The sequence below is a fragment of the Oncorhynchus keta genome, unplaced genomic scaffold, assembly GCF_023373465.1.
Source record: "Oncorhynchus keta strain PuntledgeMale-10-30-2019 unplaced genomic scaffold, Oket_V2 Un_contig_6536_pilon_pilon, whole genome shotgun sequence".
Lineage (NCBI taxonomy): Eukaryota > Metazoa > Chordata > Actinopteri > Salmoniformes > Salmonidae > Oncorhynchus > Oncorhynchus keta.
Window position 1 is genome coordinate 9,365 of NW_026288915.1, and position 71,332 is coordinate 80,696.

The following is a 71,332-nucleotide window of genomic DNA, read 5'->3' on the forward strand; positions in this document are numbered from 1 at the left end:
TCATAATATAATAATAATATAATAATATAAATAATAATAATATATAATAAATGCCATTTAGCAGACGCTTTTATCCAAAGCGACTTACAGTCATGTGTGCATACATTCTACGTATGGGTGGTCCCGGGAATCGAACCCACTACCCTGGCGTTACAAGCGCCATGCTCTACCAACGCCATGCTCTACCAACTGAGCTACAGAAGGACCACATCAGTTGGACAATTGAAAACAATATCAACAGTGTATGACATTATCATAAAATAGGCCTGTATCATAACAGTGTTGAATAGTAGCTCATTTCAATACCTCAGTGAAACGATCAGGTTCCAGAGACAAAATAGATTTAAGGGTGTCATAAAAATTCTGAACGACTCAAAGTTACATTATAAGTTAAAAAAAAAACATTCAAGACGCACTTTTTTTAATCAACAAATTAACTACAGATCGAACAAATGTAATGATCATCCCTCTAAAGCAGCATCGTAATAAAAGAGATTTAAAAAAGACTCAACTCACCCAGAAAACGAAATTAAAGAAAAAGAGCATGAATTTGACACACTTGTTGCAGCCAACGACAGTCATGACGATCGACTGTTCAGGTCCGCTATTTTAGATAAATAAATTAAGTCTGCAATATACCAATGTGCCCGAGATTCTAAGAAGACGGGCCGTTATAGCTTCTTCTTCTCGTTCTTAGAACTCAAACTCTGTGCCAGAAATCTCGAGGTGTGTCCACCCAGAATGGGTAGGAACTCCTCCTTTAAACTAATGACTGTGTAAACCGAGCCTGGAAACGGCCCACCAAGTGATGAGGGTGGAAAGAGGACAGATGAAAGACAGCATGGCTTGTGGTTATTTATATATTTTTTATTCTTGTTTGTGATAAAAATAAAAATAAAAGTTTGTACTCAGGGCATCATTTGGGAATGAGAGACCCTGGTCTCGTTAAATAAAAGTTTGTACTCAGGGCATCATTTGGGAATGAGAGACTCTGGTCTCGTTAAATAAAAGTTAATAAAAAAAATATAAATCTTCATAAACTACAGGAGGAGCAATATTCTGTTTTTATGCTCATGGTTTTTGTTGTTGTTATTCTTCCACTATAAACAAGTATTCAGAACACAAACAGACCACATTTATTTTCCACCGAAACATCAAGATTAAGCTGCGGCGTTCAACATGTCTCAATACTGAGATGAAAAAGAGAATAGGGACTTTTTCCACATATCTAGTCTATGGGCCCTGGTCCCTGGTCAAAAGTAGTCCTCTAAATAGGGAAGAGGAGTCCACTAAACAGGGAACAGGGTTCCGCTAAATAGGAGATAGGGTTCCATTAAATAGGGAATAGGGTTCCATTAAATAGGGAATAGGGTTCCATTAAATAGGGAACAGGGTTCCGCTAAATAGGGAATAGGGTTCCATTAAATAGGGAACAGGGTTCCGCTAAATAGGGAATAGGGTTCCATTAAATAGGGAACAGGGTTCCGCTAAATAAGGAATAGGGTTCCATTAAATAGGGAACAGGGTTCCGCTAAATAAGGAATAGGGTTCCATTAAATAGGGAACAGGGTTCCGCTAAATAAGGAATAGGGTTCCATTAAATAGGGAACAGGGTTCCGCTAAATAAGGAATAGGGTTCCATTAAATAGGGAACAGGGTTCTATTCAATAGCGAGTAGGGTTAAACTAAATAGGGAACAGGGTTCCGCTAAATAAGGAATAGGGTTCCATTAAATAGGGAACAGGGTTCCGCTAAATAAGGAATAGGGTTCCATTAAATAGGGAACAGGGTTCTATTCAATAGCGAATAGGGTTCCACTAAATAAGGAATAGGGTTCCACTAAATAGGGAATGGGGTTCTATTCAATAGCGAATAGGGTTTTATTAAATAGGAAATAGGGTTCCACTAAATAAAGAAAAGGGTTCCACTAAATAGGGAATAGAGTTCTATTCAATTGCGAAAGGGTTCTATTACATAGGGAACAAGGTTCCACTAAATAAGGAATAGGGTTCCACTAAATAGGGAATGGGGTTCTATTCAATAGCGAACAGAGTTTTATTAAATAGGGAATAGGGTTCCACTAAATAGAGAAAAGGGTTCCACTAAATAGGGAATAGAGTTCTATTCAATTGCGAAAGGGTTCTATTAAATAGGGAACAAGGTTTCACTAAATAGGGAATAGGGTTCAACTAAATAGGGAATAGGGTTCCACTAAAAAGGGAATAAGGTTATATTCAATAGCGAATAGGGTTCTATTAAATAGGGAATAGGGTTCCACTAAAAAGGGAATAAGGTTATATAGAATAGCGAATAAGGTTCTATTAAATAGGGAATAGGGTTCCACTAAAAAGGGAATAAGGTTATATTCAATAGCGAATAGGATTCTATTAAATAGGGAATAGGGTTCCACTAATTAGGGAAAATGGTTCTATTTGGGATGCAGACATAGTGTAATGTCATTGTAATGTATCATTACAGAGACACAAAGAGGACAGAGGGACATGCAGGGAACTACAGTACATGGGCAACACCGCTCTCTGTTGGCAATGCCAATAACAACACCATCATGACTTACTCCCACCATATGGTGACGAGAGAGAGGGAACTGCATGTATAGACTGTTGTGGCATCACTGGCCTCTTGGTGTGTCTTTGTTCATAGGAAATCACGTTGTATAAAGAGGGGCCACACATTGCACATTTCCATCCATCTGATGGTACTGTATCTCTCTAATAATCCTCAAATGGATGAATTAATTTCAGTGTTTAATATAGCATGGATTTTGCATTTAGCCAAGTGGTTTCAGGGTCATACCCTCATAAAACGATTGACTATGTCAGGCTAACTAACTGCATATGGTCCAAAATACTGAGGCTATACGTCCTGTACAAAGACATGGAGGAAGTGAAAGGAAAAGGGAGGGGGGAGCGGGTGGCGGTGCCTGGCTGCATGGAGGCACACAATCAGTGAATGCATGAACTCAGAAGACAGTTTCAACAAACAATGGTTCTGACTGGGAACGCTCCATATCATTCTCCAGGAGTATTCTCCTTCCACGGTGTTTCCAGAACAACCGAGTCTCTTCTTCGAGTCAATTCGGAGGATTCTCAAGAGAATCACTGCAGCGAGCATTGCTCAGTCAGAGAACACAGAGGACGTGCGCGTACCTTCCTGCCTCCTGTCCTTCCGTGTTCATACTTCATATGGTGTCACAGTGGACTGCTCGCTCTCCTGCAGTCTCGAACACGAGATAATCACAGGCATTGATCCGCTAAAAATGCATACACGAAAATAACAATTTACCCCGCTGAAGATAAACACAGTCACAGACATCTGCGCGAATGGGAAAATGCGCGGCGCCTGATCTAGTCCTAGTAGGCTAAAGCTACTGGTTGCTGTCCACTGTTTCTTTCAATGGAAACTTGATTTGAATGTGTCGTTTTTGGGGGAGAAGGTAAGCGACAGTAGATACATGAGAGGAAGGATACCATTCTAAATAGCAAGCAGAGTGTCTCTGAGAGAGAGAGAGACAGAGAGACAGAGAGAGAGAGAGAGAGAGAGCGAGAGAGAGAGAGCGAGAGAGGCGAGAGAGAGCGAGAGAGAGAGACAGAGAGACAGAGAGAGAGAGAGAGAGAGAGAGAGAGAGAGAGAGAGAGAGAGAGAGAGAGAGAGAGAGAGAGAGAGACAGAGAGAGAGAGACAGAGAGAGAGAGAGAGAGAGAGAGAGAGAGAGACAGACAGAGCGAGAGACAGAGAGAGAGAGACAGAGAGAGAGAGACAGAGAGAGAGAGAGAGAGAGAAGGGGAGAGAGAGAGAGAGAGAGAGAGAGAGAGGAGAGAGAGAGAGAGACAGAGAGAGAGAGAGACAGAGAGAGAGAGAGAGAGAGAGAGAGAGAGAGAGAGAGAGAGAGAGAGAGAGAGAGAGAGAGAGAGAGAGAGAGAGAGCGAGACTGTTGCTGTTCTTTCAGCACCACACCCGCAGTCACCTTGCTGTCTATGAATATCATTTAACAGGTTCTACCAAAACCACCACAACAGGAAGAGAGTCTTTGTGCTGGATTCGGATTAGAAGGAATAAACATCACCTTTTGGATTTAAACCACCATCCATTGTTGTGGATTTAAAACATCATCCATTGTTGTGGATTTAAAACATCATCCATTGTTAATGGCCATTGGCTACACTTGCTATCATTTTGGATTTACATGTTTTCCCTCCGGTAGGTCTTGTGGGTTGATTTTCATGACAGGTTGTGGAAACATTGGGGAATCCGGCATCATCAGTGGGAATATGTGCGGATTAGTCCTATAGGCACTTATTATTTAGGATATATATATATAGCCTGCAACCAGCAGCAGCCGAGCCGTATCTCTTCCCTCTTCCTCCCCTGGTAACCCCGGTTGTGCATGTGTTGCATGCGTTTTCCCCCCCTCCCACTGTGGCGCGCGGTGCTCATAGAGCGTCCGTTGTGATGCTGGGAACTTATTGGAGACATGCCTAAGGGACGCAATGGGCTTGAGCGACGAAAAGGATCGCATTGTGATAAACGTGGGAGGGACCAAGCACCAGACTTACCGCGGTACCCTACGTACCCTGCCCGGCACCCGCTTATCCTGTCTGGCCGAACCCGACGCGCCTAGTCACTTCGACTGGGACGACAAACATGAGGAATTCTTTTCGACCGCCATCCTGCCGTTTTCGCCCACATCCTTAACTATTACCGGACCGGTAAACTGCACTGCCCTGCCGATGTCTGCGGGCCTCTTTACGAGGAGGAATTGGCATTCTGGGGCATCGATGAGACGGACGTGGAGCCTTGCTGCTGGATGACCTACAGCCAGCATCGGGAGGCGGAGGAAGCGCTCGATAGTTTCGGCGGGGGTGCCCTGCTCGACTTAACCAGTAATGACGATCAGGACCCGGAGGTCGTGACCGACCCGGGGGATGTGGTTGGTGATGAGGCAGATGAGATGACGAGGAGACTGGCGCAGGGGGACTCTACCGACATAAAGGCGAGGGGGCTGTGGGGTCGTTGGCAGAAACGCATGTGGGCTCTGTTTGAAGACCCTTACTCTTCTAAATATGCAAGGGTGAGTAAGAGAGATATTTCTCTACTGTCCATAATGTCTATTTTCCTTTCCAATTGATTTTAAGCCTAATGATATGCGGGTAATTATGAATGAGAGATTTATAGAGATGGAGATTGATAGAGGACTTCCAGCCATGTGATGTGGAGGGGGGGTCTGTGTGAGAGTGACCTTGAGATGGTAGGCTAGTCTACTCCCCAGGGACTCATCAGGGAGCTCTACAGCAGGAGAATGCTACTGTAACATTCAGGCGGAAGGAATAAATGTTGACCAATGGATCCTAACTACTAGCCTATTTTCACCCTTAGATTGTGGTCCATGGGACTCTGAACAAAAGTAGGACACTGAATAGGGAACCATCAGGGACACAGACGATGTCAACAACAATAAAACACAGAGAAAGACCAGTGTAATCTCACCACGAGTATTATAACCTTTCCTTACTAAGCCGACCCAAACCGTGTCAAGCTGAGCTGTACTGCACTGGCCTGTTTAAGCATCCACCATGGTTCTTGGAACAGTGCTGGAAAGGACAATGAGAAAACAAAATATCAAAGACAGCACACTGTGCCTATGATTCAGGTTTTGTGACAATAGTGTGAAAAGGTGCTATATGTCTTTGTACCAAGAACCTCCTGAACATGAGGTTAGGTTACCTGGGATGTTGGTATTTATGTTGGCATTTAGTTTGGTTAAACAACGTCTATGAATCCTCTTGGACTAGCCTGGGGACAGAACTGTCTGTGCTGTCTTAGTGAGTGTGACAATGGCCATAGGAGTTGGCAAGACAGCACCAACCAGGCTACTCATGGACATGAGACTAGAATACCTGGGAGGTTGGCAGTTTGAGAATACCTGGGAGGTTGGCAGTTTGAGAATACCTGGGAGGTTGGCAGTTTGAGAATACCTGGGGGGTTGGCAGTTTGAGAATACCTGGGGGGTTGGCAGTTTGAGAATACCTGGGAGGTTGGCAGTTTGAGAATACCTGGGAAGTGGACCGTTAGTGTTGGTTAGAATACCTGGCTGGGTTTGATATTGGCAGGTAGTGTTGATTAGAATACGTGGCTGGGTTTGATATTGGCAGGTAGTGTTGATTAGAATACCTGGCTGGGTTTGATATTGGCAGTTAGTGTTGATTAGAATACCTGGCTGGGTTTGATATTGGCAGTTAGTGTTGATTAGAATACCTAGCTGGGTGGATCTGGTGGTTGATTAGAATACCTAGCTGGGTGGATCTGGTGGTTGATTAGAATACCTAGCTGGGTGTATCTGGTGGTTGATTAGAATACCTGGCTGGGTGGATCTGGTGGTTGATTAGAATACCTAGCTGGGTGGATCTGGTGGTTGATTAGAATACCTAGCTGGGTGGATCTGGTGGTTGATTAGAATACCTGGCTGGGTGGATCTGGTGGTTGATTAGAATACCTAGCTGGGTGGATCTGGTGGTTGATTAGAATACCTGGCTGGGTGGATCTGGTGGTTGATTAGAATACCTAGCTGGGTGGATCTGGTGGTTGATTAGAATACCTGGCTGGGTGGATCTGGTGGTTGATTAGAATACCTGGCTGGGTGGATCTGGTGGTTGATTAGAATACCTAGCTGGGTGGATCTGGTGGTTGATTAGAATACCTAGCTGGGTGGATCTGGTGGTTGATTAGAATACCTGGCTGGGTGGATCTGGTGGTTGATTAGAATACCTGGCTGGGTGGATCTGGTGGTTGATTAGAATACCTAGCTGGGTGGATCTGGTGGTTGATTAGAATACCTGGCTGGGTGGATCTGGTGGTTGATTAGAATACCTGGCTGGGTGGATCTGGTGGTTGATTAGAATACCTAGCTGGGTGGATCTGGTGGTTGATTAGAATACCTGGCTGGGTGGATCTGGTGGTTGATTAGAATACCTGGCTGGGTGGATATTGGCAGGTAGTGTTGGTTAAATAGGTCAGGTCAGCATGTTGAGTAAAAGCAGATCTTTAGCGCCAGCAGCAGTATCTGATGGCAGACCTCCAGACTGACATAGTACACAGTTTGCTGCTCCACGGTTGGAGAGATGAGGTTCTTGGACCTGTGACTACGGGCAGGCTTCCATCTGGCCTGGTCCTATGGTCCTCCATGGTGGTGATAGTGAAACGAGTTTGCACCCTAAGACATTTTGGTAACTTTTTATTTGAAGTATTATAACTGTTTTATTTATTTATTTATTTATTTATTTATTTATTTATTTATTTATTTATTTATTTATCCATTATTTTACCAGGTAAGTTGACTGAGAACACATTCTCATTTTCACCAACGACCTGGGGAATAGTTACAGGGGAGAGGAGGGATATTATTGAGCCAATTGTAAACTGGGGATTATTAGGTGACCGTGATGGTTTGAGGGCCAAATTGGGAATTTACTTGTAAGTAAAGCCTGCTGGTATAATGCATTATAACTTGTTGTAAGTAAAGCCTGCTGGTATAATGCATTATAACTTGCTGTAAGTAAAGCCTGCTGGTATAATGCATTATAACTTGTAAGTAAAGCCTGCTGGTATAATGCATTATAACTTGTTGTAAGTAAAGCCTGCTGGTATAATGCATTATAACTTGTTGTAAGTAAAGCCTGCTGGTATAATGCATTATACTTTGTAAGTAAAGCCTGCTGGTATAATGCATTATAACTTGTAAGTAAAGCCTGCTGTTATAATGCATAATAACTTGTTGAAAGTAAAGCCTGCTGGTATAATGCATTATAACTTGTAAGTAAAGCCTGCTGTTATAATGCATTATAACTTGTTGTAAGTAAAGCCTGCTGTTATAATGCATTATAACTTGTTGTAAGTAAAGTCTGCTGGTATAATGCATTATAACTTGCTGTAAGTAAAGCCTGCTGTTATAATGCATTATAACTTGTAAGTAAAGCCTGCTGGTATAATGCATTATACCTTGTAAGTAAAGCCTGCTGGTATAATGCATTATAACTTGCTGTAAGTAAAGCCTGCTGGTATAATGCATTATAACTTGTTGTAAGTAAAGCCTGCTGGTATAATGCATTATAACTTGTTGTAAGTAAAGCCTGCTGTTATAATGCATTATAACTTGCTGTAAGTAAAGCCTGCTGTTATAATGCATTATAACTTGTTGTAAGTAAAGCCTGCTGGTATAATGCATTATAACTTGTTGTAAGTAAAGCCTGCTGGTATAATGCATTATAACTTGTTGTAAGTAAAGCCTGCTGGTATAATGCATTATAACTTGTTGTAAGTAAAGCCTGCTGGTATAATGCATTATAACTTGTTGTAAGTAAAGCCTGCTGGTATAATGCATTATAACTGGTATAATGCATTATAACTTGTAAGTAAAGCCTGCTGGTATAATGCATTATAACTTAAAGCCTGCTGTTATAATGCATTATAAGCCTGCTGGTATAATGCATTATAACTTGTTGTAAGTAAAGCCTGCTGGTATAATGCATTATAACTTGTTGTAAGTAAAGCCTGCTGGTATAATGCATTATAACTTGTTGTGAGTAAAGCCTGCTGGTATAATGCATTATAACTTGTTGTAAGTAAAGCCTGCTGGTATAATGCATTATAACTTGCTGTAAGTAAAGCCTGCTGGTATAATGCATTATAACTTGTAAGTAAAGCCTGTTGGTATAATGCATTATAACTTGTTGTAAGTAAAGCCTGCTGGTATAATGCATTATAACTTGTTGTAAGTAAAGCCTGCTGGTATAATGCATTATAACTTGTTGTAAGTAAAGCCTGCTGGTATAATGCATTATAACTTGTTGTAAGTAAAGCCTGCTGGTATAATGCATTATAACTTGTTGTAAGTAAAGCCTGCTGGTATAATGCATTATAACTTGTTGTAAGTAAAGCCTGCTGGTATAATGCATTATAACTTGTTGTAAGTAAAGCCTGCTGGTATAATGCATTATAACTTGCTGTAAGTAAAGCCTGCTGGTATAATGCATTATAACTTGTTGTAAGTAAAGCCTGCTGGTATAATGCATTATAACTTGTTGTAAGTAAAGCCTGCTGGTATAATGCATTATAACTTGCTGTAAGTAAAGCCTGCTGGTATAATGCATTATAACTTGTTGTAAGTAAAGCCTGCTGGTATAATGCATTATAACTTGTTGTAAGTAAAGCCTGCTGGTATAATGCATTATAACTTGCTGTAAGTAAAGCCTGCTGGTATAATGCATTATAAATTGTTGTAAGTATGTATGAAATCATATAATACTCTTAATAAGGCTTGTAAAGTATCAACATTTTAAATTGAGTGAAAATGGCTGGTATAGTCAGGATGAGTATTAGATGATTATAAGACATAAAGGATTATTCATGGCAAGTCTAACCATGTATTGTAACTGCATCACAATGCTCCAAGTAGAAGGTTTCTATTATCTAATATTTCCCACTCTTTAGACCTAGCCAGGTGAAACCCTCTACCCAAATACTGCAGTCTGTGTGTCGTGCTGCTCCTGCAGCTGTGTGACATGGCGATTGATACAATTACAGGATAAGGTGGGCACACGGCCAATCAACATGAAGTTAACACTCTGATGTTTATCACCCACTAGAAAAGTACGCAAATTTACAGGTCCGGAACTACACAACACCGTTGAGATCAGAAATACAGTTGATTACTAATTGAGTAGCCGTTCAGATTGGAGTTGTTGATTTATTGTTTATCACTACTGGCTCTTGTTATAACTGGCTCTTGTTATAACTGGCTCTTGTTATAACTGGCTCTTGTTGTGTGGTAGACACGGACGACAAGTTGATTGGTGAGTGTTGATTATGATTTAAACAGAGTGAAAGTAGCCGACTTCTCAAATGTGTAGCATCTCGTCCTCAAGGTTTTGTTTTATTATTAAAAATTTGTTTCACATAACTCTTAAACTCGGACCGTTGTCTAAAATCCCTACCACCGGAAACCATACAGAGCTGCCATGCATTTCAGTGTGAGAGCCACATATTTCCGTGAAAGCTAAATATTTAATTGTGAAAGCCAATAAGCCATACATTTCAGTGTGAGCAAGACAGGACCTCAGCAGTGAAGTTTGACAGAGCTTTATTTATGGCGAACAGAATGTAATTGACTAGGACTAAATCACTGTTAATTATAGGCAGTATTCAGCTAGACTCAGATTCAGAATTCTGTGTGGTTCAGATTCAGATTTCTGTTTGATTCAGGTTTGATTCCGATTCAGATGTGATTCAGTTTCACGTTGTAATGAAGTAGAGCAAGGTTTGACAGAGTTTGAAACACGGCATGTGATTCATTATTCCAAGTGTTAATTACAGACTGTAGTATTCACAGTGGGCAAATCACGTGACAGTGGAACAACCCCCTATCACCGTCTCTGTTGTCACTCATTACTTTTTTTATTGAACCTTTATTTAACTAGGTTAAGTCGTAGTGAACATCAACTAGGATTAGCCAAACAGGGCAACAACTAAGAAATATAATCTCGTCATTATCTAGTCTTTCTACTTCTATGGGCAAAACAACCCTGATCGTCACCATAGAGGACAAAACAACCCTGATCATCACTATAGTGGACAAAACAACCCTGATCATCACTATAGTGGACAAAACAACCCTGATCAACCCTGATCATCACTATAGAGGACAAAACAACCCTGATCATCACTATAGAGGACAAAACAACCCTGATCATCACTATAGTGGACAAAACAACCCTGATCAACCCTGATCGTCACCATAGAGGACAAAACAACCCTGATCGTCACTATAGAGGACAAAACAACCCTGATCATCACCATAGTGGACAAAACAACCCTGATCAACCCTGATCGTCACCATAGAGGACAAAACAACCCTGATCATCACTATAGAGGACAAAACAACCCTGATCGTCACTATAGAGGACAAAACAACCCTGATCAACACTATAGTGGACAAAACAACCCTGATCAACCCTGATCGTCACCATAGAGGACAAAACAACCCTGATCGTCACTATAGAGGTCAAAACAACCCTGATCATCACTATAGAGGACAAAACAACCCTGATCATCACTATAGAGGACAAAACAACCCTGATCATCACTATAGAGGACAAAACAACCCTGATCAACCCTGATCATCACTATAGTGGACAAAACAACCCTGATCATCACTATAGTGGACAAAACAACCCTGCTCATCACTATAGAGGACAAAACAACCCTGATCATCACTATAGTGGACAAAACAACCCTGATCAACCCTGATCGTCACCATAGAGGACAAAACAACCCTGATCGTCACTATAGAGGACAAAACAACCCTGATCGTCACTATAGAGGACAAAACAACCCTGATCAACACTATAGAGGACAAAACAACCCTGATCAACACTATAGAGGACAAAACAACCCTGATCATCACTATAGAGGACAAAACAACCCTGATCGTCACTATAGTGGACAAAACAACCCTGATCGTCACTATAGTGGACAAAACAACCCTGATCATCACTATAGAGGACAAAACAACCCTGATCGTCACCATAGTGGACAAAACAACCCTGATCATCACTATAGAGGACAAAACAACCCTGATCAACCCTGATCATCACTATAGAGGACAAAACAACCCTGATCAACCCTGATCATCACTATAGAGGACAAAACAACCCTGATCAACCCTGATGGTCACTATAGAGGACAAAACAACCCTGATCGTCACTATAGTGGAGAAAACAACCCTGATCGTCACTATATTGGACAAAACAACCCTGATCGTCACTATATTGGACAAAACAACCCTGATCAACCCTGATCGTCACCATAGAGGACAAAACAACCCTGATCATCACTATAGTGGACAAAACAACCCTGATCAACCCTGATCATCACTATAGAGGACAAAACAACCCTGATCAACCCTGATCATCACTATAGTGGAGAAAACAACCCTGATCGTCACTATATTGGACAAAACAACCCTGATCGTCACTATAGAGGACAAAACAACCCTGATCGTCACTATATTGGACAAAACAACCCTGATCAACCCTGATCGTCACCATAGAGGACAAAACAACCCTGATCATCACTATAGTGGACAAAACAACCCTGATCAACCCTGATCATCACCATAGAGGACAAAACAACCCTGATCATCACTATAGTGGACAAAACAACCCTGATCAACCCTGATCATCACCATAGTGGACAAAACAACCCTGATCAACCCTGATCATCACCATAGTGGACAAAACAACCCTGATCAACCCTGATCATCACCATAGAGGACAAAACAACCCTGATCATCACTATAGTGGACAAAACAACCCTGATCCACCCTGATCGTCACTATAGTGGAGAAAACAACCCTGATCAACCCTGATCGTCACTATAGAGGACAAAACAACCCTGAGCGTCACTATAGAGGACAAAACAACCCTGAGCGTCACTATAGAGGACAAAACAACCCTGATCATCACTATAGAGGACAAAACAACCCTGATCATCACTATAGTGGACAAAACAACCCTGATCCACCCTGATCGTCACTATAGTGGAGAAAACAACCCTGATCAACCCTGATCATCACTATAGAGGACAAAACAACCCTGATCGTCACTATAGAGGACAAAACAACCCTGATCAACCCTGATCGGCACTATAGAGGACAAAACAACCCTGATCATCACTATAGAGGTCAAAACAACCCTGATCAACCCTGATCGTCACTATAGTGGAGAAAACAACCCTGATCAACCCTGATCATCACCATAGAGGACAAAACAACCCTGATCATCACTATAGAGGTCAAAACAACCCTGATCGTCACTATAGAGGACAAAACAACCCTGATCATCACTATAGAGGACAAAACAACCCTGATCGTCACTATAGTGGACAAAACAACCCTGATCAACCCTGATCGTCACTATAGTGGAGAAAACAACTGACAGGTGTCTAAAAATCGAGCCCACAGACATGCAATCTCCATTGACAAACATTGGCAGTAGAATGGCCCATACGGAAGAGTTCAGTGACTTTCAAAGTGGCACCATCATAGGATGCCACCTTTCCAACAAGTCAGTTCGTCAAATTTCTGTCGTGCTAGAGTTGCCCCGGTCAACTGTAAGTGCTGGTATTGTGAAGTGGAAACGTCTAGGAGCAACAACGGCTCAGCCACGAAGTGGTAGGCCACACAAGCTCACAGAACGGGACTGCCGAGTGCCGAAGCGAGTAACATGTAAAAATCGTCTGTCCTCGGTTGCAACACTTTCTACAGAGTTCCAAACTGCCTCTGGAAAGCAACGTCAGCACAAGAACTGTTTGTGAAATGTGTTTCCATGGCCAAGCAGCCTAAGATCAACATGCGCAATGCCAAGCGTCGGCTGGAGTGGTATAAAGCTCGCCGCCATTGGACTCTGGAGCAGTAGCAACACGTTCTCTGTTGTGATGAATCACGCTTCACCCTCTGTTAGTCCGACGGACGAATCTGGGTTCGGCGGATGCCAGGAGAACGAAACCGACCACAATGCTTAGTGACAACTGTAAAGTTTGGTGGAGGAGTAAAAATGGTGTGAGGCTGTTTTTCATGGTTTGGACCCCTTGCATACAATGAGATTCTAGACAATTCTGTGCTTCTGACTTTGTGGAAACAGTTTGAGGAAAACCGTTTCCTGTTTCAGCCCCCCCCGTGTACCTCTACCCCATGCGAACACCTTTGGGATTAAATGGAACGCCGACTGCGAGCCAGGCCTCATCGCCCAACATCAGTGTTCGACCTCCCCAATGTTCCAACATCTAGTGGAAAACCTTCCCAGAAGAGTGGAGGCTGTTATAGCAGCAATGTTCCAACATCTAGTGGAAAGCTTTCGCAGAAGAGTGGAGGCTGTTATAGCAGCAATGTTCCTACATCTAGTGGAAAGCCTTCCCAGAAGAGTGGAGGCTGTTATAGAAGCAATGTTCCTACATATAGTGGGAAGCCTTCCCAGAAGAGTGGAGGCGACGGGAGGACCAACTCCATAATAATGCCCATGATTTTGGAATGAGATGTTGGGGGGAGGACTATGTATAATTGTAAACGCTAAAACAGATTTGTATGAAAATATGTATGAAAATACCCTCGGATAAAAGATGACATTCTGTGCAGTCAGTCGGTTCATATAAAAATCCAAAATGCCAAATTAAATGTTTTAGCTTCACTGCCCAAATAAATCCGTAGGGGGTTGTATGTGTATACGAGCTGATAAACTATATGGGTTAGCACTGAGCCTCTGTGGCTGCGGCAGAATGAAGGCTAGCACTGAGCCTCTGTTAGCACTGAGCCTCTGTTAGTAATGAGCTTCTGTGGCTGTGGCAGAATGAGGGCTAGCACTGAGCCTCTGTTAGCACTGAGCCTCTGTTAGCACTGAGCCTCTGTTAGCATTGAGCCTCTGTTAGCACTGGACCTCTGTGGCTGTGGCAGAATGAGGGCTAGCACTGAACCTCTGTGGCTGTGGCAGAATGAGGGCTAGCACTGAACCTCTGTGGCTGTGGCAGAATGAGGGCCAGCACTGAACCTCTGTGGCTGTGGCAGAATGAGGGCCAGCACTGAACCTCTGTGGCTGTGGCAGAATGAGGGCTAGCACTGAACCTCTGTGGCTGTGGCAGAATGAGGGCCAGCACTGAACCTCTGTGGCTGTGGCAGAATGAGGGCCAGCACTGAACCTCTGTGGCTGTGGCAGAATGAGGGCTAGCACTGAACCTCTGTGGCTGTGGCAGAATGAGGGCCAGCACTGAACCTCTGTGGCTGTGGCAGAATGAGGGCCAGCACTGAACCTCTGTGGCTGTGGCAGAATGAGGGCTAGCACTGAACCTCTGTGGCTGTGGCAGAATGAGGGCCAGCACTGAATCTTTGTGGCTGTGGCAGAATGAGGGCTAGCACTGAACCTCTATGGCTGTGGCAGAATGAGGGCTAGCACTGAACCTCTGTGGCTGTGGCAGAATGAGGGCCAGCACTGAACCTCTGTGGCTGTGGCAGAATGAGGGCTAGCACTGAACCTCTGTGGCTGTGGCAGAATGAGGGCTAGCACTGCACCTCTGTGGCTGTGGCAGAATGAGGGCTAGCACTGAGCCTCTTTTAGCACTGAGCCTCTGTTAGCACTGAGCCTCTTTTAGTACTGAGCCTCTGTTAGCACTGAGCCTCTGTTAGCACTGAGCCTCTGTTAGCACTGAGCCTCTGTTAGCACTGAACCTCTGTGGCTGTGGCAGAATGAGGGCTAGCACTGAACCTCTGTGGCTGTGGCAGAATGAGGGCTAGCACTGAGCCTCTGTGGCTGTGGCAGAGAGGCAGGAGGACATCACAGGGAATGAGGGCTTGTCCCAAATACTGTAGCACCCTATTCCCCATATAGTGCACTACTTTTGAACAGAGCCCTGGTGAAAAGGAGTGCAATATATAGGGAATAGTTTGCCATTTTGGATGTAACTGAAGTCTGCTACAATGAAAGCGACTGATGAAAGAAGCCTTGATCTCATTGGACGGATAGTGTTGCAGGTTATGCTGTACCCAGTCCACTGTTCTGAAACAGGAGCACGGCCCACTTTAAATTGAAACAGCCTTTGAACAACAGTACAGATCCAAAGGGGTTCACTTTCACAGAGTGACATGTTTGTCAACAAAAAGGTTTTTAATGGTTTGTTTCTCATTTCTTTCAGACGACGAAGTGTGTGGTTGACTGTTTCAGGATTGAAATGGTACTTTGTCTCTTGGGGGGGGGGTGACTGATATCTTTGACAATTGTTGGGGAGACGCATTGATGTTTCAGTTCTGATGGTGGGCCTGGTTCTGATGGTGGGCCTGGTTCTGATGGTGGGCCTGGTTCTGATGGTGGGCCTGGTTCTGATGGTGGGCCTGGTTGATTTGTTTCAGTTTTGATGGTGGGCCTGGTTCTGATGGTGGGCCTGGTTGATTTGTTTCAGTTTTGATGGTGGGCCATTCCAGTCAAATCTGGTCTAAAGTAGTGCACTATATAGGGAATAGGGTTCTAGAGAGCTCTGGTCTAAAGTAGTGTACTATATAGGGAATAGGGTTCTATAGGGCTCTGGTCTAAAGTAGTGTACTATATAGGGAATAGGGTTCTATAGGGTTCTGGTCTAAAGTAGTACACTATATAGGGAATAGGGTTCTAGAGGGCTCTGGTCTAAAGTAGTGTACTATATAGGGAATAGGGTTCTATAGGGCTCTGGTCTAAAGTAGTGCACTATATAGGGAATAGGGTTCTATAGGGCTCTGGTCTAAAGTAGTGCACTATATAGGGAATAGGGTTCTATAGGGCTCTGGTCTAAAGTAGTACACTATATAGGGAATAGGGTTCTACAGGGCTCTGGTCTAAAGTAGTACACTATATAGGGAATAGGGTTCTATAGGGTTCTGGTCTAAAGTAGTGCACTATATAAGGAATAGGGTAGTGCACTATATAGGGAATAGGGTTCCTCAGGGCTCTGGTCTAAAGTAGTGTACTATATAGGGAATAGGGTTCTATAGGGTTCTGGTCTAAAGTAGTGCACTATATAGGGAATAGGGTTCTATAGGGCTCTGGTCTAAAGTAGTGTACTATATAGGGAATAGGGTTCTATAGGGCTCTGGTCTAAAGTAGTACACTATATAGGGAATAGGTTTACTTTTGGAATGCAGGTTATTGTATTTCTATGTTCATCAGCTGTTGAAGTGAAGCACGGTACTCAGGCTATAGTGATGTAGGCTTGACTTCAGGACATGACAGGCTCATCGTGGCTGGAGGGTGTTGCTGAAGAGCTCAAATATTCCGCTGAGGTCAGGACAGGATTTCACTGGAAACAAAAAACAACAAAAAAAACAACAATACCCGACACAGTTAGACAACACAGCTATGAATGAATGATTTAGTCCAAGCAGGGAGTCTCATTGATGTGTCATAATGTGATTGTGTTTTAGTGAATTTTCATTGACCGTTTACACAGTAATGAAATGACATTGGCTGGGCTTGAAGAGGAGGCATTCAATGCTCCAATGGATGAGGGCGCACGGTACGGGCGCACGGTACGGGCGCACGGTACGTGGCTTCAGTTCATGTCAGGAGGAGACTTGACACTGGTAGTGGAGTGGTCATCACCTCTTAAATCAGGGAACGTATGGCAGGTCTTCGCTGGAAACACAAATAGCAGATACATGGAGTTACACGTGAATCAGAACTGAAAGTGTAATCTAGTCTACGGTAATGAAGAGGGCTTCAGTTGTTCAGAGGGCAGAAGACCAAGGGGCTTCATTTTAGCTGATGTTGTGATTGAATACTAACTTGACTGTTCGTGCAAAGATAAGTTGATGAGGGATCCGGCTGGTTTCCCCTCTTCACCTCTTCTCCTTCTTCTACACACCTATCTGCTAACACATGGGAAGGATAAAGCATCATTAACCATGCCTAGACGATTGTATCTTTCAACAGTCAAATACCCCTACCATCTACTGTATGCTGCCCTGTACCATCACTCATTCAAATATCCTTATGTACATATTCTTTATCCCCTTACACTGTGTATAAGACAGTAGTTTTGGAATTGTTAGTTAGATTACTTGTGCGTGTGTGTGTGTGTGTGTGTGTGTGTGTGTGTGTGTGTGTGTGTGTGTGTGTGTGTGTGTGTGTGTGTGTGTGTGTGTGTGTGTGTGTTTGTGTGTTTGTGTGTGTGTGTGTACAGTATGTGTGTGTGTGTACAGTATGTTTGTGTGTGTACAGTATGTTCACCCACGACTGCGTGGCCACGCACGCCTCCAACTCAATCATCAAGTTTGCGGACGACACAACAGTGGTAGGCATGATTACCAACAACGACGAGACGGCCTACAGGGAGGAGGTGAGGGCCCTCGGAATGTGGTGTCAGGAAAATAACCTCACACTCAACGTCAACAAAACTAAGGAGATGATTGTGGACTTCAGGAAACAGCAGAGGGAACACCCCCATATCCACATCGATGGAACAGTAGTGAAGAGGGTAGCAAGTTTTAAGTTCCTCGGCATACACATCACAGACAAACTGAATTGGTCCACTCACACAGACATCATCGTGAAGAAGGCGCAGCAGCGCCTCTTCAACCTCAGGAGGCTGAAGAAATTCGGCTTGTGACCAAAAGCACTCACAAACTTCTACAGATGCACAATCGAGAGCATCCTGGCGGGCTGTATCACCGCCTGCTCCGGCAACTGCTCCGCCCTCAACCGTAAGGCTCTCCAGAGGGTAGTGAGGTCTGCACAACGCATCACCGGGGGCAAACTACCTGCCCTCCAGGACACCTACACCACCCGATGTTACAGGAAGGCCATAAAGATCATCAAGGACATCAACCACCCGAGCCACTGCCTGTTCACCCCGCTATCATCCAGAAGGCGAGGTCAGTACAGGTGCATCAAAGCTGGGACCGAGAGACTGAAAAACAGCTTCTATCTCAAGGCCATCAGACTGTTAAACAGCCACCACTAACATTGAGTGGCTGCTGCCAACACACTGACACTGACACTGACTCAACTCCAGCCACTTTAATAATGGGAATTGATGGGAAATTATGTAAATATATCACTAGCCACTTTAAACAATGCTACCTTATATAATGTTACTTACCCTACATTATTCATCTCATATGCATACGTATATACTGTACTCTATATCATCGACTGCATCCTTATGTAATACATGTATCACTAGCCACTTTAACTATGCCACTTTGTTTACATACTCATCTCATACGTATATACTGTACTCGATACCATCTACTGTATCTTGCCTCTGCTGCTCTGTACCATCACTCATTCATATATCCTTATGTTCATATTCTTTATCCCCTTACACTGTGTATAAGACAGTAGTTTTGGAATTGTTAGTTAGATTACTTGTTGGTTATTACTGCATTGTCGGAACTAGAAGCACAAGCATTTCGCTACACTCGCATTAACATCTGCTAACCATGTGTATGTGACAAATACAATTTGATTTGATTTGATTTGATTGATGACTGAGTGTGTGTGTGTGTACAGTACGTGTGTGTGTGTGTACAGTATGTGTGTGTGTGTACAGTATGTGTGTGTGTGTGTGTGTGTGTGTGTGTGTGTGTGTGTGTGTGTGTGTGTGTGTGTGTGTGTGTGTGTGTGTGTGTGTGTGTGTGTTTGTGTGTGTGTGTGTACAGTATGTGTGTGTGTGTACAGTATGTTTGTGTGTGTGTACCATGTGTGTGTGTGTGTGTGTGTGTGTGTGTGTGTGTGTGTGTGTGTGTGTGTGTGTGTGTGTGTGTGTGTGTGTGTGTTTGTGTGTGTGTGTGTACAGTATGTGTGTGTGTGTACAGTATGTTTGTGTGTGTGTACCATGTGTGTGTGTGTGTGTGTGTGTGTGTGTGTGTGTGTGTGTGTGTGTGTGTGTGTGTGTGTGTGTGTGTGTGTGTGTGTGTGTGTACAGTATGTGTGTGTGTGTTGCATTAACTCACTGGAGTATCAAGAAGCCCTCAGCTTCAATCATACCCAGACTTCTCTCACTTAGCAACACACCCACACACACTCACACACACACACACACACACACACACACACACACACACACACACACACACACACACACACACACACACACACACACACACACACACACACACACACACACACACACACACACACACACACACACACACACACACACACACACACACACACACACACACACACACACACACACACACACCCCACCCCTCCCAGATGTATAATGCATGCCATTAGTCTGCCTGACTGGCTGGTTGGTACAAGCATAGACATGTCTCTGTGAGTACTAGGTCTGGGTTCAAATACTATCTATCTGAAGTCTTTCAAAGACATTGAGCGCTTGCTTTAGCCTGTCTGGAGTACCAGATGGGAGGGGTTTGCACTTTTGTGACTGTTCTATTAGTTCCTTTACACATACTCAATCGAGCTCGGCTAAAATATATATATATTTTTTCCAAACAGTACTTGAACCCATATCTTACGGGTACAAAGGATGAATGTACTTCCACAGCTCACTGTGTAAAACACCTGGCTTATAGTGTATAAATTATTTTCTGTTGCTCTTGTAAGAATTGGATTTTGTAACCTCGCTCTCCGGCTTGAAAAATCCAATCTTAGAAGAATCTATAGCTTTGATTCTAGCTGGCTGGCTTGCACGAGTTAATGAACTAAACTTGGCAGTATGGTGACGTGAGACTAACTACTGTACTAGAAAACGGTTGTGACTAGATGGAGCACAGCTATGAACAGAAGTGACTTTCGTGGAAGGTTAGGAGGAGAGAATTTTAGGTAACCTTAACCTAACCTTAACCTAATTCTCCTAACCTTTTGTTCTACTAAGCTGGTATGAAAATGTCACTAACGTCAGTAGTTGTCAACACTCTAGTCAAAACCCTTGAGAACCTAACTAATTTAGCAGTGGGTTCTCCCCACTTACCCCGTCTAACAGAGGTCGTGCTATCAAGATGACAACCTGAGAGCTACTCTGTCTCCTCACGATAATGCCTGTGTTTGGTTCTACTGTAACAACAACCTCGTTCTTAGTGTCTTTCTTTTCAGCAGTGGAGTGTCACTCTCCTTCCATATTAGATTTATTAACAGACAGATGAGAAACAGGTGAGGAGGAGACCTTTTTTTAATTTTAACCAGGCAAGTCAGTTAAGAACAAATTCTTATTTACGGCCTAGGAACAGTGGGTTTAAATGCCTTGTCCGGGGGACAAAATGACAGATTTTTTTATCTTGTCAGCTCTGGGATTCGATCTAGCAACCTTTCGGTTACTAGCCCAACGCTCTAACCACTAGGCTTCCTGCCACCCCATAGCACGGGGCGGCAGGTAGCCTAGTGAGGAGGAGACACACAGTGGCAAGAAAAAGTATGTGAACCCTTTGGAATTACCTGGATTTCTGCATAAATTGGCCATAACATTTGATCTGACCTTCATCTAAGTCACAACAATAGACAAACACAGTCTGCTTAAACTATTATCACACAAATTATTGTATTTTTCCTGTTTATATTGAGTACATCATTTAAACAATTCACAGTGTAGGTTGGGAAAAGTATGTGAACTCCCAAGGCTAATGACTTCTCCAAAAGCTAATTGGAGTCAGGAGTCAGCTAACCTGGAGTCCAACCACGAGACGAGATTGGAGATGTTGGTTAGAGCTACCTTGCCGTATACAAAACACTCACAAAATGTTAGTTTGCTGTTCACAGGAAGCATTGCCTGATGAGAACCAATGCCTCGAACAAAAGATCTCAGAAGACCTAAGATTAAGAATTGTTAATGTGCATAAAGCTGGAAAGGATTACAAAAGTATCTCTAATAGCCTTGACGTTCATCAGTCCACAGTAAGACAAATTGTCTTTAAAGTTCAGCACTGTTGCTACTCTCCCTAGGAGTGGCCGTCCTGCAAAGATGACTGTGGACAGATGAAACTACAGTTGAGTCGTTTGGAAGGAACACGCATCACTATGAAAAAAAGGCACAGCACACCGACATCAAAACCTCATCCCAGCTGTAAAGTATAGTGGAGAGAGCATCATGGTTTAGGGCTGCTTTGCTGGTTGAGGGCCTGGACAGCTTGCTATCATCGACGGAAAAATGTATTCCCAAGTTTATCAAGACATTTTGCAGGAGAATGTAAGGCTACCTGTCTGCCAATTGAAGCTCAACAGAAGTTGTGTGACGCAACAGGAAACAACCCAAAACACAGAAGTAAATCAACAACAGAACGGCTTCAACAGAAGAAAATACGTCTTCTGGAGTGGCCCAGTCAGAATCCCAACCTCAACCCGATTGAGATGCTGTGGCATGTCCTCAAGAGAGCAGTTCACACCAGACATTCCAAGAATATTGCTGAAATGAAACAGTTTTGTAAAGAGGAAAGGTCCAAAATTCCTCCTGACCGTTGTGCAGGTCTGATCCACAACTACAGAAAACGTTTTGTTGAGGTTATTGCTGCCAAAGGAGGGTCAACAAGTTATTAAATCCAAGGGTTCACATACTTTCTCCCACCCTGCACTGTGAATGTTTACACGGTGTGTTCAATAAAGACACGAACACATATTGTTAGTTTAAGCAGACTGTGTTTATTGTTGTGACTTAGATGGAGTCTTTTCAGTCCTACTGTGTGTCGTGTGACTGCTGTTCCCGACACCATACATCACTGTGACCTTGGGCTCCACTGTACTGTGGACACGGAGGGGCCATGCTACTGTAGAAGATCACTCTGCCCATACTAATAGGCTGTTTTTACCATCACAGTAAACCTCTACATCTGCATCCCAAATGGCACCGTATTGCCTTTTATAGTTACTTTTAACTAGGGCCCATCGACCAGGGCCATCGACCAGGGCCCATCTACCAGGGCCCATCGACTAGGGCCCATCGACCAGGGCCCATCGACCAGGGCCCATCGACAAGGGGCCCATCGACCAGGGCACATCGACCAGGGCCCATCAACCAGGGCCCATCGACTAGGGCCCATCGACCAGGGCCCATCGACCAGGGCCCATCGACCAGGGCCCATCGACCAGGGCCCATCGACTAGGGCCCATCGGGACTCCCATCAGCCTCTGGTCAAAATCAGGGGTGTATGAGCCATCTGGCAATTCTGGCGAATGTCAGAGACTAAGTTCGGGCCGGGGGCCCATGAACATTTTAAGATAAAAAAAAGAGATTTTTGTGCAATTTCTCTGTTATACTAATCTATAATGGGCCTTTGGCTGATCAGTGGGCAACAGCCGGCCCCCCTACCAAGATGTGCCGATATTGGTTTTGTGATAGGCTGAGCTGAGGTCACGCAAACTACCATTCAAAGTCAAATGTGACATCAGCAAAGAGACCTGCAACGACTCTTTCATCAGTTAGACATGGATCATGGGTCGTAAAAATGGAAGGGGTGCTAATAAACCTAGAAAATGGAAGGGGTGCTAATAAACCTAGAAAGAGCTCTACATTGTCACTTCACACAAAATATCCTGTATTTATATGTATCATGGATACCCATTAGTTCCTGCCAAGGCAGCAGCTACTCTTCCTGGGGTTTATTATGGATCCCCATTAGTTCCTGCCAAGGCAGCAGCTACTCTTCCTGGGGTTTATTATGGATCCCCATTAGTTCCTGCCAAGGCAGCAGCTACTCTTCATGGGGTTTATCATGGATACCCATTAGTTCCTGCCAAGGCAGCAGCTACTCTTCCTGGGGTTTATCATGGATCCCCATTATTTCCTGCCAAGGCAGCAGCTACTCTTCATGGGGTTTATCATGGATCCCCATTAGTTCCTGTCAAGGCAGCAGCTACTCTTCCTGGGGTTTATGATGGATCCCCATTAGTTCCTGTCAAGGCAGCAGCTACTCTTCTTGGGGTTTATGATGGATCCCCATTAGTTCCTGCCAAGGCAGCAGCTACCCTTCCTGGGGTTTATCATGGATACCCATTAGTTCCTGCCAAGACAGCAGCTACTCTTCCTGGGGTTTATTATGGATCCCCATTAGTTCCTGCCAAGGCAGCTGCTACCCTTCCTGGGGTTTATTATGGATCCCCATTAGTTCCTGTCAAGGCAGCAGCTACTCTTCCTGGGGTTTATTATGGATCCCCAGTAGTTCCTGTCAAGGCAGCCAGCTACCCCATTAGTTCCTGTCAAGGCAGCAGCTACTCTTCCTGGGGTTTATTATGGATCCCCATTAGTTCCTGTCAAGGCAGCATCTACTCTTCATGGGGTTTATTATGAATCCCCATTAGTTCCTGTCAAGGAAGCCAGCTACTCTTCCTGGGGTTTATTATGGATCCCCATTAGTTCCTGTCAAGGCAGCAGCTACTCAGCAACGACTCAGTTTCAGAATGGGTGGCAAAAAAATGTTAGTCCTAAATATTTAAAAAACTAAAAGCATTGTATTTGAGTCAAATCATTCACTAAATCCCAAATTCTCTCCTCCCCTCCCTTCTCTCCACTCCTCACCTTTCCTCCCCTCCCCTCTCCTCCTCTCTCCACTCCTTTGCTCTCCCATACCCCTCTCCTCCCCACTCCTCTCCTCTCCTCTCTCCACTCCCCTCTCTCCTCCTCTCCCCTCTATCCACTCCTACCCTCTCCCCTCTCTCTCCACTCCTCTGCTCTCCCATACCCCTCTTCTCCCCTCCCCTCTCCTCCCACTCCTCTCCTCCCCTCTCTCCACTCCCCTCTCTCCTCCTCTCCCCTCTATCCACTCCTCCCCTCTATCCACTCCTCCCCTCTCCCCTCCTCTCCCCACTCCTACCCTCTCCCCTCTCCCTATCCCACTCTCTCCCTCCCCCATTACTCTCTCCCCTTTTCACTCTCTCTCTTTCTCTCTGTCCTCCTCTCCATTTCCCTCCTCTCTCTCCTCCCCTCTCTCCCTCCACAGTGGATAGCCCTGGCCTCTCTGTTCTTCATCCTCGTGTCCATCTCCACCTTCTGTTTGGAGACCCACGAGTTCTTCAACCCCATCGTGAACCGCACCGAGCTGGAGCTGGTGGACAACGTGACGGTGGAGCATGTGTACCAGGAGACGGAGACTGTGGTCTATCTCACCTATATCGAGGGCGTCTGCGTGGTCTGGTTTACCTTTGAGTTCATGATGAGAGTCATATTCTGTCCGGACAAGATTGAGTTCATGAAGAAAGCTCTCAACGTTATCGACTTCGTGGCTATCTTACCGTTCTACCTGGAGGTCGGGCTGAGTGGGCTGTCGTCTAAAGCGGCTAAGGATGTTCTGGGGTTCCTGAGGGTGGTGAGGTTCGTCAGGATCCTGCGTATCTTCAAGCTGACCCGTCACTTCGTGGGCCTGAGGGTTCTGGGTCACACGTTACGAGCAAGCACCAATGAGTTCCTACTCCTCATCATCTTCCTCGCACTCGGAGTCCTCATCTTCGCCACGATGATCTACTACGCCGAACGGATGGGAGCGGACCCGACCGACCCTCGCGCCAGCGAGCACACGCACTTCAAGAACATCCCCATCGGATTCTGGTGGGCCGTCGTTACCATGACGACCCTTGGCTACGGCGACATGTACCCCCAGACGTGGTCTGGCATGCTTGTCGGAGCACTGTGCGCCCTGTCGGGTGTACTGACCATCGCCATGCCCGTCCCCGTGATCGTCAACAACTTTGGAATGTATTACTCCTTGGCCATGGCGAAGCAGAAGCTACCAAAGAAGAAGAACAAGCATATCCCGCGAGCACCCCAACCAGGATCACCCAACTACTATAAGTCCAGCATCAACTCTCCTCCAACGCCCCATAAAGCACCGCTCCTTCCTGAAAGCCCGAAATTAGTCCACCCCGTTTTGGCTCTGGCTCAAAACATTACTATGCCACACGATGACGTCTTCAAAGTAAAGTTTCCAGGTGAGAAATCTCTTCTTTTCTCTCCTCTCCTTCCCTCTTAATTTCTTCTCTTCTCTGTAGTCAAACCGTCCTGCAACATCCTATTGTTCAGCTGTTTGTCTCGCTGTCTGTCTCACTGTCTGTCTCGCTGTTTGTCTCACTATTTGTCTCGCTGTTTGTCTCGCTGTCTGTCTCACTATTTGTCTCGCTGTTTGTCTCGCTGTCTGTCTCACTGTCTCTCTCACTGTCTCTCTCACTGTCTGTCTCACTATTTGTCTCGCTGTCTGTCTCACTGTCTCTCTCACTGTCTCTCTCACTGTCTGTCTCGCTGTTTGTCTCGCTGTTTGTCTCACTGTCTCTCTCACTGTATCTCTCACTGTCTGTCTCACTATTTGTCTCGCTGTCTGTCTCACTGTCTCTCTCACTGTCTCTCTCACTGTCTGTCTCGCTGTCTGTCTCGCTGTCTGTCTCACTGTCTGTCTCACTATTTGTCTCGCTGTCTGTCTCACTATTTGTCTCGCTGTCTGTCTCACTGTCTGTCTCACTATTTGTCTCACTGTCTGTCTCACTATTTGTCTCGCTGTCTGTCTCACTGTCTGTCTCACTATTTGTCTCACTGTCTGTCTCACTATTTGTCTCGCTGTCTGTCTCACTATTTGTCTCGCTGTTTGTCTCGCTGTCTGTTTCACTATTTGTCTCAATGTTTGTCTTGCTGTCTGTCTCACTGTCTCTCTCACTGTCTCTCTCACTGTCTGTCTCACTGTCTCTCTCACTGTCTGTCTCACTGTCTCTCTCACTGTCTGTCTCACTGTCTCTCTCACTGTCTGTCTCGCTGTCTGTCTCACTGTCTGTCTCACTGGCTGTCTCGCTGTCTGTCTCGCTGTCTGTCTCGCTGTCTGTCTCACTGTCTCTCTCACTGTCTGTCTCAAAGTCTCTCTCACTGTCTGTCTCGCTGTCTGTGTCACTATTTGTCTCGCTGTTTGTCTCACTGTCTGTCTCGCTGTCTGTCTCGCTGTCTGTCTCGCTGTCTGTCTCACTGTCTCTCTCACTGTCTGTCTCAAAGTCTCTCTCACTGTCTGTCTCGCTGTCTGTGTCACTATTTGTCTCGCTGTTTGTCTCACTGTCTGTCTCGCTGTCTGTCTCACTGTCTCTCTCACTATTTGTCTCACTGTCTGTCTCACTGTCTGTCTCACTGTCTGTCTCGCTATATGTCTCGCTGTTTGTCTCGCTGTCTGTCTCGCTGTCTGTCTCACTGTATCTCTCACTATTTGTCTCACTGTCTGTCTCGCTGTCTGTCTCGCTGTCTGTCTCACTGTCTCTCTCACTGTCTGTCTCACTGTCTGTCTCACTGTCTCTCTCACTATTTGTCTCGCTGTTTGTCTCACTGTCTGTCTCACTGTCTGTATCACTGTCTCTCTCACTGTCTCTCTGACTGTCTGTCTCACTGTCTGTCTCACTATTTGTCTCACTGTCTCTCTCACTGTCTGTCTCGCTGTCTGTCTCACTATTTGTCTCGCTGTTTGTCTCACTGTCTGTCTCGCTGTCTGTCTCACTGTCTCTCTCACTATTTGTCTCACTGTCTGTCTCACTGTCTGTCTCACTATTTGTCTCGCTGTCTGTCTCGCTGTCTGTCTCACTGTCTCTCTCACTGTCTGTCTCACTGTCTCTCTCACTATTTGTCTCACTGTCTGTCTCACTGTCTGTCTCACTGTCTGTCTCACTATTTGTCTCGCTTTTTGTCTCACTGTCCGTCTCACTGTCTGTCTCACTGTCTCTCTCACTGTCTCTCTCACTGTCTGTCTCACTGTCTCTCTCACTGTCTGTCTCACTGTCTGTCTCACTGTCTGTCTCACTGTCTCTCTCACTGTCTCTCTCACTGTCTGTCTCACTGTCTCTCTCACTGTCTGTCTCACTGTCTGTCTCACTGTCTGTCTCACTGTCTCTCTCACTGTCTGTCTCACTGTCTGTCTCACTGTCTGTCTCACTGTCTCTCTCACTGTCTGTCTCGCTGTCTGTCTCGCTGTCTGTCTCGCTGTCTGTCTCGCTGTCTGTCTCACTGTCTCTCTCACTGTCTGTCTCACTGTCTGTCTCACTGTCTCTCTCACTGTCTCTCTCACTGTCTGTCTCACTGTCTCTCTCACTGTCTGTCTCACTGTCTGTCTCACTGTCTGTCTCACTGTCTCTCTCACTGTCTGTCTCACTGTCTGTCTCACTGTCTGTCTCGCTGTCTGTCTCACTGTCTGTCTCACTGTCTGTCTCGCTGTCTGTCTCGCTGTCTGTCTCGCTGTCTGTCTCACTGTCTGTCTCACTGTCTGTCTCGCTGTCTGTCTCACTGTCTGTCTCGCTGTCTGTCTCGCTGTTTGTCTCACTGTCTGTCTCACTGTCTGTCTCGCTGTCTGTCTCACTGTCTCTCTCACTGTCTGTCTCGCTGTCTGTCTCGCTGTCTGTCTCGCTGTCTGTCTCACTGTCTCTCTCACTGTCTGTCTCACTGTCTCTCTGACTGTCTGTCTCGCTGTCTGTCTCACTGTCTCTCTCACTGTCTGTCTCACTGTCTCTCTGACTGTCTGTCTCGCTGTCTGTCTCACTATTTGTCTCACTGTTTATCTGTAGACACCCTCCCTCTACTCCCAGTGGCTCAACCAGGTAACTCGGCCACTTCTGATTTAACAAATTCATCTCTCATTTGCCACCTTCCTAGCACTCTCACAGCCAGTGTGGCGTCTGCATCCGTGTCACACACACCTATATAGTAATAATTATGTAATGAAGATTCATATATGTGTAAGGGGCTTACATCAAGGCAATGAAAAGATATGTAAAAGATTCTGTAAAACTAAATACCCGTATGAAGTTAGCGATTGTTGTTGTGTAGTAATTTGGCATCAATAACAGAATGTGTTGTTACTATTGTAACTACAACAGCTTTACTATAAAAGAAAGAGCAATTTAAAGTTCAGTGTTAATTTTAGGCATATAAAAGACAATCTCATCAAGTTAAGTACTGGACAAGCATGGCACACATAAACTTGTGCTGATCATTGAATGCAGGCGACTCACATGCGCTACCGAGGTACTAGGCTGCTACTCATACTAAAATGCACCCGTCACTAAACCCACTAACCACCATCACCACCACTACTACTGTACACACTGTAATATCCTTCTGTAGCTTGCTTCAAATCCTGCTGTTGACTGTCCGAAGCAGTGCTAGTATAATTTATTTAGCTTCTTATGGGCGTCCCACCTGGCCAACATCCGGTGAAATTGCAGAGCGTGAAATTGAAACTACAGTATTATAAATATTTAACTTTCATAAAATCACAAGTGTAACACATCAAAATAAAGCTTAACTTATTGTTAATCCAGTCTCAGCCACTCTCTCAGATTTCAAAAAGGCTTTACGACGAAAGCAAACCATGCGATTATCTGAGGACAGCGCCCCGCATACAAAACCATGAAAAACATATTTCAACCAGGCAGGTGCGACACGAAAGTCAGAAATAGCGATATAATAATTGCCTTACCTTTGATGATCTTCTTCTGTTGGCACTCCAACAGGTCCCAGTTACATCACAAATGGTCCATTTGTTCGATTAATGTCCTTCTTTGTATCCATAAAACTCAGTTTAGCTGGCGCGCTTCAGTCAATAATCCACCCAGTTTCCCTCCTAGACCAGTTAACCCACTGTTCCTAGACCAGTTAACCCACTGTTCCTAGACCAGTTAACCCACTGTTCCTAGACCAGTTAACCCACTGTTCCTAGACCAGTTAACCCACTGTTCCTAGACCAGTTAACCCACTGTTCCTAGACCAGTTAACCCACTGTTCCTAGACCAGTTAACCCACTGTTCCTAGACCAGTTAACCCACTGTTCCTAGACCAGTTAACCCACTGTTCCTAGACCAGTTAACCCACTGTTCCTAGACCAGTTAACCCACTGTTCCTAGACCAGTTAACCCACTGTTCCTAGACCAGTTAACCCACTGTTCCTAGACCAGTTAACCCACTGTTCCTAGGCCGTCATTGTAAATAAGAATTAGTTGTTTAACTGACTTTCCTAGTTAAATAAAAGTTCAATACATTTAAAAGACATTGTAAGATGGTGAATTGCAACAGCACTATGCTCCATTCAAAACATACCCCCCCCCCCACACCCCCACCCCTCGCATCCAATTTCCCTGTAACATAACGGAGACTTACGTTTTTCACTTTTGATTTTGGTTAAAATGTATTTCACAATAATTCCCTACGCTGTTCAATGCTTGTTTCCTCACATAGACCCGAAATAGAGCTAACAGTGTCGAATTTTAGTAACCAGGAAATTATGATTTTTCTATATTGGTCACTTGACCCTACTTCCACTAGATAACAAAGTCAAAACAGCTTTTCCCATTTTGACAACAGATGCCTCTCCAGCGGCAGAAATCAATAGGCGAATATCACAGCCAAGCACAACACTGGCGGGTAAGTAGCACTTTAAAACAATATCATTCCCCCATTACTGCAGCTATATTATGGATATTTTCTTGAAATTATGTTTTTGCTGTTTAAAAAAATCCTATATGTAGCTCCTTTAAGCTGGTAATGTTGTTGTTTGTTACGAAACATCATCTGATTAACTTTTGACAGACTTCAGCACTGAGTAAAGGGAGGTTAGCCTCTGAGGGAAGGAATGAAGTTGTATTGAATTGAATTGGGATGCCCGTTTATCTAATGGTTGCAGTTCTCTGCTCTGGTCTCTTGTTTGGCAGTTGGACAAGAAGCATTTAAATATTTTATTTGATCAGAGTGTTTGATCTTGTTGTCTGTATCTCCTGGCGAAATTATATTCTAATTTTACTTCTATGGAATCTCCTGAATCTCCTGATCTAATTCTGTTTCTGTGGAATATCCTGATCTAATTCTGTTTCTATGGAATATCCTGTTCTAATTTAGTTTCTATGGAATATCCTGTTCTAATTCTGTTTCTATGGAATATCCTGTTCTAATTCTGTTTCTATGGAATATCCTGTTCTAATTCTGTTTCTGTGGAATATCCTGTTCTAATTCTGTTTCTATGGAATATCCTGTTCTAATTCTGTTTCTATGGAATCTCCTGTTCTAATTCTGTTTCTATGGAATATCCTGTTCTAATTCTGTTTCTATGGAATATCCTGTTCTAATTCTGTTTCTATGGAATCTCCTGTTCTAATTCTGTTTCTATGGAATATCCTGTTTTAATTCTGTTTCTATGGAATCTCCTGTTCTAATTCTGTTTCTATGGAATCTCCTGTTCTAATTATTTCTATGGAATATCCTATTCTAATTCTATTTCTATGGATTCTCCTTTTCTAATTCCAATTTATATGGAATCTCCTGTTCTAATTCTGTTTCCATGGAATCTCCTGTTCTAATTCTATTTCCATGGAATATCCTGTTCTAATTCTGTTTCCATGGAATCTTCTGTTCTAATTCTAATTCTATTTCCATGGAATCTCCTGTTCTAATTCTGTTTCCATGGAATCTCCTGTTCTAATTCTATTTCTATGGAATCTCCTGTTCTAATTCCATTTCTATGGAATCTCCTGTTCTAATTATGTTTCTATGGAATATCCTGTTCTAATTCTGTTTCCATGGAATCTCCTGTTCTAATTATATTTCTATGGAATCTCCTGTTCTAATTCTATTTCCATGGAATCTTCTGTTCTAATTCTAATTCTATTTCCATGGAATCGCCTGTTCTAATTCTATTTCCATGGAATATCCTGTTCTAATTCTATTTCTATGGAATCTTCTGTTCTAATTCTAATTCTATTTCCATGGAATCTCCTGTTCTAATTCTGTTTCTATGGAATATCCTGTTCTAATTCTGTTTCTATGGAATATCCTGTTCTAATTCTGTTTCTATGGAATATCCTGTTCTAATTCTGTTTCTATGGAATCTCCTGTTCTAATTCTGTTTCTATGGAATATCCTGTTCGAATTCTATTTCTATGGAATATCCTGTTCTAATTCTGTTTCTATGGAATATCCTGTTCTAATTCTGTTTCTATGGAATATCCTGTTCTAATTCTGTTTCTATGGAATATCCTGTTCTAATTCTGTTTCTATGGAATATCCTGTTCTAATTCCATTTCTATGGAATCTCCTGTTCTAATTCTGTTTCTGTGGAATATCCTGTTCTAATTCTGTTTCTATGGAATATCCTGTTCTAATTCTGTTTCTATGGAATCTCCTGTTCTAATTCTGTTTCTATGGAATATCCTGTTCTAATTCTGTTTCTATGGAATATCCTGTTCTAATTCTGTTTCTATGGAATCTCCTGTTCTAATTCTGTTTCTATGGAATATCCTGTTCTAATTCTGTTTCTATGGAATCTCCTGTTCTAATTCTGTTTCTATGGAATCTCCTGTTCTAATTATTTCTATGGAATATCCTGTTCTAATTCTATTTCTATGGATTCTCCTTTTCTAATTCCAATTTATATGGAATCTCCTGTTCTAATTCTGTTTCCATGGAATCTCCTGTTCTAATTCTATTTCCATGGAATATCCTGTTCTAATTCTGTTTCCATGGAATCTTCTGTTCTAATTCTAATTCTATTTCCATGGAATCTCCTGTTCTAATTCTGTTTCCATGGAATCTCCTGTTCTAATTCTATTTCTATGGAATCTCCTGTTCTAATTCCATTTCTATGGAATCTCCTGTTCTAATTATGTTTCTATGGAATATCCTGTTCTAATTCTGTTTCCATGGAATCTCCTGTTCTAATTATATTTCTATGGAATCTCCTGTTCTAATTCTATTTCCATGGAATCTTCTGTTCTAATTCTAATTCTATTTCCATGGAATCTCCTGTTCTAATTCTATTTCCATGGAATATCCTGTTCTAATTCTATTTCTATGGAATCTTCTGTTCTAATTCTAATTCTATTTCCATGGAATCTCCTGTTCTAATTCTGTTTCTATGGAATATCCTGTTCTAATTCTGTTTCTATGGAATATCCTGTTCTAATTCTGTTTCTATGGAATATCCTGTTCTAATTCTGTTTCTATGGAATCTCCTGTTCTAATTCTGTTTCTATGGAATATCCTGTTCGAATTCTATTTCTATGGAATATCCTGTTCTAATTCTGTTTCTATGGAATATCCTGTTCTAATTCTGTTTCTATGGAATATCCTGTTCTAATTCTAATTCTATGGAATATCCTGTTCTAATTCTGTTTCTATGGAATATCCTGTTCTAATTCTGTTTCTATGGAATATCCTGTTCTAATTCTGTTTCTATGGAATATCCTGTTCTAATTCCATTTCTATGGAATCTCCTGTTCTAATTCTATTTCTATGGAATCTCCTGTTCTAATTCCATTTCTATGGAATCTCCTGTTCTAATTCTATTTCCATGGAATCTCCTGTTCTGATTCTATTTCTATGGAATTCTATTTACAGTGGGGCAAAAAAAGTATTTAGTCAGCCACAAATTGTGCAAGTTCTCCCACTTAAAAAGATGAGAGAGGCCTGTAATTTTCATCATAGGTACACTTCAACTATGACAGACAAAATGACAGGCCTCTCTCATCTTTTTAAGTGGGACAACTTGCGCAATTGGTTGCTGACTAAATACTTTTTTGCCCCACTGTATATGGAATCTCCAGTTCTAATTCTGTTTCTATGGAATCTCCTGTTCTAATTATATTTCCATGGAATCTCCTGTGTGTCTGTCTGAAGATTCCAAGCTGAATGGGGAGGCGGCCAACGCAGCTCTAGCCAATGAAGACTGTCCTCATATAGACCAGGCCATCTCTCCAGAGGAGATTTTCAGCCCCAGTGAGAGAGAACGGCCTTGTTGTCTCATCACCACAGCTGCAGAACGACCCAACCACAAAGGGTGTAGAGTCAGGAGGGGTACGTACACCTACAGTAACAGCCAAACACAGTCCAACCACACAGGGGGAGGAGGGAGGAGAGTTATGTACTGTAACAGCCAAACATAGGCAGCTATTAAACAGGTTGCTTTCCCTACAACCTGATTTCTCATAATCATACATACAGTACACAATTTCAACCTGTGGGCCAACACGCATGTGCACATGCATATGACGCATGTCACGCACACACACACACACACACACACACACACACACACACACACACACACACACACACACACACACACACACACACACACACACACACACACACACACACACACACACACACACAAGGTTGTTATCCAAGCCTTTGCTCTACCCCCTAACTGTCATCTTATAGATCTGCATTCTGGTTTGACCTCTCCTCCTAACAATAGACAGCGGTCACTTTACATTCGGTTTTTGTCTTTCTTTTGACCAATGTGTTTTTGAAATGTCTTTGTAGATGATACTTGTAGCTACCGTAGCTCTGTAGAGAAGGGCTCTGAACTCCATAGAACATGACGGGTCATTAAAGACGCCCTCCAGATTCAGCTAGTTTGGAGCCTTTTCCATTGAAAAACAATAAGTAAATACAGTAATTTACAGTAAATACAGTAATTTACAGTAAATACAGTAATTTACTGTAATTTAAGCAGATGTTTTTGTTGTTGTTGTTTTACTTTTTTTTTTTAGACTCATCTTCGAAAGTCTGAGTTCTAAAAAATACCTCTGCAAAAAAATCAAGGTCAGGACATTACAGGACATTACTGGACATTCCAGGACATTACTGGACATTACAGGACATTACTGGACATTACAGGACATTACAGGACATTACTGTACATTACTGGACATTACAGGATATTACTGTACATTTACAGGACATTACAGGGCATTACAGGATATTACTGGACATTACAGGATATTACTGGACATTACTGGACATTACAGGACATTACTGTACATTACATTACATTTACATTTAAGTCATTTAGCAGACGCTCTTATCCAGAGCGACTTACAAATTGGTGCATTCACCTTATGACATCCAGTGGAACAGCCACTTTACAATAGTGCATCTAAATCTTTTAAGGGGGGGGTGAGAAGGATTACTTATCCTATCCTAGGTATTCCTTAAAGAGGTGGGGTTTCAGGTGTCTCCGGAAGGTGGTGATTGACTCCGCTGTCCTGGCGTCGTGAGGGAGTTTGTTCCACCATTGGGGGGCCAGAGCAGCGAACAGTTTTGACTGGGCTGAGCGGGAACTGTACTTCCTCAGTGGTAGGGAGGCGAGCAGGCCAGAGGTGGATGAACGCAGTGCTCTTGTTTGGGTGTAGGGCCTGATCAGAGCCTGGAGGTACTGAGGTGCCGTTCCCCTCACAGCTCCGTAGGCAAGCACCATGGTCTTGTAGCGGATGCGAGCTTCAACTGGAAGCCAGTGGAGAGAGCGGAGGAGCGGGGTGACGTGGAGAGAACTTGGGAAGGTTGAACACCAGACGGGCTGCGGCGTTCTGGATGAGTTGTAGGGGTTTAATGGCACAGGCAGGGAGCCCAGCCAACAGCGAGTTGCAGTAATCCAGACGGGAGATGACAAGTGCCTGGATTAGGACCTGCGCCGCTTCCTGTGTGAGGCAGGGTCGTACTCTGCGGATGTTGTAGAGCATGAACCTACAAGAACGGGCCACCACCTTGATGTTAGTTGAGAACGACAGGGTGTTGTCCAGGATCACGCCAAGGTTCTTAGCGCTCTGGGAGGAGGACACAATGGAGTTGTCAACCGTGATGGCGAGATCATGGAACGGGCAGTCCTTCCCCGGGAGGAAGAGCAGCTCCGTCTTGCCGAGGTTCAGCTTGAGGTGGTGATCCGTCATCCACACTGATATGTCTGCCAGACATGCAGAGATGCGATTCGCCACCTGGTCATCAGAAGGGGGAAAGGAGAAGATTAATTGTGTGTCGTCTGCATAGCAATGATAGGAGAGACCATGTGAGGTTATGACAGAGCCAAGCCATTACTGGACATTACAGGATATTACTGGACATTACTGGACATTACAGGACATTACTGTACATTACTGGACATTACAGGATATTACTGGACATTACAGGACATTAAAGGACATTACAGGATATTACTGGACATTACAGGATATTACTGGACATTACAGGACATTACTGGACATTACAGGACATTACAGGACATTACTGGACATTACAGGATATTACTGGACATTACAGTATATTACTGGACATTACAGGACATTACAGGACATTACTGGACATGACAGGACATTACAGGACATTACAGGACATTACTGGATATTACTGGACATTACTGGACATTACAGGACATTTCTGGACATTACTGTACATTACTGGACATTACAGGACATTACAGGATATTACTGGACATTACAGGACATTACAGGACATTACTGGACATTACTGGACATTACTGGACATTACTGGACATTACAGGACATTACTGGACATTACTGGACATTACAGGACATTACTGGACATTACAGGACATTACAGGACATTACTGTACATTACTGGACATTACAGGACATTACTGGACATTACAGGACATTACTGGACATTACAGGACATGTCTGGACATTACAAGACATAACTGGACATTACAGGACATAACTGGACATAACTGGACATTACAGGACATTACTGGACATTACAGGACATTACTGGACATTACAGGACATTACAGGACATTACTGGACATTACAGGACATTACAGGACATTACAGGACATTACTGGAGAGCCCATGACATTATCAGATTGAAATAGTGCAAAGGGACTAGGGTCTGCGTCGCAAATGGTACCCTATTCCCTATATAGCGTACTACTGTTGATCGGGGCAGTATATTTGGGATAGAGTGTCATTTGGGATGCAGGAAGTACTATAAGATGTAATCAGACGTATTCCAATGATCCTTTTCCTTCAGAACCAACTTCTCTGGTTTTAAACAGCCTATGTGGCATCGATACCCAGCTAGCAATGAGGAATCTGGCCCAGAAGCGGCCATCTTCTGGGAGGCCGGAACTGATTGAATCGGCCCGGAATCGGGTGTTGGACTCGACACGGAATCAAAATTAACGACTGCTCAGACCCGGCCCAAGTACATCGGCCCGTTTCCATCTACTGGAATTCAGCCGACTTTGCCAGCATCTCACCAGAATCCCCCAGAAGCGACCTGATCCAAATTTGTATAAATGTATACAAAACTACCCAATTTAGTAATTTTAAATATCACTATTATACATTTTATACATACCCTCGGGAGGCTCCATCCGCAACGTTTTTAATGACTATCAGTTGCACAAAGTATCAAAATACTAAAATACTACACAGTACTCTTAAAGAATTTAGTTTAAATGTTAATTGTATTTTTTGATCACAGAAACAATGAGAAAATATGGAAAAAATAAATGATGATATGTTAATTATGTAAAGCAGCCCATGTAATCATCTGCCAGAGAGTAGCCCCTATCGGCCCGAGGCCCAAGTAATACATTTGGGCCAGATAACTATCACCGGAATCGGCCCGAGCCCCAATTAATACATTTGGGCCAGATAACTATCACCGGAATCGGCCCGAGCCCCAAGTAATACATTTGGGCCAGATAACTCACACCTGACTCTTGGCCGAGTGCCCCGACTCAGCTGGAATCGGCCCAGATCCACTGTGCTAGCTGGGAATGAGTCAGAAACATTGATTATAGTGTCAAAATTGACTACAAAGTGTAAATAGGATATTTTTGGCCATAAAGTCAGTCTCGTCCAAAACTACGTTTTGTAAGTGAGTTTGTCACGACATACAGGATGGGTAGATATGGATTAGGATCACATGACAAATACAATTTGATTTGATTAGGATCATGCCCACTTGCCCAATGACTTGATAAGTTGATTGGGAGTCCCATAGGGCAGGGCACAATTGGCCCAGAGTTCTCCGGGTTTGGCCGGGGTAGGCCGTCATTGTAAATAAGAATTTGTTCTTAACTGACTTGCCTAGGTAAATAAAAAATGTAATTAAATTGTGGCCTGGCTGCTCAATGTGACTGCTAGCTTCATTGACAAACACAGAGTTGGAACTTAGCCAAATAGCAATTCTTTTGAGGGGGGCATTTAGCATTTAGCTTTTAGCTTGTGCTTTATTTAGTTTGACAGCTTGCGGATGATGAAGTTGTAGACAGGTTATAGTTCTCAGAAATCAGTCCTGAACACAGCCAGACTTTCCCGACTCGATAGACTGAATGCAATGCACTGACCAGTTTTTCGGCACATTTTTTTAAATTGAGAAATACTGCACCAAACATCTTAGCTAGATGTAAAATTGCGCAACGAAGATCTCCTCAGCAAGCAAAAAAAACGCCTAAATGAATGACAGATTTCTTGATTTATCTTAGATGAATTCTGACTTTTTTTTATTTTTATGAAGTGACTATTTTATACACACACAACATACATAATGTACCTATATATAATGTTCCTATATGTCATACAAACAAAACAACCCATTTGAGATGTTATTATATGAAATTACAATGTGCTTGTGAAGAAAACCTTGATGTATGTTTTATTTGTTGTTTTACTGGCTCTATCATGTATGCAGCTACCTGGTGTGTTTGTTCTACTGATGCTATTGATGAGGAACCCTGTTGATGATTAGGAATCTGATGCTATTGATGAGGAACCCTGTTGATGATTAGGAATCTGATGCTATTGATGAGGAACCCTGTTGATGATTAGGAATCTGATGCTATTGATGAGGAACCCTGCTGATGATTAGGAATCTGATGCTATTGATGAGGAACCCTGCTGATGATTAGGAATCTGATGCTATTGATGAGGAACCCTGCTGATGATTAGGAATCTGATGCTATTGATGAGGAACCCTGCTGATGATTAGGAATCTGATGCTATTGATGAGGAACCCTGCTGATGATTAGGAATCTGATGCTATTGATGAGGAACCCTGCTGATGATTACGAATCTGATGCTATTGATGAGGAACCCTGCTGATGATTACGAATCTGATGCTATTGATGAGGAACCCTGCTGATGATTAGGAATCTGATGCTATTGATGAGGAACCCTGCTGATGATTAGGAATCTGATGCTATTGATGAGGAACCCTGCTGATGATTAGGAATCTGATGCTATTGATGAGGAACCCTGTTGATGATTAGGAATCTGATGCTATTGATGAGGAACCCTGTTGATGATTAGGAATCTGACGCTATTGACGATCATCATGATGCCCTGTCTTGCTGATGGGTGTAATTAGTGTGGTGTTAGAGCCCAACGCTAATAGATAATATCTGACTATGGCGTTATGAAGTCCTGTGGCGTTATGAGGGGCTATGTGAAGTTGCCTCATGACAGAGTAAAATGAAATGCCCAAAACCATAAATTTGTAAAACAACAAACAATGTTAAAAAAAAAAGATTATCCTTATAAATAACTGTCTTTAAAAAATATATAATTAATGACTACGCCAACTTTTGGTATCTAAAAGCACAAAGCTATTTTTCTATTGGGGCTTGAGCCAACAGTGACCTAACAAATCTCTTATTGCCATCGATGCCTAATGTATGCAAAACCTCAAAACCTCATTCCGTATCTCAAGTTGGGGGATTCAGCCCTTGGCTTTCAGTTAAAGGGAACACAGGACAGAATCCCAAAATCTACAGGGAGAATCGGTAAAAAGTGTAGCGGACTGCCAACATATTCTCCAATATACGATAGCAGACTGCCAACATATTCTCCAATATACTGTAGCAGACTGCCAACATATTCTCCAATATACTGTAGCAGACTGCCAACATATTCTCCAATATACTGTAGCAGACTGCCAACATATTCTCCAATATACTGTAGCAGACTGCCAACATATTCTCCAATATACTGTAGCAGACTGCCAACATATTATCCAATATACTGAAGCAGACTGCCAACATATTCTCCAATATACTGTAGCAGACTGCCAACATATTCTCCAATATACTGTAGCAGACTGCCAACATATTCTCCAATATACTGTAGCAGACTGCCAACATATTCTCTAATATACTGTAGCAGACTGCCAACATATTCTCCAATATACTGTAGCAGACTGCCAACATATTCTCCAGTATACTGTAGCAGACTGCCAACATATTCTCCAATATACTGCTGCAGACTGCCAACATATTCTCCAATATACTGAAGCAGACTGCCAACATATTCTCCAATATACTGTAGCAGACTGCCAACATATTCTCCAGTATACTGTAGCAGACTGCCAACATATTCTCCAATATACTATAGCAGACTGCCAACATATTCTCCAATATACTGTAGCAGACTGCCAACATATTCTCCAATATACTGTAGCAGACTGCCAACATATTCTCCAATATACTGTAGCAGACTGCCAACATATTCTCCAATATACTGTAGCAGACTGCCAACATATTCTCCAATATACTGTAGCAGACTGCCAACATATTCTCCAGTATACTGTAGCAGACTGCCAACATATTCTCCAATATACTGTAGCAGACTGCCAACATATTCTCCAATATACTGTAGCAGACTGCCAACATATTCTCCAATATACTGTAGCAGACTGCCAACATATTCTCCAATATACTATAGCAGACTGCCAACATATTCTCCAATATACTGTAACAGACTGCCAACATATTCTCCAATATACTATAGCAGACTGCCAACATATTCTCCAATATACTGTAAAAGACTGCCAACATATTCTCCAATATACTGTAGCAGACTGCCAACATATTCTCCAATATACTATAGCAGACTGCCAACATATTCTCCAATATACTGTAGCAGACTGCCAACATATTCTCCAATATACTGTAGCAGACTGCCAACATATTCTCCAATATACTATAGCAGACTGCCAACATATTCTCCAATATACTGTAGCAGACTGCCAACATATTCTCCAATATACTGTAGCAGACTGCCAACATATTCTCCAATATACTGTAGCAGACTGCCAACATATTCTCCAATATACTGTAGCAGACTGCCAACATATTCTCCAATATACTGTAGCAGACTGCCAACATATTCTCTAATATACTGTAGCAGACTGCCAACATATTCTCCAATATACTGTAGCAGACTGCCAACATATTCTCCAATATACTGTAGCAGACTGCCAACATATTCTCCAATATACTGTAGCAGACTGCCAACATATTCTCTAATATACTGTAGCAGACTGCCAACATATTCTCCAATATACTGTAGCAGACTGCCAACATATTCTCCAATATACTGTAGCAGACTGCCAACATATTCTCCAATATACTGTAGCAGACTGCCAACATATTTTCCAATATACTGTAGCAGACTGCCAATGTATTCTCCAATATACTGTAGCAGACTGCCAACATATTCTCCAATATACTGTAGCAGACTGGCAACATATTCTCCAATATACTGTAGCAGACTGCCAACATATTCTCCAATATACTGTAGCAGACTGCCAATGTATTCTCCAATATACTGTAGCAGACTGCCAACATATTCTCTAATATACTGTAGCAGACTGCCAACATATTCTCCAATATACTATAGCAGACTGCCAACATAGTCTCCAATATACTGTAGCAGACTGCCAACATATTCTGCAATATACTGTAGCAGACTGCCAACATATTCTCCAATATACTGTAGCAGACTGCCAACATATTCTCCAATATACTGTAGCAGACTGCCAACATATTCTCCAATATACTGTAGCAGACTGCCAACATATTCTCCAATATACTGTAGCAGACTGCCAACATATTCTCCAATATACTGTAGCAGACTGCCAACATATTCTCCAATATACTGTAGCAGACTGCCAACATATTCTCTAATATACTGTAGCAGACTGCCAACATATTCTCCAATATACTGTAGCAGACTGCCAACATATTCTCCAATATACTGTAGCAGACTGCCAACATATTCTCCAATATACTGTAGCAGACTGCCAACATATTCTCCAATATACTGTAGCAGACTGCCAACATATTCTCCAATATACTGTAGCAGACTGCCAATGTATTCTCCAATATACTGTAGCAGACTGCCAACATATTCTCCAATATACTGTAGCAGACTGCCAACATATTCTCCAATATACTGTAGCCATTCAGGTGGCCTAGTTGAATGTCAACATGTCTGCTCCTTTAAACCATTCCAGTACCACCCTGTGCATGCATGTTGTTGAACTAGCTGCTACTACATCTGATGCACTCAATACATACTACTGACACACTCAATGCATACTACTGACACACAATACATACTACTGACACACTCAATGCATGAAGAATACCACTGTTGTTGACCTCACTGACTGTCTGTTGACATTTGTGTTTGGAGAAAACAAAAAACAAGACAGCAACGGGTTGTAAGAAATACAGAGACAGACCAGGCTGACATGGGTCCATAATAGAGACAGACCAGGCTGACATGGGTCCATCATAGAGACAGACCAGGCTGACATGGGTCCATAATAGAGACAGACCAGGCTGACATGGGTCCATAATAGAGACAGACCAGGCTGACATGGGTCCATCATAGAGACAGACCAGGCTGACATGGGTCCATTATAGAGACAGACCAGGCTGACATGGTTCCATCATAGAGACAGACCAGGATGACATGGGTCCATTATAGAGACAGACCAGGATGACATGGGTCCATCATAGAGACAGACCAGGCTGACATGGGTCCATCATAGAGACAGACCAGGCTGACATGGGTCCATAATAGAGACAGACCAGGCTGACATGGGTCCATAATAGAGACAGACCAGGCTGACATGGGTCCATCATAGAGACAGACCAGGCTGACATGGGTCCATTATAGAGACAGACCAGGCTGACATGGTTCCATCATAGAGACAGACCAGGATGACATGGGTCCATTATAGAGACAGACCAGGATGACATGGGTCCATCATAGAGACAGACCAGGATGACATGGGTCCATCATAGAGACAGACCAGGATGACATGGGTCCATCATAGAGACAGACCAGGATGACATGGGTCCATTATAGAGACAGACCAGGCTGACATGGTTCCATCATAGAGACAGACCAGGCTGACATGGGTCCATCATAGAGACAGACCAGGCTGACATGGGTCCATTATAGAGACAGACCAGGCTGACATGGGTCCATTATAGAGACAGACCAGGCTGACATGGGTCCATTATAGAGACAGACCAGGCTGACATGGTTCCATCATAGAGACAGACCAGGCTGACATGGGTCCATCATAGAGACAGACCAGGCTGACATGGTTCCATTATAGAGACAGACCAGGCTGACATGGGTCCATAATAGAGACAGACCAGGCTGACATGGGTCCATTATAGAGACAGACCAGGCTGACATGGGTCCATCATAGAGACAGACCAGGCTGACATGGGTCCATCATAGAGACAGACCAGGCTGACATAGGTCCATTATAGAGACAGACCAGGCTGACATGGGTCCATCATAGAGACAGACCAGGCTGACATAGGTCCATTATAGAGACAGACCAGGCTGACATGGGTCCATCTTAGAGACAGACCAGGCTGACATGGGTCCATAATAGAGACAGACCAGGCTGACATGGTTCCATAATAGAGACAGACCAGGCTGACATGGGTCCATTATAGAGACAGACCAGGCTGACATGGGTCCATAATAGAGACAGACCAGGCTGACATGGTTCCATCATAGAGACAGACCAGGCTGACATGGGTCCATTATAGAGACAGACCAGGCTGACATGGGTCCATTATAGAGACAGACCAGGCTGACATGGGTCCATAATAGAGACAGACCAGGCTAACATGGGTCCATTATAGAGACAGACCAGGCTGACATGGGTCCATCATAGAGACAGACCAGGCTGACATGGGTCCATCATAGAGACAGACCAGGCTGACATGGGTCCATCTTAGAGACAGACCAGGCTGACATGGGTCCATCTTAGAGACAGACCAGGCTGACATGGGTCCATCATAGAGACAGACCAGGCTGACATGGGTCCATAATAGAGACAGACCAGGCTGACATGGGTCCATAATAGAGACAGACCAGGCTGACATGGGTCCATAATAGAGACAGACCAGGCTGACATGGGTCCATCATAGAGACAGACCAGGCTGACATGGGTCCATTATAGAGACAGACCAGGCTGACATGGGTCCATCATAGAGACAGACCAGGCTGACATGGGTCCATTATAGAGACAGACCAGGCTGACATGGGTCCATAATAGAGACAGACCAGGCTGACATGGGTCCATCATAGAGACAGACCAGGCTGACATGGGTCCATTATAGAGACAGACCAGGCTGACATGGGTCCATCATAGAGACAGACCAGGCTGACATGGGTCCATCATAGAGACAGACCAGGCTGACATGGGTCCATCATAGAGACAGACCAGGCTGACATGGGTCCATCATAGAGACAGACCAGGCTGACATGGGTCCATCATCCATCTGCTGCCCTGGTATTGTCTTGTATTGCACTCAAAACACTATTCAGAGTACTCAAAACACTATTCAGAGTACTCAAAACACTCTCTGTTTTCCAACTGAAGGTTATGACAAGCCTTGGATCTTCCTAAACAGCATGTCTGGCATGAGTGGCCATGATGCCTCTGCAGTGTTGTCCTCCTGCGTTTCCTCCCCCAAGTCCATACTGTCTCCTCCAGCACTCTCCTTCCCACATCCCATCCATTCTCTTAACTCTAGCATGGTTCACCAGGACACTTTGGGCTTGTCCATACTCAACCCCTAACGGTAGCCACTACTCACTGGATAGGTGTAGGCAATATGGTGATAGCTCCACCAAGCCTATCGGAGGGCAAGGTGGAGTTGTCACCATAATGCTTAAGCCTCTCAAAACCTCTCAGAAAAGCAAGTGGCTAGGGGTTGTTTCTGGAAAAATCCTATCACAATGTGACTTGCTCTCTCCTCTCTTCTCCCCCTCTCTCCTCTCTTCTCCCCCTCTCTCCTCTCTTCTTTCTTCACTGATTTAGTTTTACACTGTCCTTTGTTCCTGCTGTCCTTTGTTCCTGCTGTCCTTTCTTCCTGCAGTCCTTTCTTCCCATTTTCCATTCCTTCCTGCTGTCCTTTCTTCCTGCTGTCCTTTCTTCCCATTTTCCATTCCTTCCTGCTGTCCTTTCTTCCTGCTGTCCTTTCTTCCCATGTTCCATTCCTTCCTGCTGTCCTTTCTTCCTGTTTTCCATTCCTTCCTGCTGTCCTTTCTTCCTGCTGTCCTTTCTTCCTGCTGTCCTTTCTTCCTGCTGTCCTTTCTTCCTGCTGTCCTTTTTTCCTGCAGTCCTTTCTTTCCATTTTCCATTCCTTCCTGCTGTCCTTTCTTCCTGCTGTCCTTTCTTCCCATTTTCCATTCCTTCCTGCTGTCCTTTCTTCCTGCTGTCCTTTCTTCCCATTTTCCATTCCTTCCTGCTGTCCTTTCTTCCTGTTTTCCATTCCTTCCTGCTGTCCTTTCTTCCTGCTGTCCTTTCCTCCTGCTGTCCATTCTTCCTGCTGTCATTTCTTCCTGCTGTCCTTTCTTCCTGTTTTCCATTCCTTCCTGCTGTCCTTTCTTCCTGCTGTCCTTTCCTCCTGCTGTCCTTTCCTCCTGCTGTGCTTTCTTGCTGCTGTCCTTTCCTCCTGTTTTCCATTCCTTCCTGCTGTCCTTTCTTCCTGTTTTCCATTCCTTCCTGATGTCATTTCTTCCTGTTTTCCATTCCTTCCTGCTGTCTTTTCTTCCTCCTGTCCTTTCTTCCTGTTTTCCATTCCTTCCTGCTGTCCTTTCTTCCTGTTTTCCATTCCTTCCTGATGTCATTTCTTCCTGTTTTCCATTCCTTCCTGCTGTCTTTTCTTCCTCCTGTCCTTTCTTCCTGTTTTCCATTCCTTCCTGCTGTCCTTTCTTCCTGTTTTCCATTCCTTCCTGCTGTCCTTTCTTCCTGTTTTCCTTTCTTCCTGTTTTCCATTCCTTCCTGCTTTCCTTTCTTCCTGCTGTCCTTTCTTCCTGCTGTCCTTTCTTCCTGTTTTCCATTCCTTCCTGCTGTCCTTTCTTCCCATTTTCCATTCCTTCCTGCTGTCCTTTATTCCTGTTTTCCATTCCTTCCTGCTGTCCTTTCTTCCCATTTTCCATTCCTTCAAGCTGTCCTTTCTTCCTGCTGTCCTTTCTTCCTGTTTTCCATTCCTTCCTGCTGTCCTTTCTTCCCATTTTCCATTCCTTCCTGCTGTCCTTTCTTCCTGTTTTCCATTCCTTCCTACTGTCCTTTCTTCCTGTTTTCCATTCCTTCCTGCTGTCATTTCTTCCTGCTGTCCTTTCTTCCTGCTGTCCTTTCTTCCTGCTGTCCTTTCTTCCTGTTTTCCATTCCTTCCTGCTGTCATTTCTTCCTGCTGTCCTTTCCTCCTGCTGTCCTTTCTTCCTGCTGTCCTTTCCTCCTGCTGTCCTTTCTTCCTGCTGTCCTTTCCTCCTGCTGTCCTTTCTTCCTGCTGTCCTTTCTTCCTGCTGTCCTTTCCTCCTTTCCATTCCTTCCTGCTGTCCTTTCTTCCTGTTTTCCATTCCTTCCTGCTGTCCTTTCTTCCTGTTTTCCATTCCTCCCTGCTGTCATTTCTTCCTGTTTTCCATTCCTTCCTGCTGTCCTTTCTTCCTGCTGTCCTTTCTTCCTGCTGTCCTTTCCTACTGCTGTCCTTTCTTCCTGCTGTCCTTTCCTCCTGCTGTCCTTTCTGCCTGCTGTCCTTTCCTCCTGTTTTCCATTCCTTCCTGCTGTCCTTTCTTCCTGATGTCCTTTCTTCCTGTAGTCCTTTCTTCCCATTTTCCATTCCTTCCTGCTGTCCTTTCTTCAAATTTTCCATTCTTTCCTGCTGTCCTTTCTTCCTGTTTTCCATTCCTTCCTGCTGTCCTTTCTTCCTGCTGTCCTTTCTTCCCATTTTCCAGTCCTTCCTGCTGTCCTTTCTTCCTGCTGTCCTTTCTTCCTGTTTTCCATTCCTTCCTGCTGTCATTTCTTCCTGCTGTCCTTTCTTCCTGCTGTCCTTTCCTCCTGCTGTCCTTTCTTCCTGTTTTCCATTTTTCCTGCTGTCCTTTCTTCCTGCTGTCCTTTCCTCCTGCTGTCCTTTCCTCCTGCTGTCCTTTCTACCTGCTGTCCTTTCCTCCTGCTGTCCTTTCTTCCTGCTGTCCTTTCCTCCTGTTTTCCATTGCTTCCTGCTGTCCTTTCTTCCCGCTGTCCTTTCTTCCCATTTTCCATTCCTTCCTGCTGTCCTTTCTTCCTGCTGTCCTTTCTTCCTGTTTTCCATTCCTTCCTGCTGTCATTTCTTCCTGCTGTCCTTTCCTCCTGCTGTCCTTTCTTCCTGCTGTCCTTTCCTCCTGCTGTCCTTTCTTCCTGCTGTCCTTTCCTCCTGCTGTCCTTTCTTCCTGCTGTCCTTTCTTCCTGCTGTCCTTTCCTCCTTTCCATTCCTTCCTGCTGTCCTTTCTTCCTGTTTTCCATTCCTTCCTGCTGTCCTTTCTTCCTGTTTTCCATTCCTCCCTGCTGTCATTTCTTCCTGTTTTCCATTCCTTCCTGCTGTCCTTTCTTCCTGCTGTCCTTTCTTCCTGCTGTCCTTTCCTACTGCTGTCCTTTCTTCCTGCTGTCCTTTCCTCCTGCTGTCCTTTCTGCCTGCTGTCCTTTCCTCCTGTTTTCCATTCCTTCCTGCTGTCCTTTCTTCCTGATGTCCTTTCTTCCTGTAGTCCTTTCTTCCCATTTTCCATTCCTTCCTGCTGTCCTTTCTTCAAATTTCCATTCTTTCCTGCTGTCCTTTCTTCCTGTTTTCCATTCCTTCCTGCTGTCCTTTCTTCCTGCTGTCCTTTCTTCCCATTTTCCAGTCCTTCCTGCTGTCCTTTCTTCCTGCTGTCCTTTCTTCCTGCTGTCCTTTCTTCCTGCTGTCCTTTCTTCCTGTTTTCCATTCCTTCCTGCTGTCATTTCTTCCTGCTGTCCTTTCCTCCTGCTGTCCTTTCTTCCTGCTGTCCTTTCCTCCTGCTGTCCTTTCTTCCTGCTGTCCTTTCCTCCTGCTGTCCTTTCTTCCTGCTGTCCTTTCTTCCTGCTGTCCTTTCCTCCTTTCCATTCCTTCCTGCTGTCCTTTCTTCCTGTTTTCCATTCCTTCCTGCTGTCCTTTCTTCCTGTTTTCCATTCCTCCCTGCTGTCATTTCTTCCTGTTTTCCATTCCTTCCTGCTGTCCTTTCTTCCTGCTGTCCTTTCTTCCTGCTGTCCTTTCCTACTGCTGTCCTTTCTTCCTGCTGTCCTTTCCTCCTGCTGTCCTTTCTTCCTGCTGTCCTTTCCTCCTGTTTTCCATTCCTTCCTGCTGTCCTTTCTTCCTGATGTCCTTTCTTCCTGTAGTCCTTTCTTCCCATTTTCCATTCCTTCCTGCTGTCCTTTCTTCAAATTTTCCATTCTTTCCTGCTGTCCTTTCTTCCTGTTTTCCATTCCTTCCTGCTGTCCTTTCTTCCTGCTGTCCTTTCTTCCCATTTTCCAGTCCTTCCTGCTGTCCTTTCTTCCTGCTGTCCTTTCTTCCTGTTTTCCATTCCTTCCTGCTGTCCTTTCTTCCTGCTGTCCTTTCCTCCTGCTGTCCTTTCTTCCTGTTTTCCATTCCTTCCTGCTGTCCTTTCTTCCTGCTGTCCTTTCTTCCTGTTTTCCATTCCTTCCTGCTGTCCTTTCTTCCTGCTGTCCTTTCCTCCTGCTGTCCTTTCTTCCTGTTTTCCATTCCTTCCTGCTGTCCTTTCTTCCTGCTGTCCTTTCTTCCTGCTGTCCTTTCTTCCCATTTTCCATTCCTTCCTGCTGTCCTTTCTTCCTGCTGTCCTTTCTTCCCATTTTCCATTCCTTCCTGCTGTCCTTTCTTCCTGCTGTCCTTTCTTCCCATTTTCCATTCCTTCCTGCTGTCCTTTCTTCCTGTTTTCCATTCCTTCCTGCTGTCCTTTCTTCCTGCTGTCCTTTCCTCCTGCTGTCCATTCTTCCTGCTGTCATTTCTTCCTGCTGTCCTTTCTTCCTGTTTTCCATTCCTTCCTGCTGTCCTTTCTTCCTGCTGTCCTTTCCTCCTGCTGTCCTTTCCTCCTGCTGTGCTTTCTTGCTGCTGTCCTTTCCTCCTGTTTTCCATTCCTTCCTTCTGTCCTTTCTTCCTGTTTTCCATTCCTTCCTGCTGTCCTTTCTTCCTGTTTTCCATTCCTTCCTGATGTCATTTCTTCCTGTTTTCCATTCCTTCCTGCTGTCTTTTCTTCCTCCTGTCCTTTCTTCCTGTTTTCCATTCCTTCCTGCTGTCCTTTCTTCCTGTTTTCCATTCCTTCCTGCTGTCCTTTCTTCCTGTTTTCCTTTCTTCCTGTTTTCCATTCCTTCCTGCTTTCCTTTCTTCCTGCTGTCCTTTCTTCCTGCTGTCCTTTCTTCCTGTTTTCCATTCCTTCCTGCTTTCCTTTCTTCCCATTTTCCATTCCTTCCTGCTGTCCTTTCTTCCTGTTTTCCATTCCTTCCTGCTGTCCTTTCTTCCCATTTTCCATTCCTTCCTGCTGTCCTTTCTTCCTGCTGTCCTTTCTTCCTGTTTTCCATTCCTTCCTGCTGTCCTTTCTTCCCATTTTCCATTCCTTCCTGCTGTCCTTTCTTCCTGTTTTCCATTCCTTCCTACTGTCCTTTCTTCCTGTTTTCCATTCCTTCCTGCTGTCATTTCTTCCTGCTGTCCTTTCTTCCTGCTGTCCTTTCTTCCTGCTGTCCTTTCTTCCTGTTTCCATTCCTTCCTGCTGTCATTTCTTCCTGCTGTCCTTTCCTCCTGCTGTCCTTTCTTCCTGCTGTCCTTTCCTCCTGCTGTCCTTTCTTCCTGCTGTCCTTTCCTCCTGCTGTCCTTTCTTCCTGCTGTCCTTTCTTCCTGCTGTCCTTTCCTCCTTTCCATTCCTTCCTGCTGTCCTTTCTTCCTGTTTTCCATTCCTTCCTGCTGTCCTTTCTTCCTGTTTTCCATTCCTCCCTGCTGTCATTTCTTCCTGTTTTCCATTCCTTCCTGCTGTCCTTTCTTCCTGCTGTCCTTTCTTCCTGCTGTCCTTTCCTACTGCTGTCCTTTCTTCCTGCTGTCCTTTCCTCCTGCTGTCCTTTCTGCCTGCTGTCCTTTCCTCCTGTTTTCCATTCCTTCCTGCTGTCCTTTCTTCCTGATGTCCTTTCTTCCTGTAGTCCTTTCTTCCCATTTTCCATTCCTTCCTGCTGTCCTTTCTTCAAATTTTCCATTCTTTCCTGCTGTCCTTTCTTCCTGTTTTCCATTCCTTCCTGCTGTCCTTTCTTCCTGCTGTCCTTTCTTCCCATTTTCCAGTCCTTCCTGCTGTCCTTTCTTCCTGCTGTCCTTTCTTCCTGTTTTCCATTCCTTCCTGCTGTCATTTCTTCCTGCTGTCCTTTCTTCCTGCTGTCCTTTCCTCCTGCTGTCCTTTCTTCCTGTTTTCCATTCCTTCCTGCTGTCCTTTCTTCCTGCTGTCCTTTCCTCCTGCTGTCCTTTCCTCCTGCTGTCCTTTCTTCCTGCTGTCCTTTCCTCCTGCTGTCCTTTCTTCCTGCTGTCCTTTCCTCCTGTTTTCCATTGCTTCCTGCTGTCCTTTCTTCCCGCTGTCCTTTCTTCCCATTTTCCATTCCTTCCTGCTGTCCTTTCTTCCTGCTGTCCTTTCTTCCTGTTTTCCATTCCTTCCTGCTGTCCTTTCTTCCTGCTGTCCTTTCCTCCTGCTGTCCTTTCTTCCTGCTGTCCTTTCCTCCTGCTGTCCTTTCTTCCTGCTGTCCTTTCCTCCTGCTGTCCTTTCTTCCTGCTGTCCTTTCTTCCTGTTTTCCATTCCTTCCTGCTGTCCTTTCTTCCTGTTTTCCATTCCTTCCTGCTGTCCTTTCTTCCTGTTTTCCATTCCTTCCTGCTGTCCTTTCTTCCTGTTTTCCATTCCTTCCTGCTGTCCTTTCTTCCTGCTGTCCTTTCTTCCTGCTGTCCTTTCCTACTGCTGTCCTTTCTTCCTGCTGTCCTTTCCTCCTGCTGTCCTTTCTGCCTGCTGTCCTTTCCTCCTGTTTTCCATTCCTTCCTGCTGTCCTTTCTTCCTGATGTCCTTTCTTCCTGTAGTCCTTTCTTCCCATTTTCCATTCCTTCCTGCTGTCCTTTCTTCAAATTTTCCATTCTTTCCTGCTGTCCTTTCTTCCTGTTTTCCATTCCTTCCTGCTGTCCTTTCTTCCTGCTGTCCTTTCTTCCCATTTTCCAGTCCTTCCTGCTGTCCTTTCTTCCTGCTGTCCTTTCTTCCTGCTGTCCTTTCTTCCTGCTGTCCTTTCTTCCTGTTTTCCATTCCTTCCTGCTGTCATTTCTTCCTGCTGTCCTTTCCTCCTGCTGTCCTTTCTTCCTGCTGTCCTTTCCTCCTGCTGTCCTTTCTTCCTGCTGTCCTTTCCTCCTGCTGTCCTTTCTTCCTGCTGTCCTTTCTTCTGCTGTTTCCTCCTTTCCATTCCTTCCTGCTGTCCTTTCTTCCTGTTTTCCATTCCTCCCTGCTGTCATTTCTTCCTGTTTTCCATTCCTTCCTGCTGTCCTTTCTTCCTGCTGTCCTTTCTTCCTGCTGTCCTTTCCTCCTGCTGTCCTTTCTTCCTGTTGTCCTTTCCTTCCTGCTGTCCATTTCTTCCTGCTGTCCTTTCTTCCTGTTTTCCATTCCTTCCTGCTGTCCTTTCTTCCTGATGTCCTTTCTTCCTGTAGTCCTTTCTTCCATTTTCCATTCCTTCCTGCTGTCCTTTCTTCAAATTTTCCATTTTTCCTGCTGTCCTTTCTTCCTGTTTTCCATTCCTTCCTGCTGTCCTTTCTTCCTGCTGTCCTTTCTTCCCATTTTCCATTCCTTCCTGCTGTCCTTTCTTCCTGCTGTCCTTTCTTCCTCAAATTCCTTCCTGTTTTCCATTCCTTCCTGCTGTCCTTTCTTCCTGCTGTCCTTTCTTCCTGTTTTCCATTTTCCTTCCTGCTGTCCTTTCTTCCTGTTTTCCTTTCTTCCTGTTTTTCCTTTCTTCCTGTTTTCCATTCCTTCCTGCTGTCCTTTCTTCCTGTTGTCCTTTCTTCCCATTAGTCCTTTCTTCCTGCTTTCCTTTCTTCCTGCTGTCCTTTCTTCCTGTTTTCCATTCCTTCCTGCTGTCCTTTCTTCCTGCTGTCCTTTCCTCCTGCTTCCATTTCTTCCTGTTTTCCTTCCTTCCTGCTGTCCTTTCTTCCTGCTGTCCTTTCTTCCTGCTTTCCATTCCTTCCTGCTGTCCTTTCTTCCTGCTGTCCTTTCTTCCTGCAGTCCTTTCTTTCCATTTTCCATTCCTTCCTGCTGTCCTTTCTTCCTGCTGTCCTTTCTTCCATTTTCCATTCCTTCCTGCTGTCCTTTCTTCCTGCTGTCCTTTCTTCCCGTTTTCCATTTCCTTCCTGCTGTCCTTTCTTCCTGTTTTCCATTCCTTCCTGCTGTCCTTTCTTCCTGCTGTCCTTTCCTCCTGCTGTCCATTCTTCCTGCTGTCCTTTCTTCCTGCTGTCCTTTCTTCCTGTTTTCCATTCCTTCCTGCTGTCCTTTCTTCCTGTTTTCCATTCCTCATGCTGTCCTTTCTCCTGCTGTAGCTCTTTCTTGCTGCTGTCCTTTCTTCCTGTTTTCCATTCCTTCCTTCTGTCCTTTCTTCCTGTTTTCCATTCCTTCCTGCTGTCCTTTCTTCCCGTTTTCCATTCCTTCCTGCTGTCCTTTCTTCCTGCTGTCCTTTCCTCCCTGTCCTTTCTTCCTGCTGTCCTTTCCTCCTGTTTTCCATTCCTTCCTGCTGTCCTTTCTTCCTGTTTTCCATTCCTTCTTGCTGTCCTTTCTTCCTGTTTTCCTTTCTTCCTGTTTTCCATTCCTTCCTGCTGTCCTTTCTTCCTGCTGTCCTTTCTTCCTGCTGTCCTTTCTTCCTGTTTTCCATTCCTTCCTGCTGTCCTTTCTTCCCATTTTCCATTCCTTCCTGCTGTCATTTCTTCCCGCTGTCCTTTCTTCCCATTTTCCATTCCTTCCTGCTGTCCTTTCTTCCTGCTGTCCTTTCTTCCTGTTTTCCATTCCTTCCTGCTGTCCTTTCTTCCTGTTTTCCATTCCTTCCTGCTGTCCTTTCTTCCTGTTTTCCATTCCTTCCTGCTGTCCTTTCTTCCTGTTTTCCATTCCTTCCTGCTGTCATTTCTTCCTGTCCCTTTCTTCCTGCTGTCCTTTCTTCCTGCTGTCCTTTCTTCCTGTTTTTCCATTCCTTCCTGCTGTCATTTCTTCCTGTTGTCCTTTCTTCCTGTTGTTTTTCTTCCTGCTGTCCTTTCCTCCTCTGTCCTTTCTTCCTGCTGTCCTTTCCTCCTGCTGTCCTTTCTTCCTGCTGTCCTTTCCTCCTGCTGTCCTTTCTTCCTGCTGTCCTTTCCTCCTTTCCTTTCCTTCCTGCTGTCCTTTCTTCCTGTTTTCCATTCCTCCCTGCTGTCCTTTCTTCCTGTTTTCCATTCCTTCCTGCTGTCCTTTCTTCCTGCTGTCCTTTCTTCCTGCTGTCCTTTCCTCCTGCTGTCCTTTCTTCCTGCTGTCCTTTCCTCCTGCTGTCCTTTCTTCCTGCTGTCCTTTCCTCCTGTTTTCCATTCCTTCCTGCTGTCCTTTCTTCCTGCTGTCCTTTCTTCCTGCAGTCCTTTCTTCCCATTTTCCATTCCTTCCTGCTGTCCTTTCTTCCCATTTTCCATTCCTTCCTGCTGTCCTTTCTTCCTGTTTTCCATTCCTTCCTGCTGTCCTTTCTTCCTGCTGTCCTTTCTTCCCATTTTCCAGTCCTTCCTGCTGTCCTTTATTCCTGCTGTCATTTCTTCCTGTTTTCCATTCCTTCCTGCTGTCATTTCTTCCTGCTTCCCTTCCTTTTCCATTCCTTCCTGCTGTCCTTTCTTCCTGTTTTCCATTCCTTCCTGCTGTCCTTTCTTCCCTGTCCTTTCCGTCTCTTTCCTCCTGCTGTCCTTTCTTCCTGCTGTCCTTTTCCTTCCTGCTGTCCTTCCTTCCTGCTGTCCTTTCTTCCTGTTTTCCATTGCTTCCTGCTGTCCTTTCTTCCTGCTGTCCTTTCTTCCTGTTTTCCATTCCTTCCTGCTGTCCTTTCTTCCTGCTGTCCTTTCTTCCTGTTTTCCATTCCTTCCTGCTGTCTTTCTTCCTGTTTTCCGTTCTTCCTGCTGTCCTTTCTTAACTTTCCATTCCTTCCTGCTGTCCTTTCCTCCTCTGTCCTTTCTTCCTGCTGTCCTTTCTTCCTGCTTCCTTTCTTCCTGTTTTCCATTCCTTCCTCTGTCCTTTCTTCCTGTTTTCCATTCCTTCCTGCTGTCCTTTCTTCCTGTTTTCCATTCTTCCTGCTGTCATTTCTTCCTGTTTTCCATTCCTTCCTGCTGTCCTTTCTTCCTGTCTCCCTTTTTCCATTCCTTTTCCTGCTGTCCTTTCTTCCTGCTGTCCTTTCCTCCTTGTCCTTTCTTCCTGCTGTCCTTCCTGTTTTCCATTCCTTCCTGCTGTCCTTTCTTCCTGCTGTCCTTTCTTCCTTTCCTTTCTTCCATTTTCCATTCCTTCCTGCTGTCCTTTCTTCCTGTTTTCCATTCTTCCTGCTGTCCTTTCTTCCTGTTTTCCATTCCTTCCTGCTGTCCTTTCTTCCCTGTCCTTTCTTCCCATTTTCCAGTCCTTCCTCCTGTCCTTTCTTCCTGCTTCTTTCTTCCTGTTTTCCATTCCTTCCTGCTGTCCTTTCTTCCCTGTCCTTTCCTTCCTGCTGTCCTTTCTTCCTGTTTTCCATTCCTTCCTGCTGTCCTTTCTTCCTGTTGTCCATTCCTCCTGCTGTCCTTTCTTCCTGCTGTCCTTTCTTCCTGCTGTCCTTTCTTCTGCTGTTTCCATTCCTGCTGTCCTTTGTCCTTTCCGTTTCTTTGCTTCCTTCCTGTCTGTCCTTTCTTCCTGTTTTCCATTCCTTCCTGCTGTCCTTTCTTCCTGCTGTCCTTTCTTCCTGTTTTCCATTCCTTCCTGCTGTCCTTTCTTCCTGCTGTCCTTTCTTCCTGCTGTCCTTTCTTCCTGCTGTCCTTTCTTCCTGTTTTCCATTCCTTCCTGCTGTCCTTTCTTCCTGCTGTCCTTTCCTCCTGTTTTCCATTCCTTCCTGCTGTCCTTTCTTCCTGTTTTCCATTCCTTCCTGCTGTCCTTTCTTCCTGTTTTCCATTCCTTCCTGCTGTCCTTTCTTCCTGTTTTCCATTCCTTCCTGCTGTCCTTTCTTCCTGCTGTCCTTTCTTCCTGTTTTCCATTCCTTCCTGCTGTCCTTTCTTCCTGCTGTCCTTTCTTCCTGTTTTCCATTCCTTCCTGCTGTCCTTTCTTCCTGTTTTCCATTCCTTCCTGCTGTCCTTTCTTCCATTTTCCATTCCTTCCTGCTGTCCTTTCTTCCTGTTTTCCATTTTCTTCCTGCTTTTTCCTTTCCCATTTTTCCATTCCTTCCTGCTGTCCGTTCTTCCTGTTTTCCATTCCTTCCTGCTGTCCTTTCTTCCTGTTTTCCATTCCTGCTGTCCTTTCTTCCTGCTGTCCTTTCTTCCTGTTTTCCATTCCTTCCTGTTGTCCATTCTTCCTGCTGTCCTTTCTTCCTGTTGTCCTTTTCCTTCCTGTTGTCCTTTCTTCCTGTTGTCCTTTCTCCTGCTGTCCTTTCTTCCTGTTTTCCATTCCTTCCTGCTGTCCTTTCTTCCTGTTTTCCATTCCTTCCTGTTGTCCTTTTCTTCCCATTTTCCATTCCTTCCTGCTGTCTTTCTTCCTGCTGTCCTTTCTTCCTGCTTCTTTCTTCCTTTTTCCATTCCTTCCTGCTGTCCTTTCTTCCTGCTGTCCTTTCTTCCTGCTGTCCTTTCTTCCTGTTTTCCATTCCTTCCTGTTGTCCTTTCTTCCTGTTTTCCTCCATTCTTCCTGCTGTCCTTTCTTCCTGCTGTCCTTTCCTTGCTGTCCTTTTTCCTGCTGTCCTTTCCTCCTGCTGTCCTTTCTTCCTACTGTCCTTTCTTCCTGTTTTCCATTCCTTCCTGCTGTCCTTTCTTCCTGTTTTCCATTCATTTCTTCCTGCTGTCCTTTCTTCCTGCTGTCTTTCTTCCTGTTTTCCATTCTTCCTGTCCTTTCTTCCTCTGTCCTTTCTTCCTGTTGTCCTTTCTTCCTGCTGTCCTTTCTTCCTGTTGTCCTTTCTTCCTGTTTTCCATTCCTTCCTGCTGTCCTTTCTTCCTGTTTTCCATTCCTTCCTGTTGTCCATTTCCTTCCTGCTGTCCTTTCTTCCTGCTGTCCTTTCTTCCTGCTGTCCTTTCCTTCCTGTTGTCCTTCCTTCCTGCTGTCCTTTCTTCCCATTTTCCATTCCTTCCTGCTGTCCTTTCTTCCTGTTTTCCATTCCTTCCTTCCTTTCTTTTTCCATTCCTTCCTGCTGTCCTTTCTTCCTGTTGTCCTTTCTTCCTGCTGTCCTTTCTTCCTGTTTTCCATTCCTTCCTGCTGTCCTTTCTTCCTGCTGTCCTTTCTTCCTGCTGTCCTTTCTTCCTGTTTTCCATTCCTTCCTGCTTCCTTTCTTCCTGTTTTCCATTCTTCCTGCTGTCCTTTCTTCCTGCTGTCCTTTCTCCTGTTGTCCTTTCTTCCTGCTGTCCTTTTCCTGCATTCCTTCCTTTCCTCCTGTTGTCCATTTCTTCCTGTTGTCCTTTCTTCCTGTTTTCCATTCCTTCCTTGTCCTTTCTTCCTGTTTTCCATTCCTTCCTGCTGTCCTTTCTTCCTGTTTTCCATTCCTTCTGCTGTCCTTTTCTTCCTGTTGTCCTTTCTTCCTGTTTTCCATTCCTTCCTGCTGTCCTTTCTTCCTGCTGTCCTTTCTTCCTGTTTTCCATTCCTTCCTGCTGTCCTTTCTTCCTGTTTTCCATTCCTTCCTGTTTTCCTTTCTTCCTGCTGTTTCTTTCTTCCTGCTGTCCTTTCTTCCTGCTGTCCTTTCTTCCTGTTTTCCATTCCTTCCTGTTTGTCCTTTCTTCCTGTTTTCCATTCCTTCCTGTTGTCCTTTCTTCCTGTTTGTCCTTTCTTCCTGTTTTCCATTCCTTCCTGCTGTCCTTTCTTCCTGTTTTCCTTTCTTCCTGTTTTCCATTTCTTCCCTGTCCTTTCTTCCTGTTTTCCATTCCTTCCTGCTGTCCTTTCTTCCTGTTTTCCATTCCTTCCTGCTGTCCTTTCTTCCTGCTGTCCTTTCTTCCTTTTCCTTTCTTCCTGCTGTCCTTCTTCCTAACTGTCCTTTCTTCCTGTTCTTCCTGTTTCCATTCCTTCCTGCTGTCCTTTCCTTCCTCTGTCCTTTCTTCCTGCTTCCTTTCTTCCTGTTGTCCTTTCTTCCTGCTGTCCTTTCTTCCTGTTTTCCATTCCTTCCTTGTCCTTTCTTCCTGCTGTCCTTTCTTCCTGTTTTCCATTCCTTCCTGTTGTCCTTTCTTCCTGCTGTCCTTTCTTCCTGCTGTCCTTTCTTCCTGTTTTCCATTCCTTCCTGCTGTCCTTTCTTCCTGTTGTCCATTTCCTTTCTTCCTGTTTTCCATTCCTTCCTGCTGTCCTTTCTTCCTGCTGTCCTTTCTTCCTGCTGTCCTTTCTTCCTGTTTTCCATTCCTTCCCTGTCCTTTCTTCCTGCTGTCCTTTCTTCCATGTCCTTTCTTCCATTTTCCATTCTTCCTGCTTCCTTTCTTCCTGTTTTCCATTCCTTCCTGCTGTCCTTTCTTCCTGCTGTCCTTTCTCTTCCTGCTGTCCTTTCTTCCTGCTGTCCTTTCCTTCCTGCTGTCCTTTCTTCCTGCTGTCCTTTCTTCCTGTTTTCCATTCCTTCCTGCTGTCCTTTCTTCCTGTTTTCCATTCTTCCTGTTGTCCTTTCTTCCTAATTTTGTCCTTTCCTTCCTGCTGTCCTTTCTTCCTGTTTTCCATTCCTTCCTGCTGTCCTTTCTTCCTGTCCTTTCTTCCTGTTTTCCATTCCTTCCTGTCCTTTCTTCCTGCTGTCCTTTCTTCCTGTTTTCCATTCCTTCCTGCTGTCCTTTCTTCCTGTTTTCTTCCTGTTTTCCATTCTTCCTGCTGTCCTTTCTTCCATTCCTTTCTTCCTGCTGTCCTTTCTTCCTGTTTTCCATTCCTTCCTGCTGTCCTTTCTTCCATTTTCCATTCCTTCCTGCTGTCCTTTCTTCCTGTTTTCCATTCCTTCCTGCTGTCCTTTCTTCCTGTTTTCCATTCCTTCCTGCTGTCCTTTCTTCCTGCTGTCCTTTCTTCCTGCTGTCCTTTCTTCCTGTTTTCCTTTCTTCCTGCTGTCCTTTCTTCCTGTCCTTTCTTCCTGCTGTCCTTTCTTCCTGTTTTTCCATTCTTCCTGCTGTCCTTTCTTCCTGTTTTCCATTCCTTCCTGCTGTCCTTTTCCTGCTTCCTTTCCTCCTGCTGTCCTTTCTTCCTGCTGTCCTTTTCCCTGTCCTTTCTTCCTGCTGTCCTTTCTTCCTGTTTTCCATTCCTTCCTGCTGTCCTTTCTTCCTGCTTTCCATTCCTTCCTGCTGTCCTTTCTTCCTGTTTTCCTTCCTTCCTGCTGTCCTTTCTTCCTGTTTTCCTTTCTTCCTGCTGTCCTTTCTTCCTGTTTTCCATTCCTTCCCATTTTCCATTCCTTCCTGCTGTCCTTTTTCCTGCTGTCCTTTCTTCCTGTTTTCCATTCCTTCCTGCTGTCCTTTCTTCCTGTTTTCCTTCCTTCCTGCTGTCCTTTCTTCCTGCTGTCCTTTCTTCCTGCTGTCCTTTCTTCCTGCTGTCCTTTCTTCCTGTTTTCCATTCCTTCCTGCTGTCCTTTCTTCCTGTTTTCCATTCCTTCCTGCTGTCCTTTCTTCCTGTTTTCCTTTCTTCCTGTTTTCCATTCCTTCCTGCTGTCCTTTCTTCCTGCTGTCCTTTCTTCCTGTTTTCCATTCCTTCCTGCTGTCCTTTCTTCCTGTTTTCCATTCCTTCCTGCTGTCCTTTCTTCCTGTTTTCCATTCCTTCCTGCTGTCCTTTCTTCCTGCTGTCCTTTCTTCCTGCTGTCCTTTCTTCCTGCTGTCCTTTCTTCCTGTTTTCCATTCCTTCCTGCTGTCCTTTCTTCCTGTTTTCCATTCCTTCCTGCTGTCCTTTCTTCCTGCTGTCCTTTCTTCCTGTTTTCCATTCCTTCCTGCTGTCCTTTCTTCCTGCTGTCCGTTTCTTTCTTTCTTCCTGTTGTCCTTCCTTCCTGCTGTCCTTTCTTCCCTGTCCTTTCTTCCTGCTGTCCTTTCTTCCTGCTGTCCTTTCTTCCATTTCTTCCTGTTGTCCTTTCTTCCTGTTGTCCTTTCTTCCTGTTTTCCATTCCTTCCTGCTGTCCTTTCTTCCTGTTGTCCTTTCTTCCTGTTTTCCTTTTCCTGCTTCCTCCTTTCCTTCCTGTTTTCCATTTCTTCCTGTTTTCCTTTCTTCCTGTTTTCCATTCCTTCCTGTTGTCCTTTCTTCCTGTTGTCCTTTCTTCCCTGTTTTTCCTTCCTGCTGTCCTTTCTTCCTGCTGTCCTTTCTTCCTGTTGTCCTTTCTTCCTGCTTTCCTTTCTTCCTGCTGTCCTTTCTTCCTGTTTTCCATTCTTCCTTGTCCTTTCTTCCTGCTGTCCTTTCTTCCTGTTTTCCATTCCTTCCTGCTGTCCTTTCTTCCTGTTGTCCTTTCTTCCTGCTGTCCTTTCTTCCTGTTGTCCTTTCTTCCTGCTGTCCTTTCTTCCTGCTGTCCTTTCTTCCTGTTTTCCATTCCTTCCTGCTGTCCTTTCTTCCTGCTGTCCTTTCCTTCTTCCTTTTTCCATTCTTCTTCCTCCTGTCCTTTCTTCCTGCTGTCCTTTCTTCCTGTTTTCCATTCCTTCCTGCTGTCCTTTCTTCCTGTTTTCCATTTTCCTTTCTTCCTGTTTTCCATTCCTTCCTCTGTCCTTCCTGCTTCCTTTCTTCCTGCTGTCCTTTCTTCCTGCTTTCCTTTCCCTTCCTGCTGTCCTTTCTTCCTGCTGTCCTTTCTTCCTGCTGTCCTTTCTTCCTGTTTTCCATTCCTTCCTGCTGTCCTTTCTTCCTGCTGTCCTTTCCTCGTACTGTCCTTTCTTCCCATTTTCCATTCCTTCCTGCTGTCCTTTCTTCCTGTTTTCCATTCCTTCCTGCTGTCCTTTCTTCCTGCTGTCCTTTCTTCCCATTTTCCAGTCCTTCCTGCTGTCCTTTATTCCTGCTGTCATTTCTTCCTGTTTTCCAATCCTTCCTGTTTTCCATTCCTTCCTGCTGTCATTTCTTCCTGCTGTCCTTTCTTCCTGCTGTCCTTTCTTTCTGCTGTCCTTTCTTCCTGTTTTCCATTCCTTCCTGCTGTCATTTCTTCCTGCTGTCCTTTCCTCCTGCTCTCCTTTCTTCCTGCTGTCCTTTCCTCCTGCTGTCCTTTCTTCCTGCTGTCCTTTCTTCCTGCTGTCCTTTCCTCCTTTCCATTTTCTTCCTGCTGTCCTTTCTTCCTGTTTTCCTTTCTTCCTGCTGTCCTTTCTTCCTGTTTTCCATTCCTTCCTGCTGTCCTTTCTTCCTGTTTTCCATTCCTTCCTGCTGTCCTTTCCTCCTGCTGTCCTTTCTTCCTGCTGTCCTTTCTTCCCATTTTCCATTCCTTCCTTCTGTCCTTTCTTCCCATTTTCCATTCCTTCCTGCTGTCCTTTCTCCCTGGTGTCTTTTCCTCCTGCTGTCCTTTCTTCCTGCTGTCCTTTCTTCCTGTTTTCCATTCCTTCCTGCTGTCCTTTCTTCCTGCTGTCCTTTCTTCCCATTTTCCATTCCTTCCTGCTGTCCTTTCTTCCTGTTTCCTTTCTTCCTGTTTTCCATTCCTTCCTGCTGTCCTTTCTTCCTGTTTCCTTTCTTCTGCTGTCCTTTCTTCCTCTGTCCTTTCTTCCTGTTTTCCATTCTTCCTGTTGTCCTTTCTTCCTGTTTTCCATTCCTTCCTGCTGTCCTTTCTTCCTGCTGTCCTTTCTTCCTGCTGTCCTTTCTTCCTGTTGTCCTTTCTTCCTGCTGTCCTTTCTTCCTGCTGTCCTTTCCTCCTGCTGTCCTTTCTTCCTGCTGTCCTTTCTTCCTGTTTTCCATTCCTTCCTGCTGTCCTTTCTTCCTGTTTTCCATTCCTTCCTGTTGTCCTTTCTTCCTGTTGTCCTTTCTTCCTCTGTTTTCCTTCCTTTCTTCCTGCTTTCCTTTCTCCTGCTGTCCTTTCTTCCTGCTGTCCTTTCCTCCTGTTTTCCATTCCTTCCTGCTGTCCTTTCTTCCTGCTGTCCTTTCTTCTGCAGTCCTTTCTTCCATTTTCCATTCCTTCCTGCTGTCCTTTCTTCCTGTTTTCCATTCCTTCCTGCTGTCCTTTCTTCCTGTTTTCCATTCCTTCCTGCTGTCCTTTCTTCCCTGTCCTTTCTTCCATTTTTCCTTCCTGCTGTCCTTTATTCCTGCTGTCCTTTCTTCCTGTTTTCCATTCCTTCCTGCTGTCCTTTCTTCCTGCTGTCCTTTCTTCCTGCTGTCCTTTCTTCCTGCTTCCCTTCCTGCTGTCCTTTCTTCCTGTTTTCCATTCCTTCCTGCTGTCCTTTCTTCCTGTTTTCCTTTCTTCCTGCTGTCCTTTCTTCCTGCTGTCCTTTCTTCCTGCTTTCCTTTCTTCCTGCTGTCCTTTCTTCCTGCTGTCCTTTCTTCCTGCTGTCCTTTCTTCCTGTTTTCCATTCCTTCCTGCTGTCCTTTCTTCCTGCTGTCCTTTCTTCCTGTTTTCCATTCCTTCCTGCTGTCCTTTCTTCCTGCTGTCCTTTCTTCCTGCTGTCCTTTCTTCCTGTTTTCCATTCCTTCCTGCTGTCCTTTCTTCCTGTTTTCCATTCTTCCTGCTGTCCTTTCTTCCCTGTCCTTTCTTCCTGTTTTCCATTCCTTCCTGCTGTCCTTTCTTCCTGCTGTCCATTTCTTCCTGTTTTCCTCCTTCCTGTTTTCCATTCCTTCCTGCTGTCCTTTCTTCCTGCTGTCCTTTCTTCCTGCTGTCCTTTCTTTCATAACGTCCTTTCTTCCTGTTTTCCATTCCTTCCTGTGTCCTTTCTTCCTGTTGTCCTTTCTTCCTGCTGTCCTTTCTTCCTGCTGTCCTTTTTCTGTCCTTTCTTCCTGTTTTCCATTCTTCCTGCTGTCCTTTCCTCCTGCTGTCCTTTCTTCCTGTTTTCCATTCCTTCCTGCTGTCCTTTCTTCCTGCTGTCCTTTCTTCCTGTTTTCCATTCCTTCCTGCTGTCCTTTCTTCCTGCAGTCCTTTTCCATTCCTTCCTTCCTGCTGTCCTTTCTTCCTGCTGTCCTTTCTTCCATTTTCCATTCCTTCCTGTTGTCCTTTCTTCCTGTTTTCCATTCCTCCTGCTGTCCTTTCTTCCTGCTGTCCTTTCTTCCTTTCCTTTTCCTTCCTGCTGTCCTTTCTTCCTGCTGTCCTTTCTTCCTGTTTTCCATTCCTTCCTGCTGTCCTTTCTTCCTGTTTTCCATTCCTTCCTGTTTTCCTTTCTTCCTGCTGTCCTTTCTTCCCTGTCCTTTCCTGTTTTCCATGTCCTTTCTTCCTGTTGTCCTTTCTTCCTGCTGTCCTTTCTTCCTGCTGTCCTTTCTTCCTGCTTCCTTTCTTCCTGCTGTCCTTTCTTCCTGTTTTCCATTCCTTCCTGCTGTCCTTTCTTTCTTCCTTTCTTCCTTTCCTTTCTTCCTGCTGTCCTTTCTTCCTGCTGTCCTTTCCTCCTGCTGTCCTTTCTTCCTGCTGTCCTTTCTTCCTGTTTTCCATTCCTTCCTGCTGTCCTTTCTTCCTGTTTTCCATTCTTCCTGCTGTCCTTTCTTCCTGCTGTCCTTTCTTCCTGCTGTCCTTTCTTCCTGCTGTCCTTTCTTCCTGCTTCCTTCCTCCTGCTGTCCTTTCTTCCTGCTGTCCTTTCTTCCTGTTTTCCATTCCTTCCTGCTGTCCTTTCTTCCTGCTGTCCTTTTTCCTTCCTGTTTTCTTCCCATTTTCCATTCCTTCCTGCTGTCCTTTCTTCCCATTTTCCATTCCTTCCTGCTGTCCTTTCTTCCTGTTTTCCATTCCTTCCTGCTGTCCTTTCTTCCTGCTGTCCTTTCTTCCCATTTTCCAGTCCTTCCTGCTGTCCTTTATTCCTGCTGTCATTTCTTCCTGTTTTCCTTTCCTTCCTGCTGTCATTTCTTCCTGCTGTCCTTTCTTCCTGCTGTCCTTTCCTCCTGCTGTCCTTTCTTCCTGCTGTCCTTTCTTCCTGTTTTCCATTCCTTCCTGCTGTCCTTTCTTCCTGCTGTCCTTTCCTCCTGCTGTCCTTTCTTCCTGCTGTCCTTTCCTCCTGCTGTCCTTTCTTCCTGTTGTCCTTTCTTCCTGCTTTCCATTCCTTCCTTTCTGCTTTCCGTTTTCCTTCCTGTTTTCCATTCCTTCCTGCTGTCCTTTCTTCCTGTTTTCCATTCCTTCCTGTTGTCCTTTCTTCCTGCTGTCCTTTCTTCCTGTTTTCCATTCTTCCTGCTGTCCTTTCTTCCTGTTTTCCATTCCTTCCTGCTGTCTTTCTTCCTGTTTTCCATTTCTTCCTGTTGTCCTTTCTTCCTGCTGTCCTTTCTTCCTGTTGTCCTTTCCTTCCTGCTGTCCTTTCTTCCTGTTTTCCCATTCCTGCTGTCTTTCTTCCTGTTTTCCTTTCTTCCTGTTTTCCATTCCTTCCTGCTGTCCTTTCTTCCTGTTTTCCATTCCTTCCTGCTGTCCTTTCTTCCTGTTTTCCATTTCTTCCTGCTGTCCTTTCTTCCTGTTTTCCATTCCTTCCTGCTGTCCTTTCTTCCTGTTTTCCATTCCTTCCTGCTGTCCTTTCTTCCTGCTGTCCTTTCTTCCTGTTTTCCATTCCTTCCTGCTGTCCTTTCTTCCTGTTTTCCATTCCTTCCTGCTGTCCTTTCTTCCTGTTTGTCCATTTCTTCCCTGTCCTTTCTTGTCCTTTCTTCCTGTTTTCCATTCCTTCCTGTTGTCCTTTCTTCCTGCTGTCCTTTCTTCCTGTTTTCCATTCTTCCTGCTGTCCTTTCTTCCTGTTTTCCTTTCTTCCTGTTTTCCATTCTTCCATTCCCTGTCCTTTCTTCCTGTTTTCCATTCCTTCCTGCTGTCCTTTCTTCCTGCTGTCCTTTCTTCCTGCTGTTTTCTTCCTGCTGTCCTTTCTTCCTGTTTTCCATTCTTCCTGTTGTCCTTTCTTCCTGTTTTCCATTCTTCCTGCTGTCCTTTCTTCCTGTTTTCCATTCCTTCCTGCTGTCCTTTCTTCCTGTTTTCCTTCCTTCCTCTGTCCTTTCTTCCTGTTTTCCATTCCTTCCTTCTGTCCTTTCTTCCTGTTTTCCATTCCTTCCTGCTGTCCTTTCTTCCTGTTTTCCATTCCTTCCTGCTGTCCTTTCTTCCTGCTGTCCTTTCTTCCTGCTGTCCTTTCTTCCTGTTTTCCATTCCTTCCTGCTGTCCTTTCTTCCCATTTTCCATTCCTTCCTGCTGTCCTTTCTTCCCATTTCCATTCCTTCCTGCTGTCCTTTCTTCCTGTTGTCCTTTCTTCCTGCTGTCCTTTCTTCCTGTTTTCCATTCCTTCCTGCTGTCCTTTCTTCCTGTTTTCCTTTCCTTCCTGCTGTCTTTCTTTCCTTTTCCATTTTCCTTGTCCTTTCTTCCTGTTTTCTTTTTCCTGCTGTCCTTTCTTCCTGCTGTCCTTTCTTCCTGTTTTCCATTCCTTCCTGTTGTCCTTTCTTCCTGTTTGTCCTTTCTTCCTCCTTTCCTGTGCTGTCCTTTCTTCCTGTTTTCCATTCCTTCCTGCTGTCCTTTCTTCCTGCTGTCCTTTCTTCCTGTTTTCCATTCCTTCCTGCTGTCCTTTCTTCCTGTTTTCCATTTCTTCCTGCTGTCCTTTCTTCCTGTTTGTCCTTTCTTCCTGCTGTCCTTTCTTCCTGCTGTCCTTTCTTATAATAATAATATTGCCTTCCTTCCTTTTTCCGACTTCAGTCATTGTGCATTTCCATTTCTTCCATTACCCTGCGTTTTCATTTCTTCCAACTGAGGTCAGAAGGACCTTTCCTCCTGCTGTCCTTTCTTCCTGCTGTCCTTTCTTCCTGTTTTCCATTCCTTCCTGCTGTCCTTTCTTCCTGCTGTTCTTTCTTCCTGCTGTCCTTTCTTCCTGTTTTCCATTCCTTCCTGCTGTCCTTTCCTCCTGCTGTCCTTTCTTCCTGCTGTCCTTTCTTCCCATTTTCCATTCCTTCCTTCTGTCCTTTCTTCCTGTTTTCCATTCCTTCCTGCTGTCCTTTCTTCCTGTTTTCCATTCCTTCCTGCTGTCCTTTCTTCCTGCTGTCCTTTCTTCCTGCTGTCCTTTCTTCCTGTTTTCCATTCCTTCCTGCTGTCCTTTCTTCCTGTTTTCCATTCCTTCCTGCTGTCCTTTCTTCCCATTTTCCATTCCTTCCTGCTGTCCTTTCTTCCTGGTGTCTTTTTCCTGCTGTCCTTTCTTCCTGCTGTCCTTTCTTCCTGTTTTCCATTCCTTCCTGCTGTCCTTTCTTCCTGTTTTCCATTCCTTCCTGCTGTCCTTTCTTCCTGTTTCCATTCCTTCCTGCTGTCCTTTCTTCCTGCTGTCCTTTCTTCCTGCTGTCCTTTCCTCCTGCTGTCCTTTCTTCCTGCTGTCCTTTCTTCCTGTTTTCCTTTCCTTCCTGCTGTCCTTTCTTCCTGCTGTCCTTTCTTCCTGCTGTCCTTTCTTCCTGTTTTCCATTCCTTCCTGCTGTCCTTTCTTCCTGTTTTCCATTCCTTCCTGCTGTCCTTTCTTCCTGTTTTCCATTCCTTCCTGCTGTCCTTTCTTCCTGCTGTCCTTTCTTCCTGCTGTCCTTTCCTCCTGCTGTCCTTTCTTCCTGCTGTCCTTTCTTCCTGTTTTCCATTCCTTCCTGCTGTCCTTTCTTCCCTGTCCTTTCTTTCCTGTTTTCCTTCTTCCTGCTGTCCTTTCTTCTGCTGTCCTTTCTTCCTGCTGTCCTTTCTTCCCGCTGTCCTTTCTTCCCATTTTCCATTCCTTCCTGCTGTCCTTTCTTCCTGCTGTCCTTTCTTCCTATTTTCCATTCCTTCCTGCTGTCCTTTCTTCCTGCTGTCCTTTCCTCCTGCTGTCCTTTCTTCCTGTTTTCCATTCCTTCCTGCTGTCCTTTCTTCCTGTTTTCCATTCCTTCCTGCTGTCCTTTCTTCCCGTTTTCCATTCCTTCCTGCTGTCCTTTCTTCCTGTTTTCCATTCCTTCCTGCTGTCCTTGCTTCCCATTTTCCATTCCTTCCTGCTGTCCTTTCTCCCTGGTGTCTTTTCCTCCTGCTGTCCTTTCTTCCTGCTGTCATTTCTTCCTGTTTTCCATTCCTTCCTGCTGTCCTTTCCTCCTGCTGTCCTTTCTTCCTGCTGTCCTTTCTTCCCATTTTCCATTCCTTCCTGCTGTCCTTTCTTCCTGTTTTCCATTCCTTCCTGCTGTCCTTTCTTCCCTTTTTCCATCCCTTCCTGCTGTCCTTTCTTCCTGCTGTCCTTTCTTCCTGTTTTCCATTCCTTCCTGCTGTCCTTTCCTCCTGCTGTCCTTTCTTCCTGCTGCCCTTTCTTCCCATTTTCCATTCCTTCCTGCTGTCCTTTCTTCCTGTTTTCCATTCCTTCCTGCTGTCCTTTCTTCCCCTTTTCCATTCCTTCCTGCTGTCCTTTCTTCCTGCTGTCCTTTCTTCCTGCTGTCCTTTCTTCCTGTTTTCCATTCCTTCCTCTGTCCTTTCTTCCTGTTTTCCATTCCTTCCTGCTGTCTTTCTTCCTGTTTTCCATTCCTTCCTTGTTTTCCATTCCTTCCTGCTGTCCTTTCTTCCTGCTGTCCTTTCTTCCTGTTGTCCATTTCTTCCTGCTGTCCTTTCTTCCTGTTGTCCTTTCTTCCTGCTGTCCTTTCTCCTCTGTCCTTTCTTCCTGTTTTCCATTCCTTCCTGCTGTCCTTTCTTCCTGTTTTTTCTTCATTCCTTCCTGCTGTCCTTTCTTCCTGTTTTCCATTCCTTCCTGCTGTCCTTTCTTCCTGTTTTCCTTTCTTCCTGCTGTCCTTTCTTCCTGTTTTCCTTTCTTCCTGCTGTCCATTTCTTCCTGTTTTCCATTCAGAAGGACCTTTTCCTGCTGTCCTTTATTTCCTGCTGTCCTTTCTTCCTGTTTTCCCTGCTGTCCTTTCTTCCTGCTGTTCTTTCTTCCTGCTGTCCTTTCTTCCTGTTTTCCATTCCTTCCTGCTGTCCTTTCTTCCTGCTGTCCTTTCTTCCTGCTGTCCTTTCTTCCCGTTTTCCATTCCTTCCTTCTGTCCTTTCTTCCTGTTTTCCATTCCTTCCTGCTGTCCTTTCTTCCCATTTTCCATTCCTTCCTGCTGTCCTTTCTTCCTGCTGTCCTTTCTTCCTGCTGTCCTTTCTTCCTGTTTTCCATTCCTTCCTGCTGTCCTTTCTTCCCATTTTCCATTCCTTCCTGCTGTCCTTTCTTCCTGTTTTCCATTCCTTCCTGCTGTCCTTTCTTCCTGCTGTCCTTTTCTTCCTGCTGTCCTTTCTTCCTGTTTTCCATTCCTTCCTGCTGTCCTTTCTTCCTGTTTTCCATTCCTTCCTGCTGTCCTTTCTTCCTGTTTTCCTTTCTTCCTGCTGTCCTTTCTCCTGTTGTCCTTTCTTCCTGCTGTCCTTTCTTCCTGTTCTTCCTGCTGTCCTTTCTTCCTGTTTTCATTCCTTCCTGCTGTCCTTTCTTCCTGCTTTCCTTTCTTCCTGTCCTTTCTTCTGTTTTCCTTCCTTCCTGCTGTCCTTTCTTCCATTCCTTCCTGCTGTCCTTTCTTCCTGTTTTCCATTCCTTCCTGCTGTCCTTTCTTCCTGCTTTCCTTTCTTCCTGCTGTCCTTTCTTCTTCCTTTTCTTCCCTGTCCTTTCTTCCTGTTTTCCATTTCTTCTGCTGTCCTTTTTCCTGTTTTCCTTTCCTGCTGTCCTTTCTTCCTGTTGTCCTTTCTTCCTGCTGTCCTTTCTTCCTGTTGTCCATTCTTCCTGCTGTCCTTTCTTCCTGTTTTCCATTCCTTCCTGCTGTCCTTTCTTCCTGCAGTCCTTTCTTCCTGTTTTCCATTCCTTCCTGCTGTCCTTTCCTCCTGCTGTCCTTTCTTCCTGCTGTCCTTTCTTCCCATTTTCCATTCCTTCCTGCTGTCCTTTCTTCCTGTTTTCCATTCTTCCTGCTGTCCTTTCTTCCTGTTTTCCATTCTTCCCTGTCCTTTCTTCCTGTTTTCCATTCCTTCCTGCTGTCCTTTCTTCCTGTTTTCCATTCCTTCCTGCTGTCCTTTCTTCCTGTTTTCCTTTCTTTCTGCTGTCATTTCTTCCTGCTGTCCTTTCTTCCTGTTTTCCATTCCTTCCTGCTGTCCTTTCCTCCTGCTGTCCTTTCTTCCTGCTATCCTTTCTTCCCATTTTCCATTCCTTCCTGCTGTCCTTTCTTCCTGTTTTCCATTCCTTCCTGCTGTCCTTTCTTCCTTTCTTCCTGCTGTCCTTTCTTCCTGCTGTCCTTTCTTCCTGTTTTCCATTCCTTCCTGCTGTCCTTTCTTCCTGTTGTCCTTTCTTCCTGCTGTCCTTTCTTCCTGTTTTCCATTCCTTCCTGCTGTCCTTTCTTCCTGTTGTCCTTTCTTCCCATTTTTCCTTCCTTCCTGCTTCCTGTTTTCCTTTCTTCCTGCTGTCCTTTCTTCTGTTTTCCATTCTTCCTGCTGTCCTTTCTTCCATTTTCCATTCCTTCCTGCTGTCCTTTCTTCCATTTTCCATTCCTTCCTGCTGTCCTTTCTTCCTGCTGTCCTTTCTTCCTGCTGTCCTTTCTTCCTGTTTCCTTTCTTCCTGTTGTCCTTTCTTCCTGTTTTCCATTCCTTCCTGCTGTCCTTTCTTCCCTGTCCTTTCTTCCTGTTTTCCATTCCTTCCTGTTGTCATTTCTTCCTGCTGTCCTTTCTTCCTGCTGTCCTTTCTTCCCTGTCCTTTTCTCCTGCTTCCATTCTTCCTGCTGTCCTTTCTTCCTGTTTCCATTCCTTCCTGCTGTCCTTTCTTCCTGCTTCCTTCCTCCTGCTGTCCTTTCTTCCTGCTGTCCTTTCTTCCTGCTGTCCTTTCTTCCTGGAGTCCTTTCTTCCTGCTGTCCTTTCCTCCTGCTGTCCTTTCTTCCTGTTCCTTTCCTCCTGCTGTCCTTTCTTCCTGCTTTCCATTTCTTCCTTTCCCTTCCTTTCCTGTTTTCCATTCCTTCCTGCTGTCCTTTCTTCCCATTTTCCATTCCTTCCTGCTGTCCTTTCTTCCTGCTGTCCTTTCTTCCTGCTGTCCTTTTCCTGTTCCTTTCTTCCTGCTGTCCTTTCTTCCTGCTGTCCTTTCTTCCTGCTGTCCTTTCTTCCTGTTTTCCATTCCTTCCAGCTGTCCTTTCTTCCTGTTTTCCATTCTTTCCTGCTGTCCTTTCTTCCCTTTTTCCATCCCTTCCTGCTGTCCTTTCTTCCTGCTGTCCTTTCTTCCTGTTTTCCATTCCTTCCTGCTGTCCTTTCCTCCTGCTGTCCTTTCTTCCTGCTGCCCTTTCTTCCCATTTTCCATTCCTTCCTGCTGTCCTTTCTTCCTGTTTTCCATTCCTTCCCACTGTCCTTTCTTCCCATTTTCCATTCCTTCCTGCTGTCCTTTCTTCCCGCTGTCCTTTCTACCTGCTGTCCTTTCTTCCTGTTTTCCATTCCTTCCTGCTGTCATTTCTTCCTGTTTTCCATTCCTTCCTGCTGTCCTTTCTTCCCATTTTCCATTCCTTCCTGCTGTCCTTTCTTCCTGCTGTCCTTTCCTCCTGCTGTCCTTTCTTCCTGCTGTCCTTTCTTCCTGTTTTCCTTTCTTCCTGTTTTCCATTCCTTCCTGCTGTCCTTTCTTCCTGCTGTCCTTTCTTCCTGTTTTCCATTCCTTCCTGCTGTCATTTCTTCCTGCTGTCCTTTCTTCCTGCTGTCCTTTCTTCCTGCTGTCCTTTCTTCCTGCTGTCCTTTCTTCCTGTTTTCCATTCCTTCCTACTGTCCTTTCTTCCTGTTGTCCTTTCCTCCTGCTGTCCTTTCTTCCTTCCTTTCTTCCTGTTTTTCCATTCCTTCCTGCTGTCCTTTTTCTTCCTGTCCTTTCCTCCCATTTTCCTTTTTCTTCCTGCTGTCCTTTCTTCCTGTTGTCCTTTCTTCCTGCTGTCCTTTCCTCCTGTTTTCCATTCCTTCCTGCTGTCCTTTCTTCCTGTTTTCCATTCCTCCCTTTGTCCTTTCTTCCTATTGTTTTCCTTCCTTCCTGCTGTCCTTCCTGCTGTCCTTTCTTCCTGCTGTCCTTTCTTCCCTGTCCATTTCTTCCTCCTGTTTCCTCCATTCCTCCTCCTGCTGTCCTTTTTCCTGTTTTCCATTCCTTCCTGCTGTCCTTTCTTCCTGTTTTCCATTTCTTCTGTTGTCCTTTCTTCCATTTTCCATTCCTTCCTGCTGTCCTTTCTTCCATTTTCCATTCCTTCCTGCTGTCCTTTCTTCCTGTTTTCCATTCCTTCTGCTGTCCTTTTCTTCCTGCTGTCCTTTTCTTCCATTTTTTCCTTCCATTCCTTCCTGCTGTCATTTCTTCCTGTTTTCCATTCCTTCCTGCTGTCATTTCTTCCTGCTGTCCTTTCTTCCCTGTTTTCCATTCTTTCTTCCTGCTGTCCTTTCTTCCTGTTTTCCATTCCTTCCTGCTGTCCTTCTTCCTGCTGTCCTTTCTTCCTGCTGTCCTTTCTTCCTCCTGTCCTTTCTTCCTGTCCTTTCTTCCTGCTGTCCTTTCCTTCCATTCCTTCCTGCTGTCCTTTCTTCCCATTTTCCATTCCTTCCTGCTGTCCTTTCTTCCTGCTTGTCACTTTCTTCCTGTTTTCCATTCCTTCCTGTTGTCATCCTGCTGTCCTTCCTGCTGTCCTTTCTTCCTGTTTTCCATTCCTTCCTGCTGTCCTTTCTTCCTTGTCCTTTCTCCATTCCTTCCTGCTGTCCTTTCTTCCATTTTCCATTCCTTCCTGTTGTCCTTTTCTTCCTGTTTTCCATTCCTTCCCTGTTTTCCTGTTTTCCATTCCTTCCTGCTGTCCTTTCTTCCTGCTGTACTTTCTTCCTGTTTTCCATTCCTTCCTGCTGTCCTTTCTTCCTGCTGTCCTTTCTTCCTGTGTTCCATTCCTTCCTGCTGTCCATTCCTCCTGCTGTCCTTTCTTCCTGCTGTCCTTTCTTCCTGTTTTCCATTCCTTCCTGCTGTCCTTTCTTCCAGTTTTCCATTCCTCCTGCTGTCCTCTCTTCCTGCTGTCCTTTCTTCCTGCTGTCCTTTCTTCCTGCTGTCCTTTCTTCCTGTTTTCAATTCCTTCCTGCTGTCCTTTCTTCCTGTTTTCCATTCTTCCTGCTGTCCTTTCTTCCTGTTTTCCATTCCTTCCTGCTGTCCTTTCTTCCTGCTGTCCTTTTTCTTCCTTCCTGCTGTCCTTTCTTCCTGCTGTCCTTTCTTCTGTTTTCCATTTTTCCTTTCTTCCTGTTGTCCTTTCTTCCTGCTTTCCATTCCTTCCTGCTGTCCTTTCATTTTTTCCATTCCTTTCTTCCTGCTGTCCTTTCCTCCTGCTGTCCCTTTCTTCCTGCTGTCCTTTCTTCCTGTTTTCCATTCCTTCCTGCTGTCCTTTCTTCTTGCTGTTCTTTCTTCCTGCTGTCCTTTTTTCCTGCTTTTTCCATTCCTTTCTTCCTGCTGTCCTTTCTTCTGCTGTCCTTTCTTCCCATTTCATTCCTTCCTTCTGTTCCTTTCTTCCTGTTTTCCATTCCTTCCTGCTGTCCTTTCTTCCATTTTCCATTCCCCTTCTTGCTGTCCTTTCTTCCTGTTATCCTTTCTTCTCTGTCCTTTCTTCCTGTTCCATTCCTTCCTGCTGTCCTTTCTTCCTGTTTTCCATTCCTTCCTGCTGTCCTTTCTTGTTTTCCATTCCCTTCCTGCTGTCCTTTCTTCCTGTTTTCCATTCCTTCCTGCTGTCCTTTCTTCCTGTTGTCCTTTCCTCCATTCTTTCTTCCTGCTG

At 44.6% G+C, this 71,332-nt stretch overlaps 1 pseudogene; it reads left to right on the forward strand.

Moving 5' to 3' along the window:
* Positions 1-3,879: 3,879 nt before the first annotated feature.
* Positions 3,880-33,326, forward strand: LOC118376462 (potassium voltage-gated channel subfamily C member 1-like; annotated as a pseudogene).
* The last annotated feature ends 38,006 nt before the right edge of the window (positions 33,327-71,332 follow it).